This window comes from Tigriopus californicus, chromosome 2 (assembly GCF_007210705.1).
Source record: "Tigriopus californicus strain San Diego chromosome 2, Tcal_SD_v2.1, whole genome shotgun sequence".
Classification (NCBI taxonomy): Eukaryota; Metazoa; Arthropoda; class Copepoda; order Harpacticoida; family Harpacticidae; genus Tigriopus; species Tigriopus californicus.
Window position 1 is genome coordinate 13451776 of NC_081441.1, and position 64071 is coordinate 13515846.

At 44.0% G+C, this 64071-nt stretch overlaps 6 protein-coding genes and 1 long non-coding RNA gene across 12 annotated transcripts; 4 read left to right on the plus strand and 3 right to left on the minus strand.

Moving 5' to 3' along the window:
- Positions 1-790: 790 nt before the first annotated feature.
- Positions 791-3091, plus strand: LOC131877241 (uncharacterized; the record flags this gene model as incomplete). Its single annotated transcript, XM_059222857.1, is given in 5 exon segments — positions 791-808; positions 1026-1202; positions 1278-1428; positions 2476-2668; positions 2738-3091. Coding segments are annotated over 4 exon segments (642 nt in total). The 3' UTR covers positions 2859-3091.
- LOC131877240 (uncharacterized) lies at positions 3083-4290 on the minus strand. The gene has a single exon (XM_059222856.1). The coding sequence runs from the start codon at positions 4057-4059 to the stop codon at positions 3409-3411; it is 651 nt and encodes a 216-aa protein (XP_059078839.1). The 5' UTR covers positions 4060-4290; the 3' UTR covers positions 3083-3408.
- A 1583-nt stretch (positions 4291-5873) lies between these two features.
- Positions 5874-6537, plus strand: LOC131877243 (heat shock factor-binding protein 1-like). Its single transcript, XM_059222858.1, has one exon. The coding sequence runs from the start codon at positions 6093-6095 to the stop codon at positions 6396-6398; it is 306 nt and encodes a 101-aa protein (XP_059078841.1). The 5' UTR covers positions 5874-6092; the 3' UTR covers positions 6399-6537.
- A 718-nt stretch (positions 6538-7255) lies between these two features.
- Positions 7256-8706, minus strand: LOC131877239 (solute carrier family 25 member 44-like). Its single transcript, XM_059222855.1, has one exon. The coding sequence runs from the start codon at positions 8462-8464 to the stop codon at positions 7517-7519; it is 948 nt and encodes a 315-aa protein (XP_059078838.1). The 5' UTR covers positions 8465-8706; the 3' UTR covers positions 7256-7516.
- A 2740-nt stretch (positions 8707-11446) lies between these two features.
- LOC131893681 (nuclear factor 1 C-type-like) lies at positions 11447-20520 on the plus strand. 2 transcript variants are annotated; one of them, XM_059243793.1, is made up of 11 exons: positions 11447-11644; positions 11770-12015; positions 15346-15501; positions 16095-16286; positions 16375-16558; positions 17035-17079; positions 17153-17248; positions 17451-17660; positions 18179-18499; positions 19455-19611; positions 19823-20520. In XM_059243793.1, exons 2-10 carry the CDS (start codon positions 11854-11856, stop codon positions 19586-19588), a joined length of 1500 nt encoding a protein of 499 aa, XP_059099776.1. In that variant the 5' UTR covers positions 11447-11644; positions 11770-11853; the 3' UTR covers positions 19589-19611; positions 19823-20520. The 2 variants fall into 2 exon arrangements, with proteins under 2 accessions (XP_059099776.1, XP_059099775.1); XM_059243792.1 differs by having other exon boundaries at positions 11450-11644; positions 19418-19611.
- Positions 20521-26016: 5496 nt separating this feature from the next.
- LOC131893057 (nuclear factor 1 A-type-like) lies at positions 26017-59591 on the minus strand. Of its 5 annotated transcripts, none has more exons than XM_059242979.1 (13): positions 58832-59585; positions 43903-44058; positions 41445-41636; positions 41194-41377; positions 37477-37524; positions 31140-31235; positions 29233-29490; positions 28896-29171; positions 28547-28765; positions 28187-28477; positions 27917-28095; positions 27101-27461; positions 26017-26603 (listed from the first exon to the last, which is right to left on the minus strand). In XM_059242979.1, the coding sequence occupies exons 1-13, from the start codon at positions 59276-59278 to the stop codon at positions 26458-26460; spliced, it is 2853 nt and encodes a 950-aa protein (XP_059098962.1). In that variant the 5' UTR covers positions 59279-59585; the 3' UTR covers positions 26017-26457. The 5 variants fall into 5 exon arrangements, 4 of the variants coding, with proteins under 4 accessions (XP_059098962.1, XP_059098961.1, XP_059098964.1 ...); XM_059242978.1 differs by having other exon boundaries at positions 31101-31235; XM_059242981.1 differs by lacking the exon at positions 58832-59585 and adding an exon at positions 49429-49515 and having other exon boundaries at positions 31101-31235.
- On the plus strand, positions 54843-57010 carry LOC131893059 (uncharacterized). Its single transcript, XR_009374633.1, has 2 exons — positions 54843-55533; positions 55895-57010. It is a non-coding gene; the product is annotated as an uncharacterized LOC131893059 (long non-coding RNA).
- Positions 59592-64071: the final 4480 nt, after the last annotated feature.

Consider the following 64071-nt stretch of genomic DNA (forward strand, 5'->3'; position numbering starts at 1 on the left):
TTGTCATTCAGCCTCTACCAAATAAAGGGCCGATTGGGCCAATTCCTTGTTATTGAATTATAATGCGTTTATGTGGTTTTTGACCATTTCTGTCAAAATCTTATTTTCAATTAGTGCCTCGGGTCACATAATGTCCGGAAAAGAAATTGCTTTTGAGGCAAGGCAAGAGCAGTTTATGTAGCAATCTTACGTGCCTCTTCCCGTTTTCTTTGGGCCGTGTGACGTTGCAAATAAGGGCCCTTATTGGCAAAAAAGGAAATAAAAAGTGGGTAATTGGAGAAATAAAAAGATTTCACTAAAATTTTGAATCCGAATTGGCCCAAAAATTTTCATCATTAACTCTGTTTTATTGCCAATAAGTTTGCATCATGGCATAATTCACCTTGAACACTAAAACAAGCACTTGCTCTAGGTAGATTACATATGAGTTGACTTATTTTGATTGCATTACTTTGTCTTTTACTCATAATATTGATTAAATATCTTGATTCCAAACTCACAAAATTCCTTGTGCCTCAACATAATTCATGAAGTTAAATCGTGCCAAATCAACAAACTAGAGATATTGTCATACAACAAATAAACCCCCCTTTTGGGCCCCAATTCACATTGTCTAGATGTCTGCTCCCCTAGCCATGAGATAAATGAACATAGTAACAGAGAACCCTCGGCTGTCCCCTCCGTCTCCTCTAAAAAAGAAAGAAGCATAGGATCATAGGAGAGTGTATCTTTCGAACTACCCATCCAGTACCCACTCCATAGGTGAGTGATCCTGATCTCCATTGCTGCTACTTTCTAGGGCTTGAAGGTACTCTTTTGCCTTAGTTTAATATTAATGTAACACAAAATTGGTCATGTGTCTTCCATGAAGCTCTCTCTGCTGTGTTATATGACTGAGGAGCACTTAATCTTGTAACGAGCTCATTGGACACTTGATATCCTGAGCTCTCTGGCAGGGCCTAGGCTTATCTCTTTGAACTCAGTCCGAGGAAGCTGACAAATATCTGATCTTGTTTTACTCGTAGATGTTATTTCGATTATTGGCTAAAACGACCTCCACCGCATTACCCATTGGCATTGGCAGTTATTTCGCTCTGAACTCATCCCGGCCTTTGTCCGCTACTAGCACCATGGCCTCGTCGTCTTTTATGGATGCCTCCGTCACCGATCCCATAAAGGCTCCCAACATCTTCGTGTTCAAGGTGGGGAGGAAGCAATTCACAAACCAGGATCCAATGTTGGTACTATGGTCAGGCTAAAAATTGGTCTCTATTTAGGCGAATGACATTCATGGGAACCTGGTGGATTTGGCCAAGTACAAGGATCACGTGTGCATCGTGGTCAATGTGGCCTCCAAGTGAGGCAAGACCCGCGTGAACTACGAGCAGCTCACCCAGATGTATGAAAAATACTCTGAGGAAAGCGCTGGTAAGAGACGGATCAGATTGTCTTCTCATTAAATTCAACCATACTTGAGGTGAAATACTACCCACTATTTATTTTATCTTATAAAGCGATAGAAGGAAATCAGTTTTGTCTTAATTAAAGCTCCAAAGCTCATGGAAGAGATTGATCATTTCTTTTATTTTTGCCATGTTGTCAATTACTCTGGCCATCACAACTACGGACTTAAATACTAAACTGAAAGAAGCTTGAAAGGGGATTATAATTGAGTTAATTGTTCGATAAGCTTTCAAAGTAACTTTTTTTAGCTTCAAATGGCTGAATATTTTAATTTAGATGATGCTCCTTTATAACATCCTTACTTGAATGTGATTAATAGTGTACCATATTTAGCTTTTATGCTTCAATTATTGTAGATCTTTAAGTATGTTTTATCATGACTTCGAAATTGTCTCCACGAACGTTTTAGTTTTTTCGTCAATGATCAATTTGATTTAATTTCCATTCCAAAATTTTGCCATAAATCATGAAACTTGGACTTGGCCGGACTGGAATTGAACCATGGATAGCGAATTTGAAAACAAATTCTCTACTTATACGCTAATATTGCTAACCTAAAAACTATATTTTGAGTTATGTTCAGAAAACTTTGCTACAGCTAATTTTATTTTCCCACTTTGAGAACGTTGAAAATGAACGGATTAAAAAGACAATCAATTCAGGTTCTGCAAGGAATGTAATCCCCAGTACTATTAATATGGAAGGTCATATTCTGTCCATTTTTTAAACTTTTAAATGTTATATGATATTTGGTCTACCAACGAATTTGATCTGGCAGACCGAACTAGTCCTTGAATGTAGGGTTGATCTGGAATGTTATCTAAAAATTTGTCCAAGTCTGACTTGAAAGATGCTACCCGATTAACAATACCCAACGTATTTCCTAAGAATATCAGAGGTCTGAGATCCCTAAAAAGGATCATTTTTTTTCTTTTTGATTTTCTTAGCGAAATGAAGTGAAAGCTAGATCTCTAAAACGCTACTCATTTCCCTTATTCACTTTCCTCAAAGGTGGTTTGCGCATTCTGGCCTTCCCCTGTAATCAGTTTGGAGGCCAAGAACCCGGTTCGGCCCAGGACATCCAGGATTTCGTTTCCAAATTCAACGTCAAGTTTGACATGTTCGAGAAGATTGATGTCAATGGGAAGAACGAGCACCCACTCTTCACCTACTTGAAACACGAGCAAAGTGGATTCATGATCAAGTAAGTTCATCTCCAGAAGATCTAGCCCTGCCGGTCGTCAAATCAATTGGGTCTTGCGGTCTTTTCCAGTGCAATAAAATGGAACTTTTCCAAGTTCGTCATCAACAAAGAGGGCAAGGCTGTGGCGCGATTCAGTCCCACCGACGATCCTATTCCCAAAGTCGAAGAGAAGGTCAAGGAACTGTTTTAGTGTGACACCTTTGGGGCATTATTTCCAAGTGCAAGTGATGGTTTGACATATTGGAACACGTTGGCTTGCCATTGAACCAAGAATATGATGGTTGGGGTTCGAAAATCTTCCGGGATGAACCCTGACTTGATGATCCAATGACAGATTTAATGGTAGAGCGGCTTGTTCCGTGTGCTTCATATGCTTGCATTCTCTGGACATCAACCCGGATTAAAATACAATGCTTTCTTCAAGAGGTATTATATTTCCATAAAAATAGGATCATAAGTAGAGCACAGGAAGGAAGGACAAAGATATAGTATACCTATTGATGTATTTTTGAAGTCCATGATCCGCATAACGGGTACACGAACAAACGGTCCCAGTGCTGGAGACAATGGCACATATCACATTCTTAATTGCAAGATTTGACTTGGGAGGAAAAGTGGTTTAGAAGTGAAAAACAAAACAGTACAAAAGTTAGTGGCGGAGATTCACGAGATTCTTGTTGGCGATTTTTAAGTGAAATATCGTGTTCTTCTCGGGAGAAAACTGGTAGAAGGGATACCGCTTAAAATTGGCTGTATTTGCCGCCGTGGGCGCTGCCGCGGATCTTGTAATACTTGAACCCGACGAACCCAATGGCAAACACGACCAAGGTCAGGACAATACCACCGAAGAAACTCCATCCTTCGAAACCCCGATTCTCATCCGGACTGGGCATGGTGACCGTCACAGGAATGGCCGTGGCCGTGGAGGTGCCCGTGGAGGTGACCGTAGTGGCATTCGTTGGGCCAGCCGTAGTGGACGGAGGGGTCGTCATGGGGGTGGTTGATTCGGTGGTATTTGACGTGATCGTGGTGGATTCCGTCGTGCCCGCAGTGGTGCCATTCGAAGGCGAACTGGTCGTAGGCATTGTGCTGGTGGTGACATCCGTGTCTCCACGGGGGTCCAAGCCCGAATCCGGATTGAACGTGGTGGTGATGCCTGCCGTATCTTCTTCGTTGTTCTCGTCGTGGTCCTGATTCAATTCGTTCCCTGGATTCGGCGGAAGTGTGGTCAGGTCTGGCGCCTCGCTTTCAGTGACCTCGGAGTCGGTGGAGGCCTGAGGCTGTCGGGAGGAGGATTGGGGTGCGCCCACTTGTGGTAGGCCTTGCACCATGGAGGTCTGGGTGACACAGAAAGCCCAGCAGGCGGCCAGAAGTATCACCCCGGACTTCATGGTGAACGTTGGATGGAGGAGGGATGGTCAGTCGATGACGAAAGGTTCACTCTTGAGCGATGGAGGTAGTGTAATACTGTAAAACCAGTTTGGCACGGGAAATGAGATGGGTGGTTGTCGTGGTCCAGTACTACGAGTGGTACATACAGAGAGGGGTCAGTGAATGCACGTCCCCAGATGAATTAGAGGCTGGAACTGACTGAAACGTCGTTACATTTGATCGACGTCGTATTTAGAGATCAAGGGATGCCAAATGAAAGCGTTGAACCACTGAGTCAGGATTGTGGGATTTCTTGGGCCTCTTAGGCCATGATGACGTCATCGATGGCCTGAAACTCTCTGGGGCTGAGAAGCTGGGCATATCTTGAGCAATATTTTTGATTGGCAAACCACAAGTTATTGATGTTGTCAAAGGGTGGGTGAATTAAATGGCGACATTCTTCCCAAAAATAATGCTGATCCTTTTCAGATTTTTTTAGTCTTTATATTTTGTCTAGTTTTTACTTTTTGATCTTCATTTAGAATCTGATCTGCCAACCAATTCAAGTTGTTAGGCTCAGTTACAAGCTCTCTAGGCTTAGTTAGTCCTTGGATGTAGGGTTGATCTGAAATGCTAGATAAACATTTGTCCAAGTCTGACTTCATCAACAATGCATGCACAATCTCTACAAACAATGAAGAAGGCTGAGAAAGAAGAGAGGCAACTTCATTGTTAGAACTAGCCTGAATCCTCAAGGGCTTAAATGTGCTTACAATATGCACCTTGAGCCTCTACATTCACTACAACTGACCCTAAACCCTGGACTAGGACAAAGCTCATGGTTGCTCTTGAAAAAACACAGCATCAGATCCCTTTTGCACCTTCTCTGAACACTATACAGTCTCAAAGTCTTTAGTGTCTCCCAATAAAATAGCTCTCTCATTCCCTTAATGTTCATTTTGGAAACCTGATGTTTGCCTGAATAAATGACTCACAGGGAGTGTAAATGTGTTGAGGAAGAGAGAAAATTCAGCCAGTGTTAGCTAATGAAGTTTCCTTACATTCACTCATTATATTAATCATCACAAGGAAAGTTGACTTGCCTTGTCAAACCTTTCCACCCTAATACCTAAATAAAACCATTTGCTTGATGGACACACTTGTACTTATCTTTCTTGATTGAACTTTACCCATTCCGGAGGAAGGATGCTGTGTCCCATCCTGGTTATTCTTTTTTTTACTGTCCAGTACAACGGACAGTGCCAAAACTACTGAAACTGACTTCAAACCACCTCATTTGGGAACCCTGGAAGCTGGTAATCTGAGTTGGAAGAATTTAGGGTAGAGCTTCGAGAACAAAAATCGCTAGGAAACTGCACCATCCTGTAATAGTGAGAGAGTAGATGCTATGCTGAAAAGCAAAACACCTTGATTTGACAAACTGTAAAAAGCTCAATGTGATTAAACTATTTAAAAACTGACATTTTTTTTCAGTTTTTGCTGCTTCAAGTGTAGAATAAATTTATTTACTTTTTGTGATAAGATGTTGGTTCAAATATTTTCAGCATTGTACAATTACACCCATTGTTTCAATGATGCTTTACGCCACCCAAGGAACACCACCTATTCCAAATCTAAATACATAGAAATAAACCATCTTCTTTAATATCTATCCCTCAAAACGTTAACCACAACCTTTTTCCTACCAATCATAAAGTATCTTCCAATCTCAATTTAATTCCTACCCATTTTCCATCCCTTCGCCTTCTTGTCCTTCATGACACTTCTTCACTCACAAACGCCCCCTTTATTCTCAAACAAGTTTCCCACGCCTGTCACAGACATCTACATTCCACATGAACCCAGTCATCACGAAATCCTCCATTCCTCCGATTTCACACACACACTCTCCTCCGCTTTTTCTTTGTCCCCAAATTGGTCACCCTGGACTGTTTTCCCCCGAGCTTTGTCAATATCAACTTGAGCATCCACAGATTTCCCAGAGTGACGACTGTCAACCCATAGATTCCCGTTCTCTCCCTCTCCTAACATCATGTCAAACGCTGAGGACTCGGTCAAGCCCCCCGAATTGAGTGGGAACGAGAGCGCCCCGGGCGGATCTCTGGCCACCAACGATCCCAAGAACGTCCAAGAGCTCACCAATTACATCCAAAGCATGCTTCAACAGATGCAAGATCGCTTCCAGACCATGTCGGATCAGATCATCAGTCGGATTGACGACATGGGTACCAGGATCGACGACCTTGAGCACAACATCAACGATCTCATGGTCCAGACTGGTGGGACTGCTCCGGGCACCAATCCGGAAGCAAGTGGACAGAACAATGGAGACAAGTAGATGGAGAAAAAGGGGGGTTCGATTTGTTTCGTTATCTCATTGGATTGTCCCAGAACGCCCCCCTGGCATTTCCCGTCATGATTGAGTGAAATGATGAATGGAAAATAAAATTACGTGTGTGACCAGCTCAAAACGAGAATGTGCGTGTGTGAAAAATAGCGGCTGAAAAGTCATTATGTTCTCATTTTCCTCGTCAGTTCGGTCATTGCATTTTGAGCGATTTAAATGCGAAGACCCTTCAACAAATGAAAGGAATTGCTTTTAATGACAGTATTGAAGATCCATACGTCTTGAAGTTACCATTGATCAATCCGGTTCTTTTTTTTAAAATCAATTTCAGGCGTTGTCCTTATATACTTGTGTGAGATACCGAAAGCCGACGGTGTTCTCAATTGCAAGAATCACTTTCTCGAACTATGACATTAAAAGGCAATAGGTAATAAAAACAAGGACATCAATTGCGATGCTTCCATGTTTAAGAAGGAACTTAATTAACAATAGTGATTGGTCATAATTGTAAAAACTGGATGAGCTAAAATGTGATTTCCATCTTATAAAACAACAACGAGATTGAAACATCTAATATATCTTGAAATATCATTCCGGAAATAAAATCAATCAATCAAATATTGAACACATTCTGGCCAATGGTACAAGATGCTCCTTTAGTTTCTCTATCAACGATTGTGTAAGATGGTTAAGGCGATTCCTACCCATTTCTAAAATACAAATCAAGGCGGCATTTTAAGTTGATAAGGCTATAAGAGGTTCTTGTCAACACGCTGATTTCTTTTTGACGCTTTTTTTGCGACATGACTGTCAAATCATGATGTGCAGGACACATTCGTTGGACGAGATCCTTTTGGTCCCTAAAGGAGATATCGTTTAATGCCTCGCACGTATATTACGGTCAACGTGTACATTGGTTGATATAATGATAGGTAACATTTGTTTACATGATAGGTCGGTCCGTCCTATCCTCCATCCAAGAGAAAAGACACTGGGGGAAAGATGGGAGGGAGGAGGTGCACCGAGTTAGAACTTCTAGCGATGCACATGATAAAAAAAAAAAAAAACACCAAAAAGAGAGAGAGGTCTGTCTTTCCATTGCCTAAGAACTACCACTTTATCTGGCTTTTGTACTCTTCATGTACACTCCACCGCTTCACTGTCTCATAACCAAAGATTATGGCCATACTATAGATCACAGATGAGGTCATGCGAGCGGTCAAGCCCTTAGTGAAGATGCCCATACCTTCCGTGGCCCACAAGCTTCGCACAGTTTCTGGGATGGTCCGTCTTTGGACTTGGACACGGGCCCGGATCAAGTCCAAGGGGTTGGTGATCAAGCACGAAGCACACCCACTCGACATGGCCGACACACACTGAATCACCATGTGGGGCAACACCACCGGGGTGAGCATGCCGTAGAAGTCCTGGAAGAGTTGGTAGAACGCCCACCAAGAGGCACTACTCGGCACATAGGTGCACAAAGAGACCACATAGCCGCGGTAAAAGCCGCGCAAACCGTCGGTGACATATATGGCTCGCGCAATGTCACTCACGATTTGAGCCTTGCTTCGACCTTCTTGCTTGATATTGAACGGGTTACTGCCCCGCCCCCGAGATTGCCCTAATAACATGAGATGCTGACTGATCACGTCGAAAGGTACAATGATCGTCTGACCAACTACCGAGGCGCACCCTCCGCCCACAAAGCCTTTCAAGGCCGAATTCGTCACGTTACTCCTATCCAATAGATGTCTGACCCCTTCATAAGTGGAAACGTAGCAGACCCCGGACACCACTTGAAAGGCGGATACCCAGAATCCTCGATAGAGACCCCGATAGCCCTCCGTCCGTATGATCTTCCCAAAGGCATCCCAAGTGCCCTTATACACATCATTGCGATACTGGACCTGTAACCGGGTTCGAACCAAGGACAGCGGGTACAATCCACATCGGACAGTGAACGAACTGGCCATCGAGAGGGGAAAGAACTTGCTCTTGTCGAGCATTTCCCACTCAATGGTCCGGATAAAGGAATCCTCGGGTGAGGTAGACATGATGAATGTACAATGTGGGTCGAGGTCACGGTCACAACTCCAATTGGGTCAACATACTGTCCCCTAGAAATAGGACCCGAGTAGGTTTGTTGGACGACACCACCCAACCATTCCTCTCATCCACATTGATTTCCTCGTGAGATTTGAGGTGGTACCAATTGACAAAAGTGGCACACGTTTGCTATGGAGTTATGACATGTTTGATGTCGTCAGATTGTTTCAATCTCACGAACAGACATGGCAGGATCAGCTGATCTAACAAAAAAATGCCAGGGTGACCTGGTGCTCTTTAGCGGGTCAATTTTTCATGATAGAGAGGAACTTTGTTGTTGGTTGGGTTATGGTTTAGTTGGGGTCAGATTCGTGTCAATCAAAGGTGAGTGAACTTGGCCTCCATTGTCTGAAAGACCATCTGATGTTGGGCTTAGGAGATTAATCAATAGGGAACAATGGAAGGTTGAGAGAACTTGGAATCGCGAAACCTCGTTAAATTGGGAGCCGTGTTTTCATGGTAGTAAGTGGGATATGACAATGAATGTGCTTGTTCCACGTGGAAAGGGGACATTTGGCTCCCTCCATGGCCATATGTTCTCAATGCACTTGTGCAAGAGAATGATGTTGGCTAGGAACGAGTTAATGGAAAGAGCTGTCGTAGGATGTTATTTAGTTATGAATAATAGATATATGATGATTCATTTTACAGAATCTATTTATTGTGGCTTTGATTTTCTTTCCCAAATTTTTCCACAGATCTTATGAGGAAAAGATATTATTTGAATCATTTCATGCCGAAAAGATAGATTTGAGCGAAATTGGTCGATGATTATTTTGGTACCATTAAGTAGAGAGTAATTAGCAAGTCACCATAGTCTCTTGCAAAATTATTCATTATTAATGGCATTCTGCATGATGCCCACCTAAATTCATTTCTTACAATGAAAATAGGGGAGGAAAATAAATGTGAACATGACACATGTGCAAAGAATGATCTTACATTGTTGTTCTCTTTGTTTACAAGTGAGCTTCGGACTGGAAAACTATTGGCTTTCAGGGACAGCTCTTGCTCATAGACTTTAATGACACTGATTAATTAAGGGGTTCAATCAAATCGAAGGCCCATTGAATTTATCACTTGGACGGTGTGAAGGGGTTCTGTTGTGCCATTTATTTTGAAGTCGTCATAAGCCATAAAAATACCTTTTACTGTAAATAGGAAACCATAATATTGTATCTGCTTTGCTCTTCAATTGGATCAACATTGACATTCTTAAATTGTTGATTTCGCCACTGATGTACTTTTGTTGTATCTTACAATGTAGTAGGCATTATCATAAATGTTTCAGCGATTTATAACAAAAAAGTATTTTTTTCTCTACATTTGTCTGGTAAAAACCTCGACGAAATTTCACAAATATTTCTTTCAGTAAAAATTTGGTCGATGCATACCATGATGATTTTTTAGGTTCGAATCCTTTTTCATACCGTGGAAGTACTAGAATTGACAAGAAAAGGAGCAATTCATAGCAACGACTCCGTCAATCGTTTCAATGACAAAAATTGTCATCTATTCATTAATGCGTGAATTTTGAAGCAAATGCAAAGATCTTTTAGTGTGTTTAAAAATCAAACACCTTGAAAGAAAATCAGTGCCAATTAACAACAAAGTAAACATGAAAACATATTTTAGGTGGTCAAAGACATTCCTTATCTCCCAACTGTGACCCGTTTGCTTTGGTTCCTGGAGGCTTCAGGACCGCAAAAGAATATCCATTCTTACCTTTGACACAATCTGAGAGGTGCTCTATTGGGAGCAACTACGGTATCTGAATTTTTAGACTGATTCTCTTAAAACAGTTGCCCAAAAATCAGATTTACTCATCCCTCCTTAGCCACCGTGCTTGTATGCGTAACTTATCACTTTCTCTCTAACATCTCCACTGAGTTCCATTTTTACTCCAAAGAGACAAAGCTGTAAGTAGATGAGGATGAAACAAACCATCGTAACCTAGAAATAAGGATGCCCTCTTGTTACAATACCTTCAAGAAATGTTTGAATATGACACGTTGGTTTCTTCGGATTTGGTTTCAACTAATAGTGTTGGCATTATTCCACATTTAACCATTAAAAGTACTTGTTACTGATCGATCATTTTTTCCGATCCTAATCGTGAGATAAAGAAAGATGTACCGGCTCTATCATACGTGATTGCTTTAGGGTTTGAGCGAAGAGCGCTTTTAAAATGTATACGTCAATCACTAATCAAGTGGAAGGCTTTCGCACTCTAAAAACGAAAAGTCTACCATAGCGAATGATTGCGAATGATCAGAACCAAGAACCATATTTGTTTTTCATTGGTTTCGTTGTCGAACGAGCGAGTTCCCTCAAGACCTCATTTACATGGACAATAGGAGTGCTCCGCTCTGAAAGCTGCCAAGAATATCGACATTGGCAAATCGATCCCATGTCCTTGTAACCCACCAAGTCCGTTAGCCAAGAGTTTCCAAGCCAATGGGCCCCTTTCTCGCCCTTTTTGGGGGAGCTCCAATCCGAGGCCGAGCGAAACTGGAGTTCCTTCACCCAATGCCAGAATTCCCAAAAGCCTCAAGAAAGCTAGGGGCGGGGACATGGCGCGAGTCTCGCCTCAGACTACTTTCTCCCCGGAGTTTCTCGCAGTGAACGACGGTCAAAAAAGAAGAAGCTTCGAGCCGGAATTCTCGTGGGTGGCGGAGTGAACCGCTCTAGGCGGAGCAAACGTCGGTTCGCTGCTCACCTGCGAACGAACTCGAGTGCGAGGAGCGAGCACGTGCAACGAACGGGGATCGGCGCCCCTCTTCGCGAGAGTGCCAGTCTAGGGTGAGAAGAGGAGTGATGGCACGTGACTCACGAGCCCTTTGGCCCTTTGATGGCTCGTTTAAAGCGCTTTGACCATTCTAGGGACCACAGGCAGAGCTTAGGAAACCAAAAAAAGAGTACTTGAGCAAACCAGACCGATGGCTCCTTCTTCTTCTTCTTCTTCTCCCATAGGTCCGGGGGCCCTAGAGTACCGAGCTTTTACCATTTAGTTCTGTCAAAGATCGGTGCGTGTGAAGACGTGAATTTTCGGGCATAAATTGAGAACCAGCCAAGAGACGAGGGTTCTCATCTTGTGCCAAAAGCCACGCTTTGGCACATTCATTCTTGTAGGTTCATGTTCCCTTTATCCAAGTTCGTTCCCTGACAAATCAAACCCAATCAACGGCTATCGTTTCGCCCGTCTGTCCGCTCATCCGACCATCCTTGACACCCATTGCTACTCCTCTTTCAGTGTTGCAACGTCACTTCAAATCTGGGCAAGATTACGTCCGGCTGGGTGAGCTCCGGCGGGTCTCCGTACCCTTCGCCGGCAGCGATGAAGGTGCATCCACACCATCCCGGACATCACCATCACCCCGCCGTCTCTCACCATCATCACGAGCACGGCCACTATCCCCTCATGGATATGTACTCGGCCGCTGCGGGCATGTCCCCAGCCACGGCCATCAACACCATGGATTGGAAGAACACTTCGCAGGTAAGCCCCCTGATCCATGGATCATCCCACATCTGATCAATAGCCCGCCCGGTTGCCGTGTTCTGGCACGGTCAATTGGGCCGATTTGGTCGCGAACCAAGTGGTCTTGGATGAGTGAACCAATTGAATTTCCAAGTTTCAAGCTGGCATCAGCGGTGAGCGTTGATCTGGAAATATGGAGACACTGATTTCATGCCTGACTTCCATGTTTTGTGATCGCCATGTGTCAACATGCAAAACAGTGATTCCCGACACACATTTGAACGGAATGAATAGGAGGATAGGATCGACGAGGCACTGACCATGATTGGTTGTGTTGACAGCCACAGTAGAGATTTCAGGAATTCATATGCAGCCGTTCTAGTGCTCTACTACTTGTATGTACTAGCTAGCCAAGCTTGTTGGGCAGGGCGGTATTCGATCGATGTACGAGTAGCTCGTAGATGATTTCTTGGTCCAATGAAGTGTGAAATCAGTGTGATTGTCGTGACTTTTGATTCAATTGAGGTTCAAATCAATGCCTACTCGCCGTGTGACAACAAGACGTCTCCATTCCGCGGTGTGCGCTCTGCAATAATTACTCGTACCTCCAAACCTCAGATCGTATCAAATCAGTCAAAACAGCACACTACCGTATGTGCGTACGTACATATGTACTGTATTGTACGAATTTACTACTCGGACGGCTTTCGAGGTCGATCCTCTGACTGCCCTGGCAACCCTAAGATTTAGAGGGCAATCATGCTCGGCTCCCTCTTGAATTTATTCTCAGTTTGTCATGAATTATGTCCCGAAAAACCCTGGTTTTTGCCATAAAATTCCCGGTTTTCAATGATCGTTAAATGGGCCCCGTTCGAACTTCGACGTCGACTTGAACTCCCTGTACGTACATAAGTCCGTGAGCTTGGCTAGCACCGCCGTTGTGGGCCTCCAATCGAATGATGATTAATTAAATCGCCAGCATTAATTTGGGGGTTCCTCTATCATGCCCATAATTGGCTGAATTGATCATTATACCTTGTTTGGATGGATATTAACCGGGCTCCGATTCCGTCGCATGAAAGTCAGAAAACGGGAAAATGTGAGTCTGAATGGGGAAGGACGGAGGCTCTTCAATCTCTGGGATCTGCCACTATTCCTCCCTCCTTTAGATGGAACCGAGGTGCTTGAAATCCGATCCGAATCAACGACAAGGGCTTCTAGAGCACTCGAGGATTTAGTCAAGTGTGGCAAATGTCTGGTCGGTTAACCGCATTGACGTTTAAATCACCATCTTAGGGTTTTTAGATTCATGATCGTGGCCAATTGATCCAGTGATTATAATTCGATTACAACTTCAGGAATAATCCAAATGTGATTATCAGTTCCAAGCAGTGCTGTCATACCAGAACCTTGTTCATTTAAGATAATTGGCATTATGTTGTTTGCTACAGTGTTGCTGAGGTGTGATAATTGGCCAGATATTTTCTCATTCTCTGAAGCATAGAACCCACTATCAACCACATGGTAGATAGTTTCAATAGGGTGGCTCTCAATGGTTTTCCAGTCATCCCCTTACAAACTTCCCTTGTTTCCTGTGTCTTCGAGACGGTCTATTTTCAAGGCACTTGACTTGCTAGACTACTCATGAATCGACATAAGAGGGGTTAAATAGAAAATTGTTGAAAATTTCGTCTCTTTTGCCCTTTCATAAAGTAGCTCAACAGAAAAGGCACTTGACGGAAAGACAATACTTCTTGGTTTATGGGCAACTAAATGAATTTAAGGCGAGAAAAATATAAAAACCAAGTGGAATAGAGTAGATCACAAGGGGAAAAATGTATACTGCATGTCAATTCCATCCCTTGATAATTTTACGAAAAATAACGCAAGGTAATGAAGTACCTACCTGTGTACCTGTATCAATTTTACTGATATATCTAACAAAGAAGCGCATTAAATTAAGCTTCATGTATTTGGAAACTCATTTGCAAGAAAAAATGCCGATCTACCTGATATACTGCATTCAAACAACCTCAACCAATATGCACTCTTAACACTACTTCATTGGCATGATGACTTGAAATGAGTCCCTCATATCAGAAGCATTAATGATCTGTCATACCAATTGGTAACCTCAAAAAAAACACACAACACACATTGGACTTGCTTTCGTGCTCAGCAACAGTTTCAAGTCGAGAAAGAAGTCATAAAATGCGGTGAATGCCCACCGTCCACCCTTTGGTTTTTTGGTTTGGATATAATTCCATTTTCCGGAATATCCGTAGTAGGAAGCCAATGATGAATCAGTTGTTCCACAAGAGTCTGTTCGGGGAGAGTTGTTTGATGATATATTCACCAATTTGAGGTGTTCAAGCGTGCGAAAATCCTCCACTTTTCAAATGTTGGAGGCAAAAAATTCAATCATCGAAAACTCGTTATTGAGGGAAGAAGAAAGACCCTGAGCCACAATTGAATTGCTGACTGAGGAATCACTTTATGTGTGTGTGTGTGTGAAATTTTGACGGATTCCTTTCGGAAGTGCGAGAAATGATGGACAAACCTGGTCTGTTCGTCCAAGGGAGCAATCAAATGGCTTCAGTCTCTTTTTTGGTAACTCTGCCAGGTTCATTGAAAACACAAATACCTCGTGTCTCTTCTTCATATGCCAATTGGACCAGAGCACAGTAGGTTTGATGTGGGATAGCGTGTGGCTGTACTCACATATTTCGATAATGAAGTCATTCCATTGAGGCCAGTAGTGTGTTTATGTATGGAGTTGAGATTTGAACAGCCAATTTTGACAGAAGGAGACGTAATCTACCAAGAATTGGTGATACATTGATAGCTCAACAATGCGCTCTAGAGTTGTGGGCACAAATTGGAGGATGGTACATTCGTGATTGATTGCGTGGGATTTCGACATTTTCAAGATCTGCCTCCTTTTCCAAAAGCCAAACTCAAATCGTATTTCTATCAACCAACCCTATCTGCAATATTTTTAGCATTCAGTACATCAACTACTATAGTCAACAATCTCAAGGGAGATGCGAGTATTTGAGATATGTGGGAAATCCGGTTTTAGTGTTTGTTATGACAGAGAGTCGAGTCAAAGGGATTCCGATGATTCTCTCGTGGTGGACTGACTGAAGGATGCCAAACACTTTTGCTTTCAATTGGCACGAGCCCGGATGCAATTGGCAAGCGATGAGTCTTGGCCAGACGAGAGATCCGTACTACTACTACCACTACTAATACTACTACATAGTCTCAGTTTGGAGAGGCGCGTCAATGTGAAACCAAGCCAGTCAGCTGATTTGATTTCTTAAAAAACTTATTGTTGCATTTCAGGATGAATTCCACCCTTTCATCGAGGCCCTGTTGCCTCATGTCAAGTCATTTGCCTACACGTGGTTCAACTTGCAAGCGGCCAAGAGGAAATATTTTAAGAAACACGAGAAGCGAATGTCACTGGAGGAGGAACGCCGATGCAAAGAGGAGCTCATGGTAAGTTGTTCGTTTCCACAACAGAACCGACTTTAAGACTATACCTTCATCGGGGACCGAGAGCGAAAGAAGGATGGTTGGATAGTTGGATGGATGGATGGAGGAGATGGCTCAAAGAGATATTAGTGAAGGCTCTAACCAAGCTCGAGGGGAATAAACCCTCAACGAACGTCGGTCTGTGAATGACTTCTAGATCTACCCACAGGCAACCATGATTGATCAGCTAATTCGCACATCCAAAACAGAGCAAACACAACGCTGCTAGTTGCCTAGTACTACACATCTTCTATTAGACAGAACCAAGCGCTTTGTCGACGAGCCTTGCTCGGTGGAAAGACGCTGGATGGAGTTGGAAGCAAAAACACACCAACGGGGTTATTGCTATTTCAGTTCATATCTTTCTGAACGTACTTGTACGTACGTACGTACGTACAAGTAGACTGTACAGTAGGCCTTGATGAGCAACATTTGGAATACCACTGCCGCAATTGGACCACAACGGGATACGTCTGGTTTTTGTCAGGCCTCGAGAATCCCGAGGAGGATTATCCCATTTCAAATGTTTTGAACTCGTTCTTTCTTTCTTTCTGTAGGCTGAGAAACCTGAAGTGAAGCAGAAATGGGCCTCCAGACTCTTGGGCAAACTTCGCAAGGACATTGCTCAAGAATGCAGGGAGGATTTCGTCCTATCGATCACGGGCAAGAAACCTGCCATGTGTGTCCTCTCGAATCCCGACCAAAAAGGCAAAATGCGACGGATCGATTGTCTCCGACAAGCCGACAAGGTAAGGCCTGATTTCCCAATCTGAAAAATCACGCCGAAGCTCTGGATAAACAAAGGCTGGACACTTGATTTTCTTTTCCCATATCCAGGTGTGGCGGCTGGATCTTGTTCAAGTCATCCTGTTCAAGGCCGTTCCGTTGGAGAGTACTGACGGCGAGCGACTGGAGAAATCTCCGGATTGCCTCCATCCAGGCCTTTGCGTGAATCCTTATCACATCAACGTGTCCGTCAGGGAAATTGATCTCTTCCTCGCCAACTATGTCAACTCAAATGGTAAGACCCACTCGTTTCTGTTCTGTTCTCACATGCATGTTCAAGTTCCAAGAGTCAATCAAGCAAAGCGTGTTCGACGAAGCACAAATTTGTCGCCTCAGGCTTGATCTATTACACAGAGAGCAATAGGTAAAAACCAAAGAGGTTGAGAATGGAAATTGCGCAGAGCCACCAAGATCAGCTGAAATCTCAGGCAAAAAGAACTAGTAGCATCACGATGATGCACTCGCCACAACAAGAGGCGCGGGTCTTTTGAAAAGGTAATCCGGCTGCGTGATTATCGATCGACGCGTACGTCTTTTTGCTCCGGACAAATTCTCCAGGAGATTAATTTGTTTATAGACACTTGAAGTGATTTAGATTGAACTCTCAATGGCATTCCTATCCATACTGTGTGATTAATTATCCTCCATGTATGTTATACATGATTCAGAGCATTTCAAATCTAGAACTGGACGAATCCTTTTCTTTCGTAGATGATCTGTCAGAAATGGAAAAGGACGAAGCCCTTAACTTAAAAGGTAAGCTTGATTCAACCGAGTGGCCTTGTTTCCCTCAAATCACTTGGTCATTATTGGGATTATTATTCTCTAGGTTACCCTCGCAATCCGTATAACGATGTCGTATGTAATGATGTGATTGCCGCTTCTGGTGTGTTCACAGCCAAAGAACTTTGCAGACTCTCCAAAGGTAATAATAACAACAATAAGTCCATCCGATATACCCGCAAAAACTTGAACGTACCACTTGATTTCACCCAAAATGGAGATGGATTAGCGGCGCACTGCTTGCCAGTGCAGCAATGCAGGAGTCATTATTAGCGACCGAGATTTCACAACTCAATTGCTCTGGATTCATTTCATCAACCACGGATTTTCTCTTATGGATGTAGCCTCAATCATGACTGGTGGGAGCGGGATGCATTTAGGAGCATCGGCTGCCGTGGCCAGCGGGTCATCAGCGGCCAATCTAAATGGAATCAAGCTTGAAGGGCCCAATGGCGTTGGATCCGGATTGGGTGGGGTGGGCAACAGCAGCTATTATTGCAACTCGTACACACCTCCAGGATCCGTGGATCATAGTCTCCTATCCTCGGCTTACAGTAAGTGATCATCTGCTCTTCGTCTAAAGACTGTAAAGTAGACTCTAAAGTAGAGCTCTATCACGTGAGCCATTTTCATCTCGGCATTGGTTAAGATGGAAGAGAAAATGGTTTGCCATTTCCGTTAATGAAGTGCAGAGGCATGGGATCATAAAACACAGACTTTTGTTTGTGACATATCGTAAGTGTCTTCGACTCAGTGGGGGAGAGGAAAGCCCTGACTCAGCTTGCATACTGTATAGCACACCATCCGTAGCTATTCACTCTGGCTGGAAATGGTAGCAGTATTAAACAGATATAGGAGTCGGAGCACATTTGAAGTGTGAGAGCCATAAGATCCATTAGATAAAGATCTGATCAAGAGTATGCCGCTTTTTACAATTACCACTTTCTATCACCTACTATATATGTAGCTAGTCGCTTCGTGTGAGGAAAAAAATCCCCATTTCTTGGCCTAAAACAGCTGTTTATACTGTAAAGAAGTGGAAAATGTCATCCTGAGGTCTTCCTTCGCTTAGGCTTACCCCCTCAACTGCCTCCCTCATCGTATTATAACCACCATCATCAAGCCATGGAGCACCACCAAAAGTATTCTCACCCATCTCACGGCGAAAACGGACATCACGACAATTTCACGGACTTCGTCTCTCTCGTTTGTCAAGAAGGAGGCGGGGGCGGTGCGGGCGGAGTCGGTCCCGGCCATCCGGCCACCCGAAGCCCATACCATGCCTATCATCATCCACACGCTGCGGGTACGGCCGGGTCCATGGCGGCTGCCGCCCTCTCGGCGGCCCAGCATCATCATCACATGGCCAGACCGTTGGCACTCAGAACGCACGGTAAGACTCGATCATTTTCCTTATTTAGTCCATCTGTTTCTCGACTTTGGCCTGAAAAGAAGTTTTCTGCATGTTTGTGTGTATGTGTGTATGTACGAGCGGCAAGCAAGTCAGCAATTCAGCCAGGTACCCAATTAATTATACAACAGTTTTCAAGTTCATTCGGCGAACAACTTCATTTGGCTGAAAGTGGGACTCGTTTGCAGGGGAAGGGTGCACCCACGACTCTGGCCACTGATGGCTAACTATTCTCCTCCAGTCTCAACATTTGGAACTTAGTCTACCCTTGTATGTTACGTAGTAGGGCTTAGTGGAAGAAAATGGTTAGGGCACCATAGGGCTGAGTTTGGCACTAAGTATCCACCAACAGTACGAAATGTCCAACCATTTGGTGGTCCTCTTTAGCCAACAATGACAACAGGTGTTTCTTCAGGGCACGCCGTGCTTACGATCCCCACATTTTGTTACTAATTAAACGATTTAATTTTTTTCCCGTTGAAGTTCGTTTTGACATTTGTCGCCCACGCGAACCCCAACGGCCGAGAACAGGGAGTTAAATGGGCAAAATGTTATCACTTCGTAGAAAATTGGCTTGCCTATCGATGATTGGTTTGGTGCCTGACTTCCAAAATTAAGTCGCCCTTCGATTGAGTTAGTTTAGCACAAGGTAGACGACCATGACCACTTCGTAGACAAGCCCCACTTTCTGGAAATTGGAAAATGCCATAATGTATGGGCCCAGTTTCACAAGTTACCGTCCTTCCGACGAGAAATGCGACTCTTGTCCCCGAAGCACAATTTCCCACACATCTTATATCTTATGGCAACTCTGCAGCCTACCTTAAAGCTAGCCCCGGGCACAAATGAACGTAGGAATGGATTTAGCTACAGGAAACCCATACAACCCTCTTCTTGTAGACTCTGGAGATGCAACTCATTCTCCACCCCCTTCCAGTGGATTGGGCAGTTCAGGATCTCACCACGGCCCCCAAGGAACCTCCCCCACTCACCTGCAGTCCATTGAGAACGCTGAACGACGGCACTCCCCCACTTCAGAGACATCAAGTTCAACCGGTGGACAAGATCTAACTTCGAGGTCAACTAATCAAGAGGTAAGGGTTCTAGTGTTTATGCCTTTAGTTTTTCTGAAGTTTGCAGCACTACACGCAAGAAAGCGTTTCCTGCCGCGCCTAAGTGCTGCCAAAGCATTCCCCATTTTTGAAGATTGAACAGGGACACTGCTAGTTTGTCAGATGATGCACTCTGAGATGAAATTAAAAGTGGCGTCGAAAAGTTTGTTAATTGTCACGGTTTCATTTCCAGGGTGGCCAAAGCAGCTCTAACAATGCTCCTGAGAATTTGGCACAGGTCTTTATGTGAAGGAGAACCTCCTCACTGATCCCTTGCCAAGGAGTGAGCAGTCAAGATGGACTTTGCACTAACACGTTTTTGGCAATCGTGAACGGGAAAAAGCCAAGAGGAGCGCGAAGAAAATAGAACTAGTGAGAAACGGCACCCTCCGCCAGTGTTATGGAATTGTGTGTAAATGAGACTTAGAATTACTGAGCTTAGCCACCATCAGCCAACCATCATCAGCTTTCTAGACCAATGTCCTAGATTTTTAGAAATGAATTCATCCCCTCCCTCTCGTCACGTTCTAAAAGTCCGTATCAGCTCATAGCTGATACATCCAAACCCTACCCCCCCCTCTCATGTTCGTAGAGAATTCATAAGTTTTCGATTCGATGTTGATTTATTCTCTCCTTTTTACATATGTAGACCTGTTATTTCCATTTTGTTGGGCTGTGATATTTGATTTCTAATTGATATTATTATCATCTATTCCATGATAATGATCACACATATTCCTGGAAATCCTCTGATGTGAAAGAAGAACGAATCTCCCCACTATTCATCAAAATCACTCATTCTCATCAAGCAGAATTATAATAAATCATAATTGTGTTAATATTCATCCGCGAATAACATATGTTCAGCAATAAAATCACCAAATTTTGGAGAAAAACTACCAACGTTTAACTACCAAATTACCCGTTTATTCTTACAATCGCTTTTACTCACACTTTAACTTGTACTCATATTGAGCTGGAATGGCAAACCTGAAGTATGTGTACGTATCCGAGGCTTCTTTGGATTAGCATTGACCGCAACAACACTAGTAGTTTGGCTTTAATGCCGTGTCGTGGTCGTGACAAAAAACTGCTTGCACAATGTCTTGTTGGGCGTTTACTGTGGGTTCTAATGTCAATCCTTGAGGAACTCCCCCACATTTTAAAGGCGCCCATTACCAGGACGTGTTTTCAGTGTCCAACCAAATGGCAAAGTTAAGTCAATAGTCCATTTAAGATTAGTCAGATCACCGAGTTCTGAAAGCACTGAAGGACTTGCGTTAGACTCCTCCATCTAATGTTCAATCAGTTGGCTCTTTTGATGGAATCCCGTCACAGAAATATGGCCATAGACAGAACGTGAGTTCAAGAGTAGATACATCCATACAATGAAGGGGCTTCCTCTAACAAAGAGCCAGGAATGCCGATGTCTAATTTGAATGTACAATAACCAGTTTCGGAAAATGATCGAATAGTCATTTTGGTCTCTGCTCATAGGCACATACATACATACGTTCCCCCAACACACTCGCACACATTCTCTCACTCACACACACACACACACACGCACACACACACACACATATGTATACGCCAGCTCGTTAGCTCACCGCGAGTTTTTCTTCAGACTTGTTCGTCGTCGGTGTTTGACTCGTGATCAATTTGCTTTGATTTGACAGGGCTAAATCTGGAATTTTCCATGCCCTCAAGCACGCACCTCAAGTCGGGAATACTCTTGAGCTTTTGGGGGCGCAATCTGCATGGAATCAATCACATTTTTATGCCTTCTCCGCCGGGTAATGCAATTTAGGGTCGATTACCGTTTTGACCCGAACGTGGTGGCTTAAATCCGCATCATCATTATTTATCCTCGGATGGTCAGTGATTGCGTCGCAATCAGGCGCCAAACTTGCCCATATTTATCGATTGGAATATGTGAGATGTAGGCAGAAGTGCAGCTCCTTCTCCCGCTGAAAGTGGAAGTCTATCAGGAGCAAAGATCTCAAAATTAAGACTCACACTCATACTCGGTAAGTGTCTATGAGCATTGAGCACTAGGGCCTAATCAGGCACCAACCAGCCACACCTGATAGCAATGAGTGGTCGTATGTGTCTACCTGGGCCCCATTGAAAGTAAATAAACCACAGGGTTTGAAGCGTTCATACCGAGAGCTTCGGTGTTATTGGACAAGAGAAGGGGTGGATCTGGTGCTATCCCTGGTGTCTTGGGTCAAATTTCAGTTAGAGGAGGCACATTTCGTGCCCCCTGACTTTAGTGATAAAGTAATTGAACTATCACGAAAATGAATGACAGAATATGTGGTTGTCATATCAAGTTGGAAAAACGCAAATGGTAACCTTTAAAAGCCAACCCTCCCATCAGGAAATTTGGCGTGAAGTAGATATTTAAGATCGTTAGTTCTTGACCAGAATTTGAGAGCCAACGAAGGCACAGGCCCTGAGATAATTGCCGATGACTGTGGCATTATCCCAAGTGTACTGTGAGGTCTCGTTCAGAATGGCCCAAACATTGTTGGGCAGGGCCACTTGTCCATTTATTGAAGACCAACTTGATTCATAAATTCTCCTGTAGGAATGTACGGTACAGGTTGAGCCCGCATCAGTAATCGAAGAGAAGGGCTTGACCACATGCAATTGGTGGATGATCCAAATCTCCTGGTCGTCCATATCTAAATTGTGGCTGCACTCTCTCTAAATTCTGAAACCGAACACGTTGTTGTATTGAGGGTAACATTCTAGTGAGTGTAGCATAGTCTCATTGAATTCATTGGGAGTGCTACCAAGAAGAATGGTATCTATCTTCTCCCGACCAACCAAGTGAAGAAGGCCTGGGTGAAGACGAGGAGGAGGGGAAGAAGGAGGAGGAGAATTGCCCCGAAAACAAAATGCAAAGCTGCAAAAAGTCTCATAATTATTACGCTTGATAACATCAGAAATAAAACTTGAGTTATGAGCGTTCGAAGATGGCAAAAAATGGGAGTATTGAGGCCCTGAGATTCATTTTCCAGGATACGATCACCTCAGAAGTGAGATAGACTATGCTATAAAGTTGATCAGGAAGGCTTACTGGGTAATTAAAAAGGCCTTGTTACTCTTCCTCGGCTTGCTTTGGGCCCATTTTTATTCCAGACCACCACTCGACGCTCATCAGAAATTCCGAAGCGCGCCTAGGCAACAAATTATCTTCGAATTATCACATTTTTTACATATTTTTGCCATAATGACCAAAAAACTCGACAAATTGCTGGCAGAAAGGGCCCTTAATTGATGTGATGCCTGTGCACAGATTTGGGCAATATCATATCAGTTATGGACCACCTTCCAATGTCCCATTTTGTCTGTTTGGAATAGGTCAACTCCGACCGACTTCAGTAAACAGGCCGAAAACGTACATCTTATAAACAAAATTCAGCAATAGAGGAATAATCCGGATTTAAAGAAGGGGAGGAGGTGTCGTAACGGTGGTAGTTATTTTGACGGGCCCCAAAGTCAAGATCAATCGATGATGAAGAAGAGTGCTGAAAATGCGGGATTCGTTCTGCCCATTAATCATTGCTCTCTGGAGTGTAGTGTTCGACGTACTATAGTGTACGTAGAGTGGTTTAATGGGCGAGATGGTGAGCGTGTTGGGGTATTGAGAGACCGTGAAACTGGGAATCCTTGAAGGAAGCGTGAAGATTTGGGTGTCGGATCGAAAGCGTCGACAAATTCCGGGCCTTTTATTGCCACGATCCCCGAGGATGATTCCTCCGGATTGTCGGGAGATGGGAGGTGAAAATGGGGCATGTTTTCGAGCAGCCATAAGAACTTGGGTCACGCAAAGCTTGAGAAAATGTGTAACAACATAATTACTTTTGAGAAATGTTACCATGACTTGAAGCGAGCTCCAAAGAAGAGCGAATCACCAGATTTCTTGGCATGTCGAACATTAATTATGAGCTCCCTAATGATCCTTTAAATGCCCGAGAAATTCCTTCCCTTTTCAGAGGAATTCCGAGATTTGGTTGTTGTGTGTGTGTGTGTGCGGGAGAGCGAGCTTTATGCAGGATGATTTTCAGGTTTTGAATCAATGACGTATTATTGCGACCTTCCATTCAATTTTGAATACCGAGTGATTATCCAGACCCAAACTGAAGATCAGGATTAGCACTGCCAAAAAATGTCTACAAACATGTCCTTTCTTGTTCCACAAAGGCAATAACACATATAACGAACGCTCTGAAATTTACTTTCGCATTTTAGTTATAGAATCAACAGAAATAGTAACCGGGTAAAATTTGATCTTTTTTTCATAAAATATGGCTAACTTGAAAAAGATTAAAACGTTACATCTAATGTAAACACTAAACACCTCATATAAAGATACCGATTTAATCAAGAACCGCTAACATTTATAGGACAAAATAATCAAGTTGAATCTGTCCTGGCTCGAGTTTTTTGGCCGTGGCTAAATAGGGCCTTTTTCCAGCTGATTTGGAGTGAGCTCTTTTTATTTCTTTCAGTGAGTAGTGGTCTTAATGACAAGATTCATCACATTTGGAGGCGCATGCCTCCTTCTCGTAGCATCTCGTTCCTCGGGAGTCACTAGGTCATGATGTCAGGTCGTCCACAGGCCCTTCATTCATCGATCGAGCTCTCAAAACAGCCCATTTCCCCCCCAGTTATACTACATTTTCGATTCGAAATCATTTTTCACTCAAAAAAATTTCTTGCATATCATTCTCGTCTATTCGCTTGTTTGGTGGCCATACATCTACATGCAAGTCCTCAGGGACTGATCTCCCCCTTAACAGAGATGAGCTCACTCCCCTCATGCCATACAAACATGAGGCATTAATATTGGCCAATTAACTGACAAAGAAGGTTGGCTCGCGAGCCTTTTTTCCTGGGTGAAGAATGGTGGCGATTGAAAAGAGTTCAAGTCCAAGTTTCTCGACTTGTCCCATTCAAAAGGTCTCCGGCGACAAAAGGATAACCCGGTGTGATTAGTTATGAGTTAAGATAGCAGCCAACGTGACATAAGGGCGATCATTATCGAAGGAATTCAAATGAAGAGAGGCAACTTTGTCCACCGAGAAAAGGCACTCCTTGCTTGCCCTTTGCTGTATTCAAGCATCATAAACATTCTCGTATTCAGAGCCTCCTGCTTCATAAAGCATCTCCCTTTAGTCAGTGAGCTCTGTTGTACTGGAACTATACACTGTACATATAATGTACCTACAATCCTCTTGACTTGGAGCACATGTATGGACTACTCATACCGGCCTCATCCCACAGGACTTGAACATGAGAATGAGAAGCAGAAACAAGATTTAATAACCATCGTGGTTGGGCTCAACGAGCCGACTCCAAAGGCAATACTAGATGTGCAAGTAGTATACGTACGAGTACTCGCACATCCAGTACATCCAGTACGTAGAGTGAGTAAGTGGTGTGTGAAGGGATCGCGAGTACATAGTGTTGCCGACGTGACCCTCTGGCTCACTTGGCTGGTCGGAGAAAGAGGAAGACAGACGAATTTATATGACAGTATTCCCTAATGGGCGTGATATTTTTGGTGATTATTGCCATTCGCACTCTTCCAGAGGGAGAACACCAGGAGAAAACTAAAACGTTTATTTGGTACAAGATATCAATTTGGAAATTAATACCTAACGGTACATAGAAGCATTTGTGATATGTCTTGCCTGATGCTTTTTTAACACATAATTCACATTGTCATGATCTAAAGGTTTGACCAGATTTTCCAAAAGTTTGGTTTTTAGATTGTTATCCATTAAATAATCTATATGCATTCGAATATGACAAAATTTTCACTGTCTTGGCTTATCATATCAACATGTTATTTGTCAACAGAATGGTTTGGCTAAAAGGGTGGCCAAAAAGTACAAAATATGAAGGCATTATTTCAGTTTTTCATATCTCTTTACAGGCCAAAATTGAAAGTTGATATTTAAAATGCTTTTAATGACATTTTTTTCAATTTCACTTCGATGACGTCTCATGGGTTCTTTGGTGAAATGAAAATGGGCTCTTTCTTAATTCGTTTTGAACCTATCCTCGACGTTCGCTTGAATCGCGCGATAATTTGCTTACTCCAGGGGGCTTTATTTGTATTTATGAGAAGCTACCTTCCCGTTACAACGAATAGAGATATCTCGGGAAAGAGTGAAGTCTCCATTAACGACACCTATTTACACTGGGATGTGAGTGTGTGGCCAAGATTGAAATGCCATTATGTACGAGTAATGGATTGGATCATGCCATAATCAGGGGTTGAATGGAAATTCACATGAAACCATACGATCGCCAAGTTAGAGAGTAATGCATGTACTCTCGGTAAGTATGTAGGGAGGCAGTGCGCTGTTAAGTGAGCTTGGTTTTATTTCACATTGGCACATTTTGTTTCTGTACAAATGAACTGAGCAAAATGCAACTCAAACAGGGTGGACGCACACAATGAATTTGTTGAAGATTTTCAAATGGTTTTTCCTCAGAAAGAATCTTTGGGAGAGGAGGACGAAGAGGAGCTGGTGATGATGGAAGAGAAATTGTAATCTAAGAATTATGCTAGCTGAATTGCAAGAAAGGATTAGTTACACAGGGCATTTGAGAGTTGTGGAAGGTCGCTCAATACTTGAAGAAGAAATTTACAACGTCGTTGTTCTCTAGGGTTGGCACATCCCAATGGGATTGCTAGCACCGCGAAGATCATTGGCCATTTTGACTAGTTGGTCACTCTGATATTATTCCATTGGGAATTGAAGGGCTACATATTGGAATTTGATATGGGTTATATGCACTAAACTATCCATTGCTAGGGGTGCCCGGATTGCTGGAGCCGCCATTAGAGGTGTCGTGAACAGATCCCGGGTTGGTGTTCACGGATCCGTGGTTGGTCAGCGCTATGGGACTCACAGTGGCATCCATGGGCTCACATTGAAAATATCGATCTGCAAAGAAAGCAATGGCTTGTCAAACTTGAAGCAAATTCACGGGGGAAATCTAGACTCGGATTGAAACAACTCGCAATGAGTTTGAGACGTGAGATTTGACTGTGAAATTTAACACCCAGGAATAGGCCACATTTTAGGGGCCAGAATTTGACCTAGAACTTCGTTCCATCCATGTAACACATTAAAAATCTACAACTGAACTCTTCTTCGCTCTCACATCAATTGTTTTCAACACAAAACTTTCGTTTAAGATAAGAATGCCACTTACAAAAATCAATTCTATCAAACGTCCCCTAACGGTGATCAGGTGTATAAACTCTTGTGGAGCGCCAGGAAACCAGGTAATTCCCGTTTGAAGTGAGCTAATATTTTACTTAATACGTAACAGGTCCTTTTGCTTTCTTTCCCACAGATCTAAGCTTCTGTGATGGAAATAAAGAGCGACCCAGCTAGTTTTTCCACCTGAGCTTCAATTAGTACTTTACAAAACCTACCGTCGTCGATGAGTTGAGTAGATCCATCTGCTCCCGTGGCCACCATCATGGGCGACATAAGGTCGTAATTGATGTTCTCCTCGATGCTCGAGATCAGGTTGTTATTGGAGTTGGACACGGTCACAGTGCCATTGGACCATCTCAAGGTGGGGTTATTGCTGGACACCAAGGATGTGGAACCCGAGGTGGCCGTCACATATCGACTGCTCAAGGCCGAGTTGATATTCGAATGATGATGCAAACTGGTTGGGGACGAAGTCGCCAAATTCAGTTTGGGCATGTTGATCAGCGACAAATTGGTAGGAGAGAGTGGTGCCGATAGGTTGATCCCGTGTGTCGATCCACCGGAATAGGTGAACAGCTGGTGAGGGAGCAACGAAAAAATACTGATTTGAGGATCGAACGATCAGAGTGGGAAAGTTTGTCGTCGACTTACTAAATATATTGGAGAGCAAACCAACCACAGCACAAGTGTCAAAACCAATCAGGAAACGGGAAGAGTACTGTAACTCTCAGTCATATGGGAGGGACAGGGTGTGGCAGAGAAAAAAGTGTATCTGTTCAAAATTCCTCCCATTGAAGGTCAATGACATTGGTTCCATTCTGTGAGGTGGGGATGCCATTACTAGCAACACTCATGTTGGGCTGGAATAGGATAGAAAAGGCGGTGTCCAAAACCCAAAGTTGTCTGGCAAGGGTGCATGTAACGAGTGCTCAAAAAGCCAAAGTTGATTAAGAATCAGATGCTCAAACCGGAGGTGTTATGATGAGGAACTGAATGTAGCAGGGAGGAAAATGCTCAATCTGAATGCTTACCACTGTCCTAGGAGGTGGTTCCATGCCTGTATCGGACGAGGGCTGTGGCGACAACCGAAGACTAGAGGGAACGCCCATTGACTCGGATGTGACACAATGGCCGGCACCCAAGGATATGGGTGTGGAGTTGAGGCCCATGGACGGGGACGGAGAAGACGTGTGTTGGAGATTGTTCAAGTCTATTGTAATAAAGATCCCGTCAACCTTAATCTTTCCCTCCCTCGACTTGTCAAGAGGTTACCCAAAGGCCAATCAATCAATCACAAATACCTGATGACCGGATGATGGCCACGGGGCGAGCCGTGGGACCTGGAGGAGGGGGCGGGTACATGGATGACGAGAAATAGGCGGACACCTTGTTTCCCGGTCCTCGCACTCCGGGTTGATGGCTTAACTGGTTGCCTTGTGCCTCTTGACAAACCAGGGTGACGAAGTCCGAAAACGTGTCATGCCCATTTTCCACGTACGCTACTTTCGTGGGACTTTGGGATCCTTCGTGCAGATCGGATGTAGTGTAGTATGCCGTAGCTCCCGATAGGGAAGACTGTTGGGACGGTATACCTGAAGAAGGCAGAAAATGGACGCATTTGAAAATGCGAATTTTGGGCTCTTGTTCAGGAACTAGTTTACCGGTGGAATCAGGCTCACTCATATCCTGTTCTGTGGGACTGCCATTGAGCTCAGAGTGTGGATTTGTGGTGGATATTTGATTAGAATTGTCGTCACAGAGTCTCTTTTCTGTGGATGGGGCTAGAACCGTGGTCCTTATCCCGGGGAGGCCGATTAAATCGGTTCTTAGATATTTATTGGCTGAGGGTAATAGTGTGGCTGTGCCATTTGAGGTGATGACTGCAACAAGACAGTTGAAAGTTTTCAAGCGTGAGGGTTGTCTCATGTCGTCGCTTATTTTTAGGTTTGTCATGGGGAGAGGTACAAATTCATCTCAAGGGCCATCATGCTTGTCAACACTCGAGCTTACCTCCAATTGCGGTGGCATGATCCAGGTCTGCTTGAGTCCATGATGCCGAAGTCGGCAAGGTGATGGTCGCAGTTCCACTCGTGCCGGTCAAATAACCAGATGTGGGGCTTGTGGTGTAATAAGCCAAATCTGAGACCTTATCCCGAATATCCATGGGTTCTTGTTCCTCTGAGCTTAACCTTCTCATTCGTTTCAGTCGCAGAACCTCGCCCGTGGCGCTTTGAATCGACACCGGAGGTGGTGACCCTGAAGATCTCAGCGGCAACGAAATGGGGCCTGACGGAAAGGAACATGGCTCTCTTTCTCTCTATGCATAGTTGTTTTGAAAAGCACTTACTGTATCCTCCACCCATGGGAAGTGTTATATGATCGTGAGCGGAATTGGGAGAGGCCACCGAATAGGAGTTACAAGTATAATACGTGGTGCCCCCCACTGAGCCAATGACGCCTCCACCCGAGCCGCAAACGGAGGCGGTCACCAGAGAAGAAGGGTTCTCAAGTTTGATACTATTGAGGGACGATTGAAGGTTGCCGCCACCATTGGTCATAATCGAAGAGGGAATCTGCTGTAGGGATTGAGGGCTCATGATGGACCCTAAAACAAGAAGTCGGTATTGTTTTTAGACACACGCGTGCGCGCACACTCACTTCATGAAAGTCTAGCAAACGGGGTTGGAGGGACACTTATATGAAAAAAAAAATGATCATGACAAATGATCCCCTGAACTGGATATCAATTTGTCAAACCCAGGTTCTAAAGCCAGTCTACTCTTCGTTGGTCTACTACTCTGTCTGCACTGTACGTAGGGGGAACAAATGATGATCAGTCTGATCTCTGCGGATGCTGATGATCCCGAATTTCCATTTTAAGAGATTTGAGAGCTCATATCGACCCCTCTTTGGACCATCCATTCCAGAAATACCACGGTGATGCTCATGGCGCCCATTCAATCGTATCAGGGACTGAATGCTTGGTCGAAGGGGGGGGGGACACTTAAAAGCCAGCTCCTGTCGTCAGAGAAATGCTTCATGTGTAAAAGGTGTCATTAACAAGGTGATAATCAATCTCAAGACACACTTTTTCTCACCAGCCCAACGGCCAGACTAGTAAAAAAGCTATGGTTCCGATCTTGTTGACTTGATATCGATTCTGATCCGTTCGGGGTCATTTCACATTGACTGACACGAGTCTCGATACTGCTTTGTATTGTCCTTTGGCTTTACTTGACGCTCCCTCCATGGATGAGCTGGGCTGTCATCAGGCTTTGGGGCAACATCGTTTTCAATACATTAAGTAAGAGTATGAGCCGTTCTTTTCAGAGGTCAGAATCAGAGTGGCACAGGTAATACGTAGTGGTGGAAGTACTACTACTATTGTCATTGAGAAGAACAGTCCCTCCCTTCCTCAAAACGAGGGTCCTTTTGTCGGGAGTCAATTGAAGGAGAACGGTTTAACAGCCCATTTGTGAATCCCCCTTTGTGGAAAGTGGAAACCAGAGAGAGGAAGAGGGGAGAAATGGGCAGGGAAAACTATCTGAGCATTGATATCGACAATCGTATTAACTTTGAAACCCGCAGAGAGTCAAGAAGTTTCATCATATTTTGGGTTTGTCTCCCTCCCTCTGTCCGTTTTGGGTTGACGACGTCAGAACTACGAGGGAATGAATCATGGGACCAGAACATGAACCATTGACTGAGACGAGAATTAGCACTTCCGATTAGGAATGGATCTCATCAATATCCAGGGATGCCGTCTCGTCAGCTCATATTCATGCCGAGTCATTGCCACCCATGGGTAGGCGAGTGGCTCAAAGGGATCCTGAAAGAGTTTGGTTTTGTGGATATGTTTCCATTTCCAGGGAGAATCTGAGTAAACTTCCGGATCCCTCCCCTCCAACAAATGGGAGACACACGGATCTCACTCGTGTTCCTTTGATTTGATACGAGGAGCCACCAGCCACCGACACCGAACCATTGCTATCTGAGTACTGCTGTATATACGTACAGAGTATGTATGTATATACATGGGGATTGATCGGCAGTATTACTGGGGTTGGTTCATGTTCGGATCGCACAAAGGGCCTCATGCTTCATTGGACCCTGGCATTGGGTATCGGACGGGAAGACATATTATTGTTAGGGAGACATGGATGCAGTAATGGTAGTGGTAAAACATTCGTTGCAAAGCACTCTTCAAATGATCACCTATTGACTTTGGATTCCTGGTGTTGACGATGTTCTTACCTCTGGCAAGTCTCCAGAGTTCTTTGGACCCAAACACTCCTGTGGCTGTGATCGTGTCATTGCATATCACACCGTTATAGGGATTGTGGGGATAGCCTGAAACAAACGTAAAAGAATGCCTTTAAAATGCGTGCTCGTTCACTTGAGACAGTTTACTTTTATTCGTCTTAGCTGGGATGTCCCATTTTGAAATCCCCCCCCTCCCCAAAAAAAAAAAATTCTCAGTTGAAATACAACGCTAGTCTTTCATTGATCTCGAGTCCCGACACTCTTGGGAAATGGATGGAGAGTAAGAGAACAAAAGTAGGACGCCGAACAGAGCTTCGAGAGTGTCAACGACAGATTTTGTGATGATCACTCCATGTTATTGTGAAGAAGTGCTCCACTCCACCCACTTAAGGCTCTCACCCCAGACAACAACAGCAAGAAAAAGGCTTCTCTCTCTCTCTTGCTCCAACCGCAACCAATATCCAACAAAACACTCCATTCTCCGTTCTTCAGAGGAGAAAAAGCCCTTAGAGCATTGGATTGCATTGTTGGCTAGTGGAGGTTGGGAACCTGCTTAAGGTCAAGGCAGCGAGCGAATCGTCAGAGCATCGTGTCCGGTCCGTATTTTTCCTTGAACTGACTCATGGGTTGAAAGTTGAAGCCCATGTTTGTGTTCTTTGATCAGTCGATTGTTTTGGGTCTATTTGATTACTAACTTCAGGTGTGAACAATGACGGATCACGAATGAGAAGCCAATTGATCAACTCGATTCAAAAGAGATACTTTTATGGACATCGATCCAGACGAAAGGTTCGTGAGCTGAAACGATTTGAAAACGAAGATTAGCCCAACTGATTCGTTTCGTAACTTAGAGTGACCAGAATTTGGGCATGTGGAGGCCAGAAATAAAATCTTGGCATGTTCGGTATTTGATCCCTTGTTGTTGGGCTCTTCAAACCTCACTCACGACTAGGGATCATCTAGTTTACGCAGAAGTACATATAGACCAATTCTTGTTCGAACATACTAAATGATCACTGTCCAAGGGATGTCTGAAATCCACCAAAAAGATATCAAAGAGCCGAATGTAGGATTGAAAAAGCATCCCTACAAGTCAGTGAGATGATATCTTTAGTGATTCACCCAGTTGCTAACAATCATAGTGACCAAGAAATATAAAGGATGAGAGTACCCAACCTGAATCCGAGTAGAATAAGCATATTATAAGAGTCAAGGCATTGAAAATCAAATTATGATGGATTCCAAGCATTGATATAGGCCACGCACGACAAGAATGCAAATTCCATAATTTGAATCCAATGTATGTAAATTTCTCCCTCGTCTTTGTTCCACCTCCGCCTTCTTGTTCTTCTTCTCCTCCTCCTCCACTTCTTTCACTTCCTACACAGAACCCTGGATTTTGTGATGAAATATAATTCAACCTTGAATCATGTCCGTCCCAATCGATAAAGTCTATTATTGTGTGTCAATGGACCAGAGAAGTCCAAAAACGCACACACGAGTCCCTTAATTACGTCCCGAGTGAATTGGAGCCAAATCGGAACTCAAGACTCTCTTACATAACTTAACCCGTGTTTCCAATCTGGAAAGGTGGCTAGAAATGCATTTATCGCATTCCAAATAGCAGTCATTTGGCATATGTGGGTGAGAGTGCGGCAAATCTTGGCTCGAGTAGTCCCCGGTCAAGGTGGTAAGGCCAATTGGCCAAGATTGCGGTAGTCCAGACACAATATTGGAAGAAGTTCAAGTTTGCGTCAGACGCACCCCTCGTCGTTGTCGTTCTCGTCGTCGTCGTTCTCCTCCTCCTCCCGATCTGTCTAATAACAACACTCTCCAGGAATGTGTGCAATGAATGGAGGACTTGAATCCGTAGCCAACTATGTCAGCCAACTTGGATCAGAGATGAAAATTTTTCCCCCCAGAAAACAAGTATCGCAGATCGGGAGTACTACTTTGTGTACGGGGAGCCAAAACCCCGCCGCAATGAGCTCAACTACGCCAAAACTCAAGCTGGCATCGAGTTTGTAGTCCTGCACATGCTGAGTGTGAGTGTGATGACTAGGCACACATACACACGTGTGTGTGATTCAAAAGATCTTCGACGACGACGTTGTCGGTCGCCGCCGTCTTACCCCACAATCCAAGTTCAAGTTCACTTGGCTACTGTGAGGGATTTTCCGTAGAATTGGGAACTTGCCCAAATCACCAGCATTTGCCATAAAACATGATTTCCAGACATGCATCCGCCAATTGGAAGGCCCTGCATTCGTCAGAGAGACATCATGCGTCACATCTTGCAATTGACCGTTGTTTGCCAATTAAAAAAAATCCTATCTTGGAGTCACCCTGAATGCGGAAAACATAATTGACGGAAACTGTTGACCACTTAAAGGTAGACATTTTGTGGAAGGAGGTGGATGATGATAAAAAGTTCGATGCATTTTTGGTTGATAAAACCACGAATCCATGTGTCTATATCATTCGACCGAATTCCAGGTAGTTAATAGACAATGGGAGTTTCTTGGCACGTCAATTCGACTTTTGGCAGATTGTCAACATTTCGTTCATTTCTTTTCCGTCTATCTCTCTCGGGGTTCATATGAAGACGCACGCGGAGTTAATGAGCCTAATGCCGAACTCGATTAAGTGCCTCCAACCAACAAACCAAGCATTTGGCCGCCAACTCGCGATGAGGTATTGGAATCGGAATTTTTCGATTCTGGGCCAAAAGTGAAAACCAGTTACCGTTGTCGTCGATGTCTACTCTGCCTTCATTTTCCAGAGTAATCCCTGCTTTTTGCCAACCCGAGCCCTTACCGAGGCTCTTTGAGTGGTTCCGAATTCATTACCGGGCCTACTTAACCTGACCTTGTTACATATCTCAAGATCTAATGAGAAAGCCCTCCTTAAATCAACAGTGCAAAAATTAATCCGGCGGCCCCAAAGCTCCTGGGGATGGCGCAATTAAGGCCCAAGAATTGTCGCACTTGGATTTATCGGCATCGAAATCTAGCATAACATTACGAGTAGCCAACGACCAGACAGGATTCTCGTCACCGAGGAACCCAAGGCAACGTCTCATAAAGCCGGATATCCACCGTTCAATAGCGAGTCTAACCCGCCACCGTTCCCCCCTGGTGATAAAGTCACGGTACGTGAGTGCATCCTGAAATTATGACCCGCCGCTTTCATGCTTGTCGCTATACATACAGTGGACACGAAGCCCCCAGCTTCTTCATCTCCTGAGGCCGCCCAAACCATCCACCTATTTACATTAATGCCCCTTGCTACCGACTACCCAAGTCCCTCGCCTGGGTCTGCCTGAACATGGACAGCATGTAGTTAGAGGCAGTTGATCGAAATCACGATCCGAGTATAGACCAAATAAAATTGGAATGACCCACGACGAAATAGTGGCGGGAGGAGGCAGAGGGGAAATCCAAGGAGCCACGCAGTTCAGACGGGATACAACGGAAAGAGGGAGAAAAAAGATTTTGGCAACGTGGTTTGCGACACGATCAAACCACGACGACGATGATGACGTCGACGACGAAGTCGTCGAAGGCGCCGACCACGGCGAAAGAAGAGCGGGAAAAGTTCCCCCATGAAAACTCGCTGTTCCCTCGTTGGTTTGGTGCTTATTCTCCGTCGTCTGTTAATAGTGGTGGTGTTGCAACTCACCAAGGATAAGTCACTTCTTAGTAGGGAAACTTTGCAAAAATGAATATAGGTGCTTGGGCCATTGTTGTCGCCTCATTTTGACTGAAACAACACGATAAAGAACAAGGTGGCTGATGAAAAGACGGAAGTATGAGTAGGATTTGAGTGCAAAACTGTTTTCGAGCAGTGTTGCCAGGAAAATTGAGATAAAGGTCTCTTGAAATGGATGCCTCTTTTGCCCCGGTTGTTGGAATGAAATCAGGGCACATTCGATGAACAAGAAGAAGAAGAAGAAGAAGAAGAAGTCATGAAGACGATCTCATTCCGTCGGTCTTTTGAGCTCGAGGAAGAATTTGTTGGCACTCGGCTACCAAAACATGCTCTCCCCTGCCAAATGACCAAACGCATAAAAATCTGGCCGGCACTGAACTCGCGCGTCGAACCAACCAACGAAAGAACGAAGGAACGGGAGCAAAGAGAGAGAGAGATGGAGAGAGAGACACACACACACACTCACACACACAATGAAAGAATATTTTTCAAGGGAAAATCTGGGAAGAAAACGTCCTCGGGATTTTCGGGAGAGAGGGCAGTTTAGCGAGTTATTTATTGTTTCCATACAAATAAATTATGGCACCGGAATGGCGTCTGGAAGCTCCCAGTCTTGTTCTTCCACCTAATGGTCTTATGGTAATGGTCAATTTAGGGGAGTAAAGACGTGAATTTTGATTTCTGATCGGCGAAGACGGACTTCTCTCAGGGAAAAATCTCAGTGCCGAATTGGATCTTGTGAATGCCGATGAGGATGCCAAAAAATGAGACAGTTTTCCCAAGTTTTAATTAATCCCCTTCCATCACGACCAAGTCAAGAGTTCAAACAAAGAAACTTCATTTGAATTAATCCAGTTGACACAAACTCGTGTTGCGATGCCTGCGAAAACAAAGTCATTGTAAAACTAAGAAAGGAAAACTTTTTTCATCGCCCCTAAACTTTATCGCTTGACACCGAATGCAAATTCACTTACTTTGCTTTCCCAGCGAGTGAGGCTCTGGAAACTCGTCAATGAAGACGCAAACCTCTCGGCGTTTTCCCTTCTTTGGTTTCTGGTCAAGAAACACCCCCACTCCTTATCCCCTTTTGTCTCCATTCATTCCTGACCACATAACAAGTCCTACTTAAGCTAGAACAATCGATTGTTATGGAAATACCCTGTCGTTGTCCAAAACACGAGGAACACACATTCAAAGATTCCCCACTTCAAGTGGTGGATGTGGATGGATATCCGGGAACACTGGACATCTTCACTCAGTCAGGGTGCGCAAGTTCAGCTGATTAGCGATGACTGAGGAGTGCGAGTTGCGTCCATGCACGACAAAGATGGCAACCCTGATGTGGTCGAGGCTTAAAGGATGGGAAGGATATGCAAATTCGCGCAGTGATCGCATCCAATTGAGTGGATATCATATCAATCCAAGCCAGCACATGCGACATTTCCGGTTCTTGGACTTGGCTCGGCGGATATGACAATACTGAAATACTACACGTTTGTATACTTCTCATCCACAGCTACTACATGTGCATAGTACAATCCTGACCGACTTGAGAAGGAAATCCCATATCCAGATGGGCCTAAGGAGCTCGGACGATTTGGCTCATTCGCCATGAGGAATAAATGAGATCAATGATTTGGATGAGCTATTTTGGACATTTCCGATGAGCCTATGATTGGATTGGACCACTCTCACTTGACTCTTCTATCCATCCATCCATAAATATTGGTCGAAGAAGGTTGGAACCGGACGCTTACTCCTGCTGTATGTATCAAACTTCCTGATATAGATATCATCCCTGAAACCTTTTTCATGTCCCTAAGAATAGACGCCACCTCACCCGAAAGTGAAGGTGAAGAAGAAGAAGACAGGTCAGGTCACAAATCATGGGAACCACTCGCTTTCCTTCACTCCTTCACAGACTACTAGGTCTCTCTCTAGAAATCCAGATAGTACGAGTACGTACATCATGAGAGAAGGGCTGTTTTTTGTTCGCCATGAAAGTCAATGACAAAAATATTAGTGGGGACATAATTCTTGGTCTCTTGTCCATTGGGATCCGGTTCACCGAGCTTTTCAATTCCCTTGTCCCAAAACCTAATTCACTCCCATAAATAATGATTCAAAACGGAGAAGAAAGGGACCCTTACAACTCTCGATAGAGTTATTGACGCAAACCAGTTCATTTTTGGGGGAACTTTACGATACATAAAACATAAAGGTCTTGAGAAAGTACGGGAATAAACAGATCTTGAACACTTGAACACTTCTCATCATTTAATAAGATGGTCTGCTCTGAATGGCTTTGATTTAGTTATGGTTCCGACGAAGGATGTTGGTGGGTCCCATTTCATTACGAGAAAGTGTTCCTAATTGTTTTAATGGTACTCATTAACAGACGAGCGAGAATCTCTATTTGGTCCCTTTCTAAACTGGCTGGAAATCACACGCCAAGCAAAAGGCCATTTGACAATGGACGAACGACACCCAAGAACAGACGAGAAAGAAATGTCCGAAATTTACGATAATAGCCAAGTTCAGAATGGTGAAGTGGGCACAAACAAAACCATAGGAGAGTAGAATAGGGTTGGTTAATGATATGCACGCCGACAATTACCTTTGAAAATGAAAGACTCGTCATCTTTGTCGTGCTCCGTGATCTCATCTGAAAATAAAAAGCACATCGTTGTGGTTAAAGGAATCGAGGTTTCTGCTTCATAACACATTTTGGCAGGGCATCAGATCATTTTGAGGAGAATTTTGGTCCCCATTTTTTCTTCTTCAAAACCGCATTTGATGTCGTTGCCTCCTTCTCGTTTTGGGGCGCTTTATCTTTATTGCTTTCCAAAACATAGATCCTCCGTCATAAACTGGCATATAAGCATTAGTCCATCCCGTGCAACCCGAGTACTCTAGCACATACACGCTCCTATACCCGTCGTCATCATCATCATCATCATTTTCGTCGTTGTCGTTTGGAAGGGTTGCAATGGTTCCTGTTTACTTGAAAACGACACATTTTTGCTGCGGTTTGCATGTGTCATCCTCGCGGCCACGATGAGGATCGGCCATTGCCTCCCAATGCGATAAAGTCATGATGAAGAGAAGCATGCATGCTTCGACACACATCTGATCTGTGTTTATTGTTCATATGCATCCGAGTTCCACCATAGTAGTAGCAGAGCTCTGGAAGCCTCAAGAGTCAAAATAAGTTCGTGTCAGATTTTCAAAGCTAACTTTGCGATGATTTTGGGTGTCATGGATGGAGACTAATGTGTTGGAGTAAGCGGATATGCGCATCCGCTGACAGTTCCGCATGAGGGTCCATTGTACGTATAGGGTGCGTTTCCCTCAATGGTCACGGACCTCTAAAGACACGGATACCAAGCCGAGAAGGTGATTCTGAGCCTGAATGGGGGAGACATAACACCCCCATCCATGTTTCGTTGTCCGTGCACGAGGGAAAGATCAATGAATGGTCATTGAGGGAGCTCTATGAAAGTCCTCGTGGGTCACTCAAAAGAGCATGTGGATCGCCCTGGGAGGTCATGGCCCCACTCTTCCACGGAGCAACGCCTCCCATGGGACTCATTAGGATAATTCGAGATGCATGTTCCACATCACCCTGGAACATGTCCCCCTTTGGTAAGCGGCCTAATGAACATGTAGTTATTAGTAGTCCTTGGCTGTCGATTCGAATGTATTTTGGGTGCCTATCTTTCCCCAAGAATTCCCTCGACTGTCGTCAGAGTGATTGATAAAAAAGCCCCTCCTTTATACCAAAACTTGCGTCTCCCACATCTCTTCTTTCTTCCCTCTCTCTCTTTCTCTCTTTTGCTCTCATGGAGTCAATCCCGTCAAGTCCACGAGTCGTGTTCGCTAACAGATCATTTTATTTCCACTTGATTTCATCTTTTAAATGGAGCAAGAACAGTCGTTGTACCCCCTGTTCTCCGCCAGACGAGAGCTCGTGCTCACTCTCTCTCTTTCATTCTTTCTTTCTCTCCTCCTCTCTCACCCACATGTACATACACACCCCAGGGACTTCAGATCCGTGACTTTTGAATACTATGGGATCACAAGATCAGAGTTCCAGCAAGGAAAGAGAACAACAGAGAGGATTGTGAAAAGCGAGATCATCTCGTGTCCCTTCGCCAGAAAAGCCATATTCAGCTAGTATTCAAGGGGACAGAGCAAGAACTCGCAAAGAATAGAGGACGGAATGAAAGAATGAACGAGTGAGCGAACGGAGGAACGTGGCACAGGAATGAATGGGAACCAAAGCGACGACACACTGATCCCTGCATTCAAAACCAAGATGTCAGGCATCTAATTAAACAGAAGATCCTGGATTGGTGAACGAGGAGCATTCATTGGTGAATGCGATATGTCTATGGAGTCGTTCCAACGTTCCCGTCCATCAATTGTTCCCGTTTTCAGCGAGAGAGAGAGAGAGAGAGAGAGAGCGGGATGCGAGATGCCCATTTCAATGCTTGCAAAGAGTTATGTGTGCCATGGACCATTTGATTTGGAAAATCTATATCTTCCTCGGATTCATGGCGGACATCCAGTCCGGCCAACTGGCTCAAAATCTTTCCCCATCTGGCGATAAACTCTTGCGTACAGATGAGCGGGCGAGTGCGTGCGTGCGGCTGACTTGGCTTGGCCCTCAATATTTATTGGGATGACTCCCACAAAGTTGGGTAATTGTCAGCGAGGCAGTTGGCCACAACAAGTTTTTTCCCCAATCAACGCTGTCCTCGCCCGGATTTGCGGGATGGTCATTTTGTCATCTCTTGGGTTCATCTCACTATCTCTGTGATGACGATTTGACAGCGCAGGGTTCGTCTCAGTTCAGGGATCTGAGCTTCAGTCCCATCAAATGGAGATACGTTCCCTATTTGGCTGCGGGGGATGCGTGGAAACGGCAAGGGCCTAGACTGACGGGAAGTGGACTAAATTGACCAACTGTTCCCAATCTCGGGGGATCTTGTCGCTTTATTAACTTTATGGCTTTCCCGCCAATTCCAACTAGAAAACCCCATTCAGACCCGGGGCGTTAAACAAGTGGCAAATCCCAAGGGGTCCTTCCTTCCTTCCTTCCATCTTTTTCTTCGCTCTTTTCACGCCTCGTCCTCCATTCCAATTCTGGTGCGAATGAAGGTGTTGACAATTTGAGAAATCTTTGGATCAAGAAGCAATTCTCAAATGACTTTGCTCGTTTGAGAGATTAATCGAAGATGCTCTCGGAAGGGAAATAAAGTCGAACAAAAAAGATCTGACTTCACTACCTACCTCTCTTTGACAACAAGAGATACTAACGATATGTTCCATACTTTTTGTGCCCTTTCCTTCCACACGCCATACTTGAGGTTGCTCTGCTTTGGTATATTGAAACCTGACCATCTTATTCGAGACCGATTATGAACTTCTCAATTCAATATGCTCTGTACCCAAACCCACCCTCCATTGTATCGCCGTTCTGAGTCAAGGAAGAAAAATTCAATAAAAGATATTTTCCAACACTGATCTCATGTCTGGCGAAGCAGAGAATCTGACTGAATCAGCCATCTTTGGCTCAATGCTTCATCACTGCCAAAATCAGTCTCTCACTTGGGAAAATGGGGAAACAAGAAAAGCGAACCAAGAGGAACGAAAAGAAGGAACGACAGAGTCTTTGGAGTCGAAAAAGAGCTCGAGGTGCTCGAGGTCTGGGTACCTTGCCTTGTACTCCATAAACACACACCCATATCTATCCAGACTCATCCCTTCTTGGTCGGTGGGTTCTGTTCCCATTTCAGTGGGCGGTATTTGAGATCAGTTTGGGTCTGCTGCCATTTGCGACAACTTCCCCTCAAAGAACTGATTATGCATGCTTCACTGAATGTTTTTATGTCCATGACTGACCACTTGATCACGGTGGGAGTAACCCAAAGAGCGGCTTTGACAAATTAGATCACCACTTCAGAGGAAGGAACGGAGATCCCACAATCGTTGCAGATCCATCCGTGATCCACAGCCTCGAGGACGATGGCCATGTGTGGCGAATCAAAGATTACATTATGACGACCAGGAGATGAAGGAGAGAAGACGCTTCAGACACCCAAATGAGCCAGTCAGTGGGTGGACGCACGGGTGGATCATAATGAAATTTAGGCAAGCCCGCTGTGCGCTCCTCGTCGACCGACATGGGTGACATGACAAAGGCGTTCCTGAGGTAATCAGTATTTATCCAGTTGGGACACTTGATCATCTCGCGATTTGATACAGACCTCCGAAGAGAACAAAAAGGCACACGAACCTCGATTGATATCCATCGTCTGAACGAACTTACCATGGGAGTTGACGTAATTGGCTAGGAAGAGATCCAGTTCTCGAACAGAGACGTTGATATGGTAAGGGTTGACGCAAAGCCCGGGATGAAGGCAATCTGGAGATTTCTCTAATCGCTCTCCATCCGTGCTCTCCAAAGGCACAGCCTTGAACAATATGACCTGAACCAAGTCCAGCCTCCAGACCTGCAAGAAAATCAGTCCTGATAAGCAACATTGCTTTATGTTAATAAAAAGCCTTGGATGTACGTACCTTGTCAGCTTGACGCAGACAATCGATCCGCCGCATCTTGCCCTTCTGATCAGGGTTGGAGAGCACGCACATGGCGGGTTTTTTTCCAGTGACGGAGAGAACAAAGTCTTCGCGACACTCTTGAGCAATGTCTTTTCGGAGCTTTCCGAGCAGTCTGGAGGCCCATTTTTGCTTCACCTCTGGTTTCTCAGCCTAGAACGAGGACGACAACATTTACATACAAATCAGTCTCGGCTCAAAGGATTGGAAAATCTCGAGCAATCCAAGTTCGTTCAATCAGTTTCAGCGGCTCTTGGCAAGTGCTAAGTGATTTTCTCCACCAACCCTTTTGGGGCGAATAGTTCTTTTGCAAGTTCGGTTCGACGATCAATGACGGGGATTACGCCGAGCTTAGGAATATTGGTGAGGATCGAAGAAAGCCATTTAATTGGTTTCAAGACTTCTTACTGCTTATCACCCGAATTCGATCCTCAATTTCAAGACCCTCGAGTCAATCGGAGAAAGGCCAAAGAAGTTTCGCTCCCTGCCTTTGACCATAAATGGCCGCACGCACCACACTCGTCATTGTGGGAATCATTCCACAATGAATGGGGCAATGCTGCTTTCCACCCAACTCAGATCATCTATGGACAGGTGGTGAGTGGGGAGCCAGATTTGCAATGCAAATTTTCTTGCCCAATATCTTTCCTTTGAATGGGAAGAGGCGCGAGCGAACGTCTGAGGAACTTTGAGGGGTTTATTTGGATTTGGAACGGAATGGCGGAGTCAGATTGGGGGGAAAACGAGGTCTTTGGCGCCCTTTGAATATTATTAGAGGTGATAAACACTGATTATCTCCTAGATTACACCAAGTCAAATCAAATTGTGATGGCCCTCGCTAAGGGCGGTGGGAAATGGGAGTTCGAATTTCCATCGAAAGCCCAAAACTTTCCACGGAAGAGCAGAGAGGGAACATGGCGTTTTTCTCGCAAGTCTCCAAGTGGCAGGTGCTAGATTTGAGCTCCAGATTAAGAGACAGTTCTCAAATCTCTCTTAGGATCAATCAGGGAATGACTTGGCGATCATTAGTTGGAATGAGATCATTATTTCGGACCATCGAGCTACGCACGCTCTCGCACTCCCGACCAACGTGGAAGGACCAATCTGGACCCATGGCAGCCTTTGGGCTCTAAATGGACCGTTCAACGTTTATGAGATTAGNAATATCTCCGTGGACAGGCGATAGCAAACCATTTGTGGTTGGCTCGGTGGCTTCAAAGCAACCTGGGGAGCGACGACGGGAAAAAAGTGGCCAAGAAAATCAAGCTGGCCATCCATCACAGCAAACCCTTTTGTCTAGATAGGAAGCAGGGCCTCGCATAAGAAATGAGATGAGACTCCCTTCAAAGCATGGGCCTTCCTCCATCCATGTAGAGAATATCACTCAAATCAACATCTGAAAGCCGATTCCAATTCATGATAGATCATTGAACGATACGGCCAAGGCGGATGTACGGGCTTCTGAAGCTTCCGAAGCTCCCGAAGCTCCCCATCGTCCAACTCGTTTTTGGCTAATGATGCCAAGGGACAGCTCAACGCGGCTCACTCTGATCAACTAGGGGACACGGCAAGAGTTGGAGAAGGATTTGTTTGATGATAACTTCTTCATCAAGTCGACAGAGAGGGACAAGACTAATGAACATGACTCAGGCATGTAAATTAGGAGTGGACATCCAAAACCTTGGGGTGGATATGTCCACCGTAGAAAAGCATCACGGGCTCAAATCTCTGTCTGTCCACAGAAAAACGGATTAGGACCATTTTTGTTCTACATAAGTCGGAAACCATTGAGCTCATCAAACTAACTGGATGCTTGAAAACCGACAAATAATGCAAGAGATTGAGTTCATTTCACTCAGTGGCTCAAAAATCCATCTTGGAATCAATCTATAGAGCAAGGAGTTGGCCAGTAGTCATTATAGTTTGTACCGGCGTAAAATGTACTGAAAAAATCAAACTCACAGTATACCAACACCATCCTCCGTCTTACTACAAAGGTCGAGGTTCTTTTTTTTCCTACCTACATAAGCAGTGAACATAAAACTTTGGGTTTGGAGATGCTTTTAGCTACTATCACCACATCTATGACGCAGTATCGGATGAGAGAGAGAGAGAGAGAGAGACTTGGAAATCAGTGAAAGGAAACTAATCCGAGAACGAAGACGAGAGCGAGCAGCATTAATTAATTACGTGGAAGGACAAGATGGTGTTTGCTTCTATTTACATCCATCCAAATGGAAAAGGATTATCGCTGTCTTCCGAACGACGTCAAGTCAATCAAGGCAGAAGATCTGACTACCAACGATAAGAAGAAGGAAATGACATCCTCTCTCTACCCATTGGGTGATGACTAAACACTGAACAATCATACTCGGATGTTGCGTGACTGAGTGGTGATTGGGCACGGATTGCTGCTTACCATGAGTTCTTCTTTGCATCTTCGCTCCTCTTCCAACGACATTCGCTTTTCGTGCTTCTTGAAATACTTTCGCTTGGCGGCCTGGAGGTTGAACCACGTGTATGCGAATGCCTTTACATGCGGCAACAGAGCCTCAATGAAAGGATGGAACTCGTCCTGCAATGGCAAAAGAAATCAATTTCAATTCCGGAGATCTGATGATGCCGAGGTCTTGATCGACTTTTAAGGAGGCCACGCTTCAAATTACTGCGTCTGATTTGACTAGCCTCGGGGAGCACAATTAGTAGAATTAAGACACACTTGTGGCTCTTTTTTACCACTTCTTCAGCCTCAGGCTGACATGGTGGCGCGTCGCTCTAATGGACGATTTCATAGTCGTTACCCACATCCTGCTACCGTTGAATAACCAATGCCTGCCGTGGTCTCGTCCTCTACTTGACAATCATCGAACTCTTCAGTGGACTTTGGGGGTGTTTACGGGTTCAATCAGACTTTCGACCCGATTGGTTTTCTTATCTCTTGAAACTGAATTAGCTTTTTTCTGTACATCCATTCGCTCGTCTCGCTCTCTTTCTCTCCCATCAATTATTATTGGGCACAATTTCAGTACTAGATCGAATATCTCCGTGGATAGGCGATAGCAAACCATTTGTGGTTGGCTCGGTGGCTTCAAAGCAACCTGGGGAGCGACGACGGGAAAAAAGTGGCCAAGAAAATCAAGCTGGCCATCCATCACAGCAAACCCTTTTGTCTAGATAGGAAGCAGGGCCTCGCATAAGAAATGAGATGAGACTCCCTTCAAAGCATGGGCCTTCCTCCATCCATGTAGAGAATATCACTCAAATCAACATCTGAAAGCCGTTTCCAATTCATGATAGATCATTGAATCAGTACAATTTAGATGCAAAGAGTACAAGGCGTTACCATTGAAACATCTTCGGTTTTCCTCTGATCCCTTCATGGATGGTGCTGTTAGATACGATTTGAAGGGGTGTGGGAGGTATTGCATGAAACTCTGCATGTCTCAGCACGTCCTCAAAGTAATGAATCTGGAGATAGGATCCCATTAGATGTAACGATCTTTATAAAGAAAGTTGAAATAGCTTTGGTGTTAGAAGTAATTGTATTTCTGCCCATTTGCCAGCTCGCTTGGCCCATTCACAAGTGGAACTGTCAGAGGATAGATTATTGAGTTCTTGGCGGCTAGCAATCTGGAGAATGGAAATGATTTCTGCTCCAGGTTTTTGTTGTCATCCGTCAAGTGCTCCCCAACTTTTGCATCGCTTGATTGGGAATGTACGTACAGCACACTCTCTTTGTATCGTATGGAGTCTAGTTCAGTTTCTGCACTTATCCTTGATTCCTCCTCAGAATCGGTCCATTCATTGGTTATTGAAAGATAATTGAACATTAACCATCCTTGGTTTGAAGCCCCTCAATTCCAATTAACATTCTCGTTTAATTTGCAATCACTGAGCTCAGCGTTGCCAAATTAGGCAGAAATTATCTCTGGGATTTGCGACCTACCCTACTGGCTGAAATCCCTTCACGAACTGTATGTTGTTAACCGTGTCATTTTCCCCAATCTCAATCAATGACGCATGGATTTTCATCGAATTATGGACAAGTCCTTGTGTGGCATGATGGCTCTCTGTGTGGTATGTGGTGTTTGTCTCTTCATTTCAGGTACAATTGATTATTATTCGTTCACCAATGATGTTGCCTCTTGTTGCTCTTGCTCCGTGGATGCCTCGGTGTAGGCCTAAGGAGAGATGTTGCTGCGATTCCTAAGTGCATGCACACGACTAACCATGATGATCACGATGATAATGATGGCCTGTGGTCCAAGTCAAAGGCCCCTCTACTAACCACCACCACCAAATCCACTTGAATGAAACCAACTTTTTTTGTCCGAATCTTGGTGGCCACCATCTGAGTGAATGAGTGAGTACAGAGTGGATGACCTTGGGATTGAAGAGGTAAACCAATTCATTATCTGTGCGAGTTGCCTCTCTCTCACTTGCTCTCTGATCTGAGTACGCACACATGGATAGGAGGAGTACGGACGTGGTACCAAGAACGAATTCCCTTCATGCAGTGATCAAAGTGGCAAGAATCTTGTAGCGACAACCACTTGACACGCAATAGTGACAACCGGTACGCGACTGCTTCATCGGATTTTTTTCTTCCCCACTAACTCCCAATGCTGAGCTTGGTGCTTCTCTGTGTTGTGGAAGATGGCGGATGGGCTGGGCCTGAATGTTAATGGGGAAATCACTTCTGACAAGTCAAGCTCTTGTGGCAGGGGCAATCAATGAATGAGGATGGAATTCAAAATGCGGCAGATTATCGTATTCCTTGAGAAACCTATAGATTCTTGGGAGGCGTCTCTCTCGGTCATAAAAAAGACCACAGGCTAGTGTGAGCAATTCACACGTACATTATCGGAAGGAACCATTAAACAAATATTGCTCGATCAATTTCAACCGCAAGTGGCCATTTATATGAGTGTCTTCGATCCTGGGAGCGCTGCTCTCCTTTTCGCACGATGTTTCCCACTCCACAAAATAAAATAAAAATCCGTACATCAAACCAACAATAGAAGTAGCTCTATATTTTGTGATGAAACGCCTGGCATATTTCTTGAGTATCAAGTAGGGCGTCATTCCACAAATACTTGCTCACAAGGACTATTTGAGCTTTCAAAAAAGCCATCTCGAGTTGATAGGCTAATCTCGGAATTGAGCTGGAAGTCCGAGCTCGTGTATGAAGCAAGCAAAAATCCTGCTGTTGAATGCGAGATGTGAGTAGCCTCACTATCAGAAGTCAAGCAAAGCCAATGATGCTTGTAAAAGTGTGCTACCCACACAACAACGGATAACATGTCATCCATAAATATGTTCTTAAAAGCTCGAACACGCAAACACTCCCCCCCCCCTTCTTAATGCATCTAAACACACCATCAACCTCCGCCAGATGGTTCCACTGACTAGCTGTAGCAAGTAGCAAGTAGTGGCAGTGTAAAAGTGTGTCGTGTGAGTCCGATATCAGAGCGTAAACATGGCGTTATGAAACTTTGCTTTTTTCCCCTCCAACGGACGTGTTTCGACATTTTATTTTTTCTTCACCTTGGCTTGGTCGAGTGATTCATCAAATCTTGCTAAAATCAAATTGAAAGCCGTGATATTACATATGTAGATGAGGAGACATCCGTCAGGCTCACTCCTCCTCGCACTCACTTGGTTCCTCTAAACTATTATTACGTCCCAAAATCTGTGGACCTCTGCTTCAAGAGGACTCGATCGGTTCTCACCGTCTTGCATGATAAGAATAAGAAGATTGCCTCAAAGTGCATTCTGCCAGAGGTCTACAACCATTGGAGAAGCATTCGCAGGTGATTCAAGAATTTGTTTCGAATGCGACGTTCTCGACAAGGTAAAGTGTGTAATTCCTCTAAACAGAGGGCTCAGAGGAATGAATCTTGAGTGAGCGGCAAAGTTGCAAGTTTGAGGGTGGTGGAGCTAGTGGTAAAATGATCATCTTGATGAGGGGACCAATTCATCCTGACACCCACCACAAAACGGTGTGGGAAATTGGAATTTTCCGACCCATATCAAACCATTTCCAGCTTTCGCCGATCATCCTGACAAGGCTCGATTTTGCCAGGCCATGTCAAGAACGGTCGTCGAACGAGAGTAAAAGTGGGGGCGAATACTTTCGAAGACACCACGAACGAGACATGAGAAAACAAATCTCAAACTATTCCATCACTTTCCGCCTACCACAAACGCAAACTCGGGACATTTTCGGGCCCGGCTTGGCAAGCTCAAAGTGGCCGCAGATTTATTTCAGCCACGGCGGGTCTAATGAATATATGCAAAATCCATTATGTGCCATTGGTTTGACTGTATTTGACCATTTATTGAGTTCTGAATTATTTGCATTGTGTGGGGCATCATTCAATGGGCTTTTGGGATAGGACTAACCTGTTTAGTTGAGGAGTTGCAAGTAAAGAAGATTTGGAGGCAGAATGATGGCGAGGAAGAAAATCTCTCTCTATCTCTCTCTTTCTCTCATCATTCTCTTTTGAATGGAGCAAAAAAGGGGGATTGTGAAGTGACCAAATAGAAAAGTATGCAATTTGCAAGGGAGCCTCCAAGCCGCTCTTTTTAACTTGATTTCATCCATCACTGTACCCATACCCAAAGAGATGGGCCCAGCTCTGTTATTAATGGCAAATCCATTTTGGTGATTACAGTTCCCGGGACTTTCTTGTAACCTAGAATAACTATTAGCCATGAATAAGAATGCCCCCCATGTCGAAAATGGAACAAACCCAGGGCGCAAAAAAACGAAGAAAATACCAACATCCCAGATTTCAGGGCGTACTCGTGTGAATGAAACACGTTAGAATGATAATAATTCTGATTGGAAATAATTAATGAGTGCCTATTCAAGGAGAGATTACCTTAACGGAGTCACACTCTGACTAAATTAGTGTCCCAAGTCGTAGATGAAGAGCTCTAAAGTCGCCCTTTCAGGCAGCATAATCTCGTTTTAATCCGATTTCAGTGTTGCCAGTTTGAGATTGAGTTTAAATGCGAAATTTCGTATGACTCAGAATTTACGCTCGTTATCGATGAGATGACTGCCAGGGCCAGGAAAAATTGGCAATGAGATTTGGGGGAAACGCGTTGTGAAAAGGTTGTCGGTAGTTTAGCAAAATACCGTAAAATGCTCTTCTTTACCCACTTCATGAAACATTACTGAAATATGTTGGTCAATGCTTGATCTCTGCTAAAAGCCTCACAGGAGTGACCCCACATCTAATGCCAAAACGATTGGAGTGCATGTGAGTGGCTTAAAAGCTTTTAAGACTCAGCCTAATTCCCGCGGATGATGCCGTGATTTGTCAGAGCAACACTCTCCGTTCCAATTCGCAACACTGGTTATGATGGACTATGAGAATTGGGTATGCGCTTTGGTAAATGCCACCACGATGGACATCAAACTCAGAAATGTTAAGCAGATTAGCCATGGCTTGCAAAATTAGCACATAGCTAACAAGACCAGACCTGTGCATAGATGCTGAGGACACTCGCCTACTTCCACTCAACCCAATCTAAAAATCCAAAAGAACCTCGGCCTCACAAAGCGACCCTATCCCGTCCTATGCTCACGACTGTGGGACCGGATTTGTGGCCGTTTTTCTTGCACTCCACAGGGTCAAAATCAAAACGTCTTGAAAGGCCTGGACATCTCTCCCTGCTTTGAAGTAGCAATTCCATCACTCCCAGATCCCAGACCTCAGACTCGACCGTCTCCAAGGTAGAAGAGCCTCTGAAGGCGATTCTCGAGAATGTCAGAGCCGGCATTTCCGTGCAGAAATCAAGGTGGCGAATCTTGCACGGAGAGTCAAGCGAATTTGTTGTACCACCTCGACTTGCGTACTTGAAGTGAAAGAGAATCCAGCACAACTAATCCCGGATGAAGGCTCTCTGACAGTTGAAACATGACTTGAATTACCTTTGAATGAATGCCCCTCGTCTCTGATGTCGGCGGCAACTGTCCGCTCGGATTGTCGACATCTCTCCCGGGAGATTTCAAAGACACAATTGCCCGAGAATGTGGGCCTACTACAACTTCTTGACCCTCGTCAACCTTCTAGCAGAGGATCAGGCAAGCATTTAGTGTGACGAATCCTGATGAGCAAATAGGAACTCAACTCATCGGGTCAGCTCCTGAAGCTATTGAGAAAGAAACTCTGCTCCGATGATGATAATGCTTGGCGACGGACGATCGAGGTAATCAATCGCCTTTTGTGATTAATTCTATTTTGGGTTACCCATTGAGAAAACAAGCGGGCTTGGGCGTCCATCTGAGAGGTGTGTGTGTGTGTGTGTGTTACATCCCTTTGGCTTGAGTGAATTATGGTTGTCATATGGGCTGTGGGGTTCACTCTGGGGGCAATGAAGAAAGTGTTCGCGAGAGGATAGGAAATAGATTACACGAAGACCCACGTTCATTCGCCTCAAGTAGGTACGTACGTACGTAGGTACATTCCTCCACTTGACTTGCACACGAATTAAGATGTTCAAAGTCAAACCTATAGGATGCCAATCTATAATCGGAAAAAATCCCACAATTTATGGCCGAATCTGCCCTTATAGTGGTTGCAGCGCACACTCGCATGATCTCACGTCACAACACCACCGACACTGTGGGGAAAAACTTCGGGCAGATCCACTCTATATCCTTTCCGGATGATAGAACCGAGGTCAAAACGATCTTGCTCAATCATCAGGCCTCTGCGGCAGAGCAGGTGACCGTCAGTTGAATAATATATCCATATCTCAATGATGGAGGTGCGATCGAATTCGCCCAGTCCCAAAGTCAATACGACAGAAGGAAGACCCTGCCGACCCATCAGCCGCCATAAATCATGGATGGAAAATAAGTCGTGCTCTTGATTCTGGATGCCGGAATCCAACCATGCAAGAAGACGAAGACGGCCTACTCCTCTTCTTGTCATCGGAAATCACATCTTATCCCCGCTTATGCTTTATAGCAGACGCTCACTGCATCACACTCATTATTTATGGCCTCATGACCGATGTATATTGGAGTATATATTTTATATGCCTAATCATTGCTGGAATAAACACATCAGAGACGACCTGAAATATCAGATCCCAGATGTGTGCGAGTGCGTGTGTATGTGTGTGTGTTATGCCTCGAATGAATTGTTCAGTCAGCGCTTGTGGTTGTGGTGGCGAAGAGGATGGTCTCTCTGCCACCCGCAGACCTCCCCTCAAGTATGTGAAACATATTTCATGGTCGCTACCTGGGCGTAAGTCATAACTTATGCTTAGACATCTCTATTCTTCCGAAACGGCAACACTGTTTAAATACTCGCTGGTCCACCAGCCCTAAGATTAGGCTTCAGGCGCATTCTCGGATCTTAAGATGGCGGGTGCTTCCGATTCATATTTGCCTGTTAGTGTATTTTGGGAAGGTGTATTAGTGAAGCATGGAGGGTCAAGATTTATTTTTGGCAGTTCTTTGATTGTTCAGTGTGTAACAAATGCAAATACACTCAGACAAGCAGGCTGAAAATAGATACAATTTATTAGGCTAAGCGGACTTTGAGTTCGTTTCAAGATGTGTGATTCAGAAGCCTTTTTTGGAGGTTGGATGGGAATGCATTGTTTGAGACACCCCAACCCCATCGAAATAGAGACAGAGGAAGTGATTCGTTTGGCTAAGTTGACAAAAACCTCGAGGTCCAGACTAGTTTACGTTGGAATCGATCTCATCCCCGTAGCCTTTTTGTTTTGCCCTGAACTCTGCGTATAAGCAGTACAGTATGAGACACAATTGTCGTCAGAGATCATTTGTAGCAAAGAAACCAAGACAGATAATTAAGACGGATCAATACAAACGATGTGGAAGATAATGGGAAAAATAAGAAAGGCGTTAATGTGTTAGTGTTTCTTGTCACTTGGAGCCAATAGCGACAGATAATTGTGTCTCCTTTTCGTGCCTTTGGCTTTTTTGTGTCGCTCAATTCAGCTAATGGATAACGTGCAGTCTCGAATATGCTGACGTTATTGAGTCTTGGTTCTCTGCATTACATCTGCAAAAGAACCCTTTTTCCCACGTCTTTTAACTATAATGTGCTTTTTGCTGAAAAATTACTTCAAATCATCGTTTTATGGCTTTATACTCTCTTTTTATGCGGACTTTCTTACCTAGAATAGAATCCTTAGCACTTCACTATGAAAAATATGCTATATAACTATACACAAACTCGGAAACAAAATCCATAGCATCTCGCAAAGCGTCACAAAACAAATCAGTAAAGCATGCAAATCATTTTACTACGGAGGCATGATTGATTTTTTCTTCAGCTACCAGTTGCCACACAAACTGCGGCGTTACAATGCTTAAACCTTGTCATGCCATAACACACATGATTGCTCTCGTTCAAAGTCTCTTGATCCAACCTCATCTTGAGGAGCGGAATTACTGATCAATGTGTCCGAGTGTGAAGATGTAATGGAGTCACCCGCTCGGTCAGAGGCTCATTGTGATGTCAAGCAATCTCGATTCATATCAGCTTGATATGGTGGCGGATTGAAAAATACCCTCCGTCAGAGCGGGGATGCAAAACGCTCCATTTGAGTCCGAACCCCTGCGAGCTCATGAAGAGATATCAACAAAACTCGAGATTTGAACCCATTTGCGAGAAGGAGAAGGAGGAGGAGTTGCTTCCTCCATTTCATGCAGATATTTCCATTAGTAGCGGTTTGAGTGTTTGTACCCACCGACCGGGGTATACGTACCTACGTACGTACATACGTACATACATACATACATACATACATACATACTACATAGTACAGCTTAGTGTAGATTGACGAAGGATGGCGCATGCCATTTCATCAAAGTGGTCTCCTCGTCCTGCTGTGAAAAGTCTTTCAGATCTGACAAGCTACCAAGTCATATTCGGTCGCTCAACAAGTGAGCACTCAAGAGGCTCGAAAGTAGAACACATCTCCAATTTCAATTTCATGATACGAGTATTAACACGAATACGACCGGAACCAAAGCCGCTAGAGCTCATTAACACGTGGCTGCGAGAAATGGATAATGCGGGCTTTTTGATGCGTGTATCCGTCGGAATGAGGCTCCACCATGTATGGTTGAGGGCCTACATCATGCTCTAGAATGACTTGAGACTCAAATATTGGGTTGATTAATGAACAAGATTCCTTATTATCTTGTTTGTCTTGGGTTTCATCTGTCAAACATGCTCCAGAGTCCCATCTACTTGACTCGGCTCAAAACCACGAGCCTCCATTCAATAATAATGATAATAATAGCCGTCTTCGTGAATGCAGGAGCCTCTCCCACGTGGATATGACTTAACAAAGCTGGTAGCAGGTCCTAAGTGGCAATTTAGATGAGCCACACAAATGAAGTTCGACGCAAATTGGAGCTTGGATGCTTTGTCCTGCTGTACCGTACATCCGCACAAATGAAGTTCGACGCAAATTGGAGCTTGGATGCTTTGTCATAAAACTAGCTCCTCATAAAATTTGCATCCAACTTCGTCATTCAGGGAGGATGGTAACATAGAAGAACACAAAAACCGGAACCGCCGTCTAAAACACACTTTTGAGAGGCTCCGAGGAAAGAAGGGAATTAGCCGATTGGCGCTCTGGTTTCAGGTCAGAGCAGAACGACGACTTCATCAATGAAATCAATCTCCGGATTCTCGACTCTGGGTTGAAATTTGAGGAGGGAAATCAGAAAAAAATGTTTAATTAACGTGCTGGAAAATGGAATTTTAATTTCAGGCGAATGACGAGGCGGGATGAGAAACATTTTTCCACTGATCAAGAGATAGATCTGGGCTTTATTATTTGAGTTTCGCCATGGGAGATGCAGTCGCCTCCCAAATCATTGGGGTCATTTTCCAATCCGTCGGGTAATTAATTAATGGAAGATCGATGAACGCGGTTCTTCGTCTTCGGAGAAGAGTAAAAAAAAGACGATTCTGGAGGATAATAGCCTATTACGAGGAGTTGAAATGTCAACCCATAAATACGTTGGGACTTCTCCAAAGGACGATACTGAAAGGATTGGTGCAGGCCCAAGTGCAGTCCCATCCATAAACCTGTTTTGTGCTCCCAGAATTAAGGCCCATAAAAGTTCGTTGCAGTTTCGGAAATATTTTGACCGTGAAAATGCTAGCTGTAAAGATTTTTTTTGATCAAAGACTCGATGGCTCGTCATAGCAATTAAAAAAACTCAGGGCTTCGTAGCTCAGTGCTAAAGTGGACCCTAGACCGGCCTCAATGATCTTTGAGGAGGTTGGAAAGAGTTGGAGAGCCCTTTTGTGAAGCACTGTTGGTTTTATTGTTATATTCGCTGTTATTACTTAGCTTCGAACTTGGGTGTTGAAAAATAAGGTAAAACCTACCCATGATTTCTTATATCAAACAGGAATAATGATGATTAATTTTTTCAGTCTTTGAGAATAAGCACAATAATAATACCAGTGATTTCAGGGGGAAAACTCCTTTTTGGCTGGCTTAGAGCAATTTGATTTGGAAAAACCTTTATTTTTACAGCCAAAGAAAATGCCTTTTGAGATGCGTCTAGGAACTCGGGGAGTTTGGCCCGACCAACCATGAACTGACATGCACCCCACCGGGGACAAAATTCATGAACAAGTCTTCATTTTCCAAATGACTCCTTTAAGCAGCAACTGAATGATTACTAAACTGAATGAGTACTAAAAACGTAAGATACAAAGCAATTCGACAAAGACCGTTTCTAAGGTTTCAAAAAGTCTGTTCAAAAAGAGGAAAAATAAGTCTGAAAATGGCTTTTTTCAACTAAAAAGTTATTTTTAGCATGATATTGAGTACTAATGTGACAGTTTTTAAAAATACAACGCTAAATGAACCGTTCCTTGTATGGATAGATGACTGGAAATCTAATTTAATCCCCAAACAAAGAACTATGAGGCCTCTAATAGAATAAAGGAGTGTTGTTGAAGGAGCAACAGCAACAACAACAACAACCCGTTCTAGCAAGCATTCTAGTTTGGTCGGGAATTCTCATCCATCTCCGGTTGGGTGCAACGGTGCAACGTTGCAACGGGCAACAACGGTGTCGAAAAATTGAGTATGCACCTTTGGCTGAGCGACGAGTCGACTTAGGGAGTGAGTGTGAGTGCATTGGAGATGGGCAAGTCTTGTAGTTGTCTGGCACGCCACCAGAAGCTCTTTGCGTGGACATCCTTGGGGTCTCATCAACAACCCTTCTTAGGCTCTAATCACACTCATGCACGGACGGTGCGGTGGCCAGACAGTCGAGGCAAGATCCAAAATAGTAAGTCGCACAGTCATAAAACGATAAAAAGACTATTTTACAAATTATCTTGCAAGCGTAACGGCTCAAGCAGTACTGGAAAAAATATCCAGACAGATTTCGAGACACGATCAGCCCTTTTGGAGCTTCTGTTGGTCCATTGTTGGACGTTGTTGGATTGTAATTGTTGCTGATTGTCGCATTGCACTTGACACATGTGGTTACAAGGTCAAGATGCAGCTTTACTCTACGGACTCTCTGGAGAGGATGTGGGGTGCCAAGTGAGCTGTCCTTAATCCAAATCTTATCTTAATTCCAAAAGTTGATTGGCATCCAAGTACTGTTTGAAACCAAGGCCTTCAATGGTCAAGAACACTCTAAACATCATTTTGCCTCATTAGCGATGGGACCACATAAAAGTATTTACAGGTAAAAGGGCTCGCAATTAATTCTAGACAAGTTAAGGTACCAAATGTCAGCGGGAAAAAATCAATCTAGTTTTGCTTACCCAGGGAAGGAAAGGCAAGCAAGCTAAAGAGATAGATAAGAAATGATATTTCTATTGCTAAGTCTTTCTTTTTACTCTTTTTAGTTCAATGCCCTCATCCGAGGACCGTGTTTTCGCCAAGTGTTGCGTTTTATAGCCTCATGTACTAGTAATCGGACAATGTTGGTGGTACCGGTGGAAGGTATTTGTTGGGTTTGTTGCCAGACAGACCGATAGACAAGCAGACCGACTGGCGAGCGGTGCACCAATGGATGGATGGATGCATGTATGCAATTTCCTAAATGGTGTTCTGCTTTGACGGGTGTCCATGCCAAATCTGGATCTGAGAACTCAAGGGGTACAAAGGGCGGACGCCCAATTTGGGTGCGACGGCTGCAAAAGCTTTTCCCGTCACCCCCAAGATTTTCTGCTCTGTCCAAAATGAGAGAAAGGCCGTAAAACCCCATCAAAGTGTGACTCAAAGGGTTGAGAAACGGAGAGAGAAGACCCGTCAAAGGAAGAAATTCTCAACCCGCCCGTTGGAAATTTCGTTTCACTCACCGAAACTGCATCTTCCATCCATCCATCCGTCCGTTCGTCCATATTGTTGTAACCCACAAGGTACTTATCTCGGTCCCTTATCGAATGGCGGATCCCCCGACAGAGGCCATCCCGATCAAGCCTCGTGTTCATATTCGAGTAATACCCCCAGATTAAGTGTGAATCATGGCATGTCACCCTTAAAGAGTGGCCATTTCTCTCGGCACCCGAAAAGTAGGAGATATATCCCGAAAATACCCTCATTTGACACCTCACTCTGTCCCGTCTCTATCTGGGTGTCCTCATTCATCCATCCACCCACCCACCCAACACCATCTCCACTAACTCCACCTAGGAATGACTTTCATGAGGAGAGAGCCAGAGGTGGTGTGAGGGGACACTCGTTTTTTGAGGGGGAGGTTTTAAATCAGATGGTGGCTTGTTCCACCTTTGTGGAGCACACTGATTTACGAGCGATCATTTGTTACCCTCGCTCGAGGCTCGAGTCTCAAGTCTCGAGTCCCCATCCGTCCATCCATCCATCCATCCATTCGTCGGTTCATCGGTTCTTCTCGCCTTCCAAGGTGAAGTGGTCCGTTCTCACTCTAATTTCTGTTTGGAACACACGATGGAATGAAGAATGAAGCCATTACAGATCTTCTCGGGTGCATGCATTTTCTACTTGGGACTCTTTGTATAAGTACGATGTGAGTGCGTGTCAGTCTGTTGGGGGGATCTCTTTGATTGTGCTCTCAATTTGGATATCATTTCCTCTGATCATCAAGTTTGGATTTCTTGGCAAGCACACCAAAGCAACCTGGGAATAAGCTGATTCATCAAATACCCATCGGTAGAACGAGACCACGATGACGACTACTACAACACCGACGACCATGGCGAAGGCTATGTCGAGGACGAGAGAGGGAGCTTCCAGCTTCATGATGATGAGTTCGCGTCCGGGATCGATCCTATCAATCTACAACTCCAACTCATTATTCCCGCCAACCCTATAACATTGTTGGTTTTTCGAGTTAGGTCACTCTCCTGGCCGTCCACCACCCACACGCCACCATATTTACCAGGAGTGGTTCAATTACCAACAATTTACGTTTCCAAAAAGCATGTCATAGAAACAATGAATTGGATTGTAGCCTGATTTTTCCCATTTGGTTGCAAATACAATGAGATGAACCTTGATCCCATATTATTACTTCATTCAGTTGATATACCGTAACGCACTTGTTCAAATAGGACTCGATTGGTTCCACTTGCAGTGAATAACAGTGCTCCAAGTTCCCCTCACTCTAGAACCCTGTTCCAAATTGAGATCCCACTTGTCTCAATCGGGAGCTGTGATTTTCAGTTTCAATTGACCGGATCCAAAAGTCATTCAGAGAATAAAAGGCGGTCCGGGTCCAACGTTTCGGGGTTCCGGAAAATTTATCACTTCAAACAGTGCTGAATGGACGGATGCCTCTTGATCACTGTTGAAAAAATACTGCTGAAAACACTAGTCGTAAATCCCATTTGTTTTTTTTGCTTGAATTCAGTGTCATTGGGTTTGAACAGTTTGACAAGAGATCATAACTCATAATACTTCAATCTGTGATCGAGAGTGCGTTTTTTATTCAGTGAGACCGGGACTCGACGTCGCGAATTGGATGTTAACCCTGTTTAGGAAATGGCCAGTTGTTCGATGGAGAGCCCGTGAGAGCCACGAATTTGACCATATGGACCGGAATGGAACACAATTTCTCAGACTTTATTGGTCCCGATCTCATAACAAATGTGTTCTCAATCTCAATTCGCCATCCAACGAGGGCATCTGCCGAAGGCGAACCCGAGGTAGGCGAGTGTTCACAAATGTTCGCTTATGAACTTTCTCAAATCGTCCCGGGTGACCTCTGACGTCCAACGGGGTTGGGTTCTGAAACGTTCAAGGTCTGATGGATCGAATTGTCGGCCCATGTGACAATTGTCGAAACGAAGAATTTCTTAATACTGATGAGCATTCCCTGCGACCCTGGACAGACGACCAGGGGGAAAATAATCCCTCAAAAAGGGGAAGAGACGGGAAAAGAAGTTTGGGCTTCACGTGTGTGACCTCCACTTCACTTCAAACCAGGCAATAACCAAGCTTGCAAGCAAAGAAGCAAGCAAGCAAGCAAGCAAGCATCCATCCGTCCATCCATCCATCGACCCTCCACCAGATGAAAGACTTATTTTGAGTGGATGGATTCGAATGTTTATGAAATGAGGTGATCGATCAAAGAAGTCGACACCCTCGCACCGCATGAAGTCCATCAATGGCAGCGGGAGACTCTAAAAATCCTCAGTGTGCTCACTCCGATTGCCGACCATCATATTTGGACACACCTCTCCTCTCTATTTTGGAAGGAATGCAAGGAATACAACGGCCAAAGGCTTCCTGTGCTGTTCTGGCCGTCAAGCTATTGGAGAGATGTCTAACTATGGCATCCCTGACGTCAATGATTATATGTGTTAATTGTCGGGTTAAGTGTCCAACGACCATTTGTGGTCACAGTTTTTGAGGCAGACCCCTCCGCTAAAGCCTAGTTGGGCATCATAAGGCCCGGAGAAAGAGAGACACACATACAGAGAGAGATGGGCTTGAAAAACCCTCATCGGCCTATGTTGTTGTTTCGTATGGCGTAGGCCTTATCAACAACCTCAAGGGACTCGAGTTCATTCGCACAACAATCAATATACCGAGTACTTCTGATCTTTCCTTGTAACAAGTTAGGCCTCGAGTTTCTTGAGCAATTAAGGAAACGGTTTGAAGAAATCAAATTTCAATTTTTCTCTCCACGTTTTCAGGAAGTCAAGAGAAAAAAAACGTGCCCGTCCCTCCTCCCCTTCATACATTTTTCCTTCCAGATGAGCAAAATGAATTTCCTCGGTTTCATATTTCAAACCTTAATTCACTGAGCTGAGGGCAGGAAAATGTTGAAGGACGCATGCCAAAGTGTGTTTAAAAAAAGCCATGAAACAACTCACCAAAGAGCTACTGGTTTTGTTGTCTTTGTTTTGCTCGTACTTCCACTTCAGAGTAGATTCTTGGAGAGCAGGCATGGTTGGAAGTGACACGGAGACGGTGGGCGGGAGCGGATGTGTGGGAAGACTGACCGTAGGTCCAGCCGCAGCGGCCGCAGCTTGGAGTAGCACCGGGTCGTTGGGACTTAATGGCCCGGGCACTGCAACCGTGATGGTGGTGAGTTGGAGACCTCCGGACTGAGTGCCCACCACACTGGATGGAATCACGGAAGTCAATTCACCCGTACTTGGCTCGACGTACACGTTGGGACTGCCCGGATCCCCTAGCCTTGAGCCCACCGAGGTAGCTGCACTCACAAGTTCAATAGGTACGTTGGAAATGAGAGAGTTATCCGGATTGCTCGGAGCCACGACCACTCTGTCACTGTTGTTGCTGTTCCGGTCCATCATTTCGTCGACGGAGGGAGGATCTCAATATTATTGTTTACGATCAAGACCCCGCTTGAACGGGGCCTCCTTGGCCACGGACGGCCTTGAAGGAGGTTACGTGACGCGGCAACACATGAAGAAGCCGGGTCTTTGGGCCCGGGACAGGTTCCAGGAATTGGTGCCAAAAATTGATGGCGTCAGTGTGAATGGGATAGCAAGATCACCTCAAATTTTGGCTCCTTCCACCAAAACATTGGAAATCTTGGCAACGATATTTGTCCAGAGTACACCCGTTACGTTCTGGATTCTCGAATCAAGATTGCAAGCCAAGAACTCCTGAACGACTCAACTGTGGGGGAAATCTCCTAGGAGCGAGAAGGATGCCAAGTGATTTCTAGTTCCTGCCTCGGCTTACCCTCCTCCACCTAACTCCCTACCTATGTACCTAATAGGCTATCCTATCCCGGAGGGGGAGGAGAGGCTCACCCCAGGACGGCAAGGCTTGTCGCAAGATCTTCATCATCAACATCATCATGGCCTAGCCTATCTAACTACAAAAGTCTGACGTAGTTTGTTCCCTTGCCGTACCTATGCTCAAGATTCGACGACTGCATGGGGGGAAGATGGAGAGAGGAGATGGAGTAGGAATGCTCAAAATACCTCGGAGAGCCTGCCTGCTCCATGGAGTAGAACAAGACGGGGCTTGTGAGACCCTCTGTGTACGGGTACGTGTACCGTATACGTATTCATGGGTACGTGAGGGTAATCCAGGTGATGTCAGGGAATTCTTCCCTGCTTGTGCCCAACGAAAGCTCTTCCCCCATGTTGAACACCAGCAGCCTGAGGTGCTTTCCTCGGATTCATCCTATCTCCATGCCGAAGAAACTGCTGTCCTCCAGTTTGCCCTTACCCATAAGGCTTCATGGACTAAAAGTAAGCAAGGGATTGACTCTGTGTTCTATGACAATTCCCCCCATCAGGTGAGGGAAACGAAGGGAAGGGAAAGAGCACTACGTGCGAACCCGTCGCTAGAGTCTGCGCCCAAGGGCAGCTTGAGTTTCGGAGAGTTTACCTATGCTACTCGGCATTAGCATGTGGCCTGAAGTTTTCAGCATGATCCAGCTGTTGTGACTTCTGTGAGGGAAGACGCTCTTTTCACAACTTGTCTCGGATTCCTCCCTCAGCACGATGTTTGTGGCACAGAGTGTTTGCTTGAGCAAACTTCCTGGCTCCGTTTCACAAGTTATGAGCGACATTTATCATTGAGCCTCGTCTAGCTAGATCCGCCTCAATTGGATGGGATATCATTTTGTATGCTCCTCCAGGGTGATTTTCCTTCCAGTAAAACTCTTTGCTCTTGAGTCTATTGAAGCACTGGCTAGAAGTGACTCTAGCTCATTGACGTCAAATGGGGTTTGAGAGCAGCGAATGAGTGAACGAACGAACGAGAAAGCTGGGGGTCTGTTAAACGACCTGAAGTTATTTTTAGCCTTGATTTTGCGCTTGTTATGTCCGGCAGCAGTTTGACTAAAAAACATGCTGGCCTTATGCTTCTAAAAGGTACTTGTGAAGCAACTTCAAGATCTTGCTTGCACTTATTAGCAAACATGTAGAGAAAATATGTCTTTGAGACCTTGATACTGCGTGTTTGGTCGATTCAATTATTAAATATTTATGGATGTAGAATTGCCTCCTTCAGGTCTTTCTTAAAGCGTCGGTCATTGTTCCTTAGACGGCATCAAAGTTATCAGGACCAAACCATGCACATTGACCTCTTGTTTAGAAATCACGCAAGTGTAATGGGATTTGAATCCGAGTGGCATTTGTTAATTTACACCCGCAAATTTCAGTATATTGGCAAAGTATGATTGGATAGACATTTTTTTAAATTTATTTCAAATTTCTTACGGATGCTGAGGTTTTGCATTCATTAGAAGAGGAAAAACTTGAAAATTTGTTTTAAATCATAAAATTTATGTAATTTTATTTGATCAAAATAACGATCTCGTACGTTACAAAAAATACATTTCCTCATAAAAGAGAAATACATTCATGAAAAAAAGACCTTTTTTATAACGCTAAGAATACTAATCGGTCTACAGGGGGGATTTTACAAAGTGGTCCTGAGTTTGCTTTGCCAGTTGTGGCTAAATGGTCTAACCAATTACTTTTGAGGTTGATGCCATTATAGGCAACAGTATTCTTAATGCTAAGAAAGCATGGCAGCAATTGTTTAATTACAGCTTTCGAAAAAAGGAAGCAAAACGTCACCTACTCATTGCCTCTCATGCCAGAAATTTGAAAGTTAAAACACCCAAAAACCAATATTGTGCTCGTCAAACGAACAATTGACCGGTATGAAAAGACAAATCACCAGGGCCTTTGGGAGATAAATTTGTGGAAGGAAGAATACTGTCTGTGTCTGTTGCGAAACAATCTGGAAGCTTTTCTAGACATGTATGACAATTAAAGGAGACCAATTTGAATTTTCAATTTAATTTACTCATTTGTAAGTCATTGGAGAGCCAAAATCCGAAAGTTCATATGGTTAGAGCCAATTGTTAATTTCAGGGCTTGCTAGACCTGGAATGGGTTACATTTCTACAAAAGTAACGGTGTTGATAAGGGTACGGGATTTTTAGCCCTCCCATTACCGTTACTTTCCTCTTTTTTTAACCAAGGGAAAGCAAAAATGTATAACGGTTTCCTCCCCAATTCTTTTTTTAAAGTTCCTTCTCAAATGGAGTGGCTTATACAATAACCTTTCAGTTGGCCTCAACATGTAACCCTGATTTTCCTCTCATCAAACAAGTGGAATACTTGCCTTATGTTATTTTTTACCTTAATCAACTATGAAAAGAAAAATGAAAAGTATTTGTCAAAATGTATAGTAAAGGGAAAAAGGTTTAAAATCAAGTAACCCTACATCCTTAAACCCTTTTATTCTAGTACCCTTGTATATACGTCATGTGTTGCACGTCATTTTTACTAAACGTTAAAAAACTGTTTTTTTTTGCAGTTTTAGACCATGGTAGCGAGTTATTTTTTCTAAAAAGTAACGTTAACGCGTTACCTTTTTCGGTAACGGGTCAATCCTTGATTAATATACAATCCACATTTTGTTTGTAGCAGTTTATCCCGTCCACCCTGTATACTTCAAAGCATCCGTTTTTTTCTAGTTTAAACATTGATTTTGATTTTGTTTTTTTGCTTGGTCTGACAAATATACGCATTGAGGGATTTGTTGATCAGTGATGAGACATGAAATGAATGATATTGTAAAAATGTCCTTGTAGGTTAATCATTGAATTTTCCTACTGTGAGGGAATCGAGCCGATGTCCCTAACACAAACCTTGAACTTGAAAAGAATATTTCACAAATGTAAAAGAAAAACTTGCTTCTTTATTTTACTTCTTATTTTTGTTTGTTAGATTTGTTGAAAATGGAAAACATATATTTAAAATTCCTTGTTTTTGAACTGAAACGTCAAATGGTATGATTGTTTTTGGTTAATTGAAAACTAAAATTCAAATCGACCTTGTGTTTGTTGCTTTTGTTGCTCGAATATAAAGTTGATATCCCATGGACAATGTAAAAGCTTATTTTAATCTGTTCTCATGTTTTAAATTCAGTACATATTTAAGTCTTCTTAAGCTGCATGCTTTTGTAATTGAAGTAGCTTTTCATACAGGACAGAAATCTTTCGAATGTGATACTTCCCTTCCAACGCATATTCATAAAACAAAAGAATATATTGTTTCTAAAAAAGGCCTAATTTTGAAAACCCAATTTCGGAAGCTACTGGAATTTGACTGTGGTATGTCTATCTTGCAAACATCTTGCAAAATAAACATACGCCAAGAAAAGAATTATGAAATATCAAATGAAGCCTTGATTTTTGGGCGCACTCAAATGCTGAAACCTTCAAATATGTTGTAAAACAAAAAAATGCTGTAAAAATGGAAACTATGCACAACTACAGCAACGAAATTGAAAGTGACAAAAGAGGGGAATGGCAAATGAACGGAAAAATACATAGTTCATTTTTTTGAGCAAACGGGAACTTCACTGCATTATCATTTGATCACGTTTTTTTAGTTAGATTCACTCAAGTTCATTCCTTCATTCGCAAGCGTCAAATAGAAGCGTCGACGATCAAAATAGTATCTCGAGGGATGACTTTAGTCATTTAAAAATTCCAATTTCTCCAAATAGGAGTTCCCTTTGGTTCATCATTTCATCACCCCTTGCTAGATTGTAAAGTCAGGGTTGTCTCAAACGACTTTTTATGTCGAAAGTATTTGTCAACTTTTTGGGGCATTTTTGAAATGAAGAAGCCAAGGGAAACCGACCGACCTTTCTACCCCTTCAAGTAACTAGTTAACTTTTGGGTGCTTTCATTTTCGTGGCTTCAAATTCTCTGAGGAATTACAACAATTTTGATTATTATTTGTAACGTCTCATCAAAACCAACTATCCAATCTCCGATCAAATATTTCAAGCTCGCTTGAAGTGTTAAAGGTGTTTTTTCTGGCTTACCGCTAAAAAAAAGTTCAAGAGGACAATACACAAATGCGCTTGATTACCTCTATTGAAATATGATAGATGGCTCATTTGAGATGGCCATTTAAATCTTTATATTATGAATAGAGGGCGCCTTTTCCTGGCAGAACGATATGAAATGTTTGGTTCGTTGAGTAGCGACATCTGTAAAAGAATGGCGCACTACATTAGTGTAAGCCCGGACTTCTAGAGATATGGACTGCAAACGGAAGGAAAAAAATCTTATCTCCTAAACTGTTCACTCAATTCC

What these genes read in the sequence shown, in the direction of transcription:
- LOC131877240 (XM_059222856.1), bottom strand. Translation starts at nt 4,059, where the DNA reads ATGAAGTCCGGGGTGATACTTCTGGCCGCCTGCTGGGCTTTCTGTGTC.
- LOC131893057 (XM_059242978.1), bottom strand. Translation starts at nt 59,278, where the DNA reads ATGATGGACCGGAACAGCAACAACAGTGACAGAGTGGTCGTGGCTCCG. An exon ending in GTCTGCGTCAAGCTGACAAG is followed by an intron (nt 41,378 to 41,444) that starts GTACGTACATCC and finishes ATTTTCTTGCAG; the next exon opens with GTCTGGAGGCTGGACTTGGT. An exon ending in CAATTACGTCAACTCCCATG is followed by an intron (nt 37,525 to 41,193) that starts GTAAGTTCGTTC and finishes TTTTATTTTCAG; the next exon opens with ATGAGATCACGGAGCACGAC.
- LOC131877243 (XM_059222858.1), top strand. Translation starts at nt 6,093, where the DNA reads ATGTCAAACGCTGAGGACTCGGTCAAGCCCCCCGAATTGAGTGGGAAC.
- LOC131877239 (XM_059222855.1), bottom strand. Translation starts at nt 8,464, where the DNA reads ATGTCTACCTCACCCGAGGATTCCTTTATCCGGACCATTGAGTGGGAA.
- LOC131893681 (XM_059243792.1), top strand. Translation starts at nt 11,854, where the DNA reads ATGAAGGTGCATCCACACCATCCCGGACATCACCATCACCCCGCCGTC. An exon ending in CAACTATGTCAACTCAAATG is followed by an intron (nt 16,559 to 17,034) that starts GTAAGACCCACT and finishes TTTCTTTCGTAG; the next exon opens with ATGATCTGTCAGAAATGGAA. An exon ending in GTTGGCACTCAGAACGCACG is followed by an intron (nt 18,500 to 19,417) that starts GTAAGACTCGAT and finishes CTCTTCTTGTAG; the next exon opens with ACTCTGGAGATGCAACTCAT.